This window comes from Callorhinus ursinus, unplaced genomic scaffold, assembly GCF_003265705.2.
Source record: "Callorhinus ursinus isolate GAN/ISIS: 27379988/994484 unplaced genomic scaffold, GSC_fseal_2.0 scaffold11, whole genome shotgun sequence".
In the NCBI taxonomy this organism is placed as follows: domain Eukaryota; kingdom Metazoa; phylum Chordata; class Mammalia; order Carnivora; family Otariidae; genus Callorhinus; species Callorhinus ursinus.
Window position 1 is genome coordinate 12,438,737 of NW_027397073.1, and position 72,089 is coordinate 12,510,825.

A 72,089-nucleotide genomic window follows, 5' to 3' on the forward strand; every position below is an offset into this window, starting at 1 on the left:
GGAAACCATGGGCATTAAGTGTCAGAATTAACAGTAAGATCTGAGTAAAAGACATTACAAAGTTAACATCCAATACCTTTGCAAAGTAATAGACTCCTATTGGAGTCCATTAGTAGGTTTTTCTACAAGTCCCTACCTGATCACCATCGGCATTACAAAAGATAGCATTCTACCGTGTCAGCCCCAGTGATGCCCTAGAAACCATGGATGGTGATACAGTCCGTTTTATTTTCCCACAGGAATAATGCTACACCTTGGCATCAAGTCATTCATAGAGGGAAAAATTAAAAGCACCACCATTTACTGAATGGTCACTACATGCTAGATATCATAGGTCATTATCTCCCATCTTTGCAGGAACCCTGTAAGGAGGAATTATTAGTCCAGTTTTAAAGGTAAGAGAACTAAGTTTCAGAGCAGCTAAGTGCCTGACCTTGGGTCTCACTTCAGAATCTCTAATAGTTTCTGATATACCACAGTGCCTCGACAATCTGGCCTGTGAGCCAAGATGCAAGTCGAAGCTTCCACAGTAATTTCAAGTAATATAATTATGCTGTGCTTTGAGGGATTGTTTTAAAGCAGCAAGGGATTTTAGAGATGATCTAGCTCAACCTCTTCGCAAACAAACAAACTAAAAACAAGAGAAGCTAATGACCTATCTAAGGTCTAAAAGCAAGATTAAAATCACACCACGTTCCAGCAAAACCCCTCTTTATTTAACTCTCTAAGAAAGGCCACAAAGCTGTTGACTGGGAGAGTCAGGATTAACACACGGGACATCAGGACTCTAAGCCCAGAGAGAGCTCTTTGCACCACACTATAAAATTACAACATCACTGTTGGCACTTCTAAAATATATTTGTCTTGTAATACCCATTAGTTAGACAATCAATGCACAATGCTGGCCTTATTCATTTGAGAAACTTAGAAGGAGCTTGGAGGGTTAGATGCCCTTCACATAATAGTCAACTCGATTTAGATTTGTTGATTGACATATTGTCCCCTTGGATCAATTACATGATACTTTACACTCTGGGGTCTTTGAAGAGAGTCGACTCCTAAATGAGTTAATGTCTCCATCGCTCTCCAAGGTGTATATTTCCCCTGACCTAAATCTGCCCCTTGGAGGCTCTTGTAATACCCCCTTTTCTGGAATTTCCCACTGGTACAATAAAACCACTTTATTTGGGGGTATTCCTTGCCTCAATAGGGGTAGTATACTTTCTCTTTTAAGAAAGAACTTGAGCCTTTTGCTTCTACAAAGTCAAACCGTTTCAAAAACAGGCCCAAAAACATGAACCATCAAAGCTGAACATTTCCGTCTTTTCACACTTTATTTATCACCTCCCCGGGCATGACGTCTCTTACTATAGTATTTTAACAATCTGTGAATACCTGATCATAACAACATATGGAAAGCACCTGTCATTAACGCTGCACTGTGCTGCTTTTCTCCTATGATTTTTATAGACCCAAGGTGCCTCTTTATAAAGTCTATCATAAAATTGCTCTTCAGACTGCCACCAGTTGTCATTGGCACGTACCTGGGTGTCTTTCTACTTAACTGTCTGGCCCAGTGCTCTGTTACGCTAGGTTAGGTAAGTCGAGGAACTCCTAGAGCACTGGGGGTGGAGGATGGAATTTTCCAATGAAAAACAGCCATTTTGCAACTTCACAATATTGCTAGCCAGGAATTGCCGTTGGGAGTAGTTTGCCTGGCATAGAATCGCTTATTTTCCCAGCATGACCTTAGGATATAATTTGGTAATGAGATCATTTGGCAACCTTGAGCTTTAATACAGTGAAATTAAATAATTGAATTGGCTGTGGTTTTTAACCTATCCTTACTCTTCTAGGGTGGACTTTGGCCAAGATGATGAATAAACACTTAAGCTTTCAAGACTCCCATTTTGTAATTATAATTTGAATAATATGAAAGGACAACTCTCCTCAGGAGGACAGAGTGTCTTTATAGGAATAAATGTAAATTCCTTCATTGTATCTAAATGTGTTCTCTACGCACAGTTCAAGTCCAACTGTTTCTATGATCATTGCAGCCCACATTTCTCCCTACCTGCTTTTAACTCATCAGGCATATTGGTATGTATTTATCATGCATTTTGACATATGAAGACTGCTTTCTGTTTGCAACTGCTTTATTTTTCCATGCTAGCGGTTCTTGGTAGAAGGGGCTAAGTTTGACTTCTCATGTAGATTCATTTAAATATCAGATTCGGGTGCTGCATACCTAATTGAAGCTCTATCAGCACCAGTTGGTTGAGTGATTAAAAAATATTGTTGGTTCAAGGCATAGGGAACATAGTCAATGATACTGTAACAGTGTGTGATGACAGGTGGTAGGGACCCTGTGGTGAGCACAGCATAAGGTACAGAGTAGTTGGATCGCTATGGTGCACACCTGAAACCAATGTAACATTGTGTGTCGACTAGGCCCAAATAAAAAAATTTTTTAAGAAAAATATTGTTGGTTCAAGCATAGGCATGTTACTAATTCAATTGTCTCTTCTTAGAGTCTCTAGGTTTATATCTATTTACACATTTAATAAGAATTCCATGTCACATGCTTGGATCCAAAGTCCAACACAGTTACATGTCTTACGTGAGATTGGGAGATTAAATGTCTCATGTGGTTTTTTAAAAGTACAAACCTTAAGGTGCGTTGAAACAGCGGCTTCCAATAAAACATTTTTTAGGCTTGGCAATTTTTGGTTCGTCATCTCGCCATTGACATTTATCAGTTTCAAATTTGTTTTTAAATACTAAACGGGGAAACCGATGAATCGCAAAGAAGAATGTTGCCAGTTGATTTTCAATCTCGAGGTGGTCAGGTTGACCTTTTACTTAGGGGTCCAGTCCTGCCCCCCACACTCTCCTCTACTCAGAATATTATCCTCGCTTATTACTCAGAAATGTACCGTACTGCCATTTACTAAATGTTTAGCTAGTAATTAAATCGGGAGGCTTCTCTATGTGTTCTACACAAAACCACAACCAACTTTTTTTCCTGACACAATGCTATCTTTTTGAAAACGTGTGCAGATCTAAGTCTAAAAAGAAAGAAAATGAAGATGGAAGTAAAGCTTAAGGTCTGGACAGATTTGCTTGAAGTCAATACTAATGAGCTTCTGAAAGAGTGAAGGGAGCATTACACTATTTTCAGAAGCAGAAAAAAACACCACTAAACAGACATATCATGTTCAAGCCCTCTCTGGTACAACACGTAATGGCTACTCTTATGGTGTATTCATTTTATTTTTGCTTAATCTTGTTGTTGAGTTGACTTAATTTAGCAATCAAATGGGACAATGAACAACTGATTTAGACTATAATTCCAGGGAAAATGTTCATTTAGATAACAAAATGCAAATTTTCTTTGCTAATCTAGACAGTCATTAGCTTGATGATGGCATTGTTGCTATCTGGTGCTGGGGGCTGTTCTGAGATTGAACCCAAATTCTCTCAAGCCCTTCTTCTGGAACCAATCCATGAGACGTAAATGGAGGCTGATTTTTGGACTAAAAATGATTCCACACAACACTCTCCCCCCAGATGTCCATGTTGATTTAGTGGTAGCATCTTGGGGAAATTTTGCCTGTTCAAAAAAGACAACGGGAAGAGATTCTGGAGAAGGAGCTCTCAATGAACAACACGAGCTTCTAGGTCCAAGTCAATTTGGTGCTAGAATATGTATTGGTCAGCATATTTCAAAGGTACAGAGAAGTGATTCCTCTTTCTAAACCAAATGCTTCTGCTCCATGCAATTTTCCAAGGCAGTGATTTATCATGAAGATTTTCTTTATAAGCATCTATCTTTACTCCAATTTTTATTATCTATTTTTATTACCCTAATGGATGTAATAATTACCACAGTGCTGTATAAGAAATCATAAATATATATATATATAGAGAGAGAGAGAGAGATTACCAATAAAAATTGTATAGTTGCCTGTGAATGTAGTATTTATAATATGAAATCTTACATATTGCTCTAATGTTAAAAACAGTATTAATTTCTCCGATCTCCTTTATAGGGATGTCTTGTAAAATATTGCTGTGGTAGACATACTCCAAAGGATCCCCAGTGAGTCATGCCCTTGAATAATCCTCTTCCCTAAGTGCAGACAGACCTGTGACTCCCTTCAAACCAACAGAATATGGCAAAAGTGTTGGGATTTTACAGATGGAATAAGGTCCCTAATTAGCTAACTTGGAGTTAATCAAAAAGGAGATTATCCTGGGTGGGTATGACCTAATCAAGTAAGTACTTGATCCTAGGAGGGTCTGAGCCTTCTCTGAGGTCAGAGACTTGAAGCAACAGAGACTGTGTGTGGGCATGCACGCATGGGTATTCCTGGTTTTGATGGAGCCAGCTATCATGAATTCTACAGACATAAGGAAATTAATTCTGCCAACAACCTCAGAGAGCTCAGAAGCAGATCCTTTCCTAGTTGAGTGTCCAGAACACATAGGCCAGCCTGCATTTTAATTTCAGCCTTGTGAGACCTTGAGCAGAAAACACAGCAAGGCCAGTCCAGAACTCTGACCCACAGGAACTGGGAGATGCTAAGAGTGTATTGTTTTAAGCTGCTGACTTTGTGGTAATTTTTTATGCAGCAACAAAAAAATGTATATAATAGCATTTAAAATAATTATTTACAACACTATAAGCATTTCCTTTAAATTAGGAAGAAGGCTAGGATGAGTGCTCTTGACACTTTCAACATTATACAGGAAAGAGACAAAGGTATCACTGCCTGCAGATGTTTTCATTGTTCATCTATAAACCCCAAGAGGATATGTTGTTAATCTATTAGAAACAACATATGTGCCAAATTAACTTACACATACTCATGGTTTCCTACATACAAACCACAATCAGGAGAAAATGTAAAGAGAAGAAATTATACTACACATGATAGCAATGATACAATAAAATACCTAGAAATAAGCCTAGAAGAAATGCTTAGAAGTTATATAAAGAAAAATAATGAAACTTACTGAGAAGCATACAAGAAGACTTGAATAAAAATCTGTTTTTGAAATCTGAGGGAAATTCAATATCATAAAATGTTCACCTGCCCTAATTAATCTACCAATTCAATTCCAAAATAAATAAGCTTTTTAGGTGGAACTTGACAAAGTGATACCAAAGTTGACATGGAAGAATAAATATAAGAAAATCATAACTATCCTGAAAATTATGGATAGCTAACATTTGGTGGGTGTTAACCATATTCCAAGCCCAATTCTACTATATGCTAGGCTCATTTAATTCTCACACAGCCCCATTTGACAGGTAGCGTTGCCACCCTCATTTTACAGAAGCAAAAACAGCATCCTACAGAAGATAAATAATTATCTGATATGCATTCGAGCCAAGATTTGAACCAAGCATTCCAACATCAGAGCCTGAACCCTTAGTTTTCCATTCTGCTTAGAATGAATCAGGCAGTTCCACAAAATACTGAATTGTATTACAAAGCTACTATAATAAAAAACCATTTTCCTGGCATAAGAAAAGATAGGGAAAAGGGATCATTAAAACATAATCAAGATTTCATGGGGCGCCTGGATGGCTCAGTCAGTCGAGCGTCCAACTCTTGATTTCCGTTTGGGTCATGATCTCTGGTTAGTGGGAATGAGCCCTGCATCTGGCTGCCTGCTCAGCAGGGAGTCCGCTTGGGGTTTTCTGTCTCAGTCTCCCACTACTCCTCCCCCTGGCACTCTCTCTCTTTCTCTCAAATAAATAAATAAATGTTAAAAAAAAAACATAATTAAGATTTCAGACAAATCCTTGTGAGAAATTGTTACATGCTAAAGGTAGCCTTTCAGATGAGTGGAGGAAAAAAATGGGTGCTAAATACTATTGGGACAATATTGATTATCAATTTGGAATAAATAAAAGTAAAACAAAGCTAGATCTTGACCTCAACTGTTACACCAAAATAAATTCCAGAGAGGTCAAAGATTTAATGCAACAATAAAATGTCTAAAGTATTGTACAAAGATACAGGTATATTGTCATTGTTTTAAATAATCTAGTAGTGAGTAAGATCTTTCTAAACATAACCAAAAAAGAAAAAGGAAAAGAGTGATAAATGTAACTGTGTTGAAACAAATTTTCATGCCAAAAGAAGTAATAGAAAAGAACAAAGTGGGAAAATATTTGCAACACATATAACAAAAGAACTTCCTTAGTGTACAGAGGACTTTAATAAATCAATAAAAGAAAGATGAAAAGGTGAGCACCACACCAGAAAACTGGACAAAGAATTTGAACACAGTTCAACACAAATATGGAAATACATTAAAAAAAAAACTCTTATTGTGGAGAATTTTAAACATATAGAAAAGCAGAGAGATTGGTGCATTGGACAATCCCCCCACCCTGCACCCATTCCCAGTCATCAAGGCAGTAAGTCATGGCCACTCTTGTGTGTTAAACACACACATACACACACACACACACACACACACACACTCTTCCAACCTACCCATCCCTACACTACATCATTATGAAGCAAGTCATTTTATCTGTAAATGTATCAGAGAGCATATACGATTAGAAAATGCTGTTTTTCCTATTATAGTGCCAAAGATCAATTATTTTTTTAAAAAGGATTTTATTTATTTGTCAGAGAGAGCACGTGTGGGCACAAGCAGGGGAAGTGGCAGGCAGAGGGAGGAGCAGGCTCCCCACAGAGCAAGGAACCAGATTCGGGGCTCCATCCCAGATGCTTAACTGACTGAGCCACCCAGGTGTCCTGAAGATCAATTAATTGGTATTAATTGAGCCAAGGGTCTTGAAAAAGGGAGAAAACTGAAAAAATGTAGCTCACGCCAGATACTCTCTGAAGGGGAAAAAAGGGAGTTCTGACTGTTTTCAGCTTTCAGCCACAACCGCTTGAATACTGAATCTAGTGCAAGAGCACAGGAGGTGGGGCGCCTGGGTGGCTCAGTCGGTTAAGTGTCTGCCTTCAGCTCGGGTCATGATCCCGGGGTCCTGGGACCGAGCCCCACGTCAGGTTCCCTGCTCAGTGAGGAGTCTGCTTCTCCCTCTTCCTCTGCCCCTCCACCCCGCTCATTCTCTCTCTCTCTCTCTCTCTCTCTCTCAATCAAAAAAAAAAGACGCATTGGAGGCCTTAGCTGTACAGGAGGACTTGGGTTGAACAGGAGTAGGGAAAGGAGTTAGAAATCAATTCTTTCTAAGGACATTATCCGTGTTCCAAGTATTCACAGTCTGGGGGATGGTGGTGTTAGCCTGTAAATTTCTTGAGGACAGGCACCTCATCTTCTGCACGAAAGCCTTACAGTGTATCTGCCCATAGGTAATCAACAACCATGAAGAGCTACTTCGATGGACATACCCTCCCTCACAAGGCTGATGGACATTGACATCATCAGTCCAGAAACGCTGTGTGACTCCATATGAATAAAATGAATAGCAGCTATTGAGGAAGGGCTGGGTCTGCAGAGTTCCCAGGCACATGCCGACAGGTATGCTGCCTGATATGGAGAACAGGTTTCCTGCCCAGAAACTGCCTAAGTCACTTCTTTCACGTGATCAGCACTGTTGGTGCTTTGCCTTCTTTATAATTATACTGCAGGTCAGGGAGGGAGCTGGTGACTCAACAAGCTGGGACCAGGCTTCTGGGTGGACTTGAGTGGCTGTGCAGGGCATGCTGTGAGGACTTTCAGATTAGGCATTTCCTTTAAGATGGTTTGAATGAAATGGACTTGGTCCTGAATGGGCTGGACAAGAGACTCGCTGAGCCTGAAACCACAAATGTCACTTAACAGCCAACTAAATTTCTTAATCTCCAAAACCCTTGATCATGAGCAAGGTGACTTCATTCTCTTCAACAAACCTTGGCTATTTAAGCACATACTCTGTAGGTATATGTGGGGAGAAAGGGCACAGCGGGTTACAAAAAGGAATATGGTGAAGTCTTTGGCCTTGGTGATTTTACAGTCTAGAAAGGATGGACACTGTGTGAATGAGGCTAACAATTTTTGAGTCTCTGCAGTGCTCCAGGCACTGTATTAGGGACTTAACGTGCATTATGTAAGGACAATTCAAGGTCAAAAGTGCTATAAGAGTTCAGAAATGTTTTGAAGCTATCTTGAGGAACTAACATTGGAACTAGCACTTGAAGAACAGGTATGATTTCAACCACGTTGAACTGGTGAAAGCAATCGTGGGAGCGAGGATGTATTAATCAAAGCCCAAATAGGTGATGGGCTTCTGGAATGGGACATATGCTATCTGGCTCAGTACACTGTGTTTTCTAAAACCTAACACTGTTGCCATAGCCTCCTACTTGATCTTCCCACCTCCTCTCTCTTCCTGGTGCATTCTACAAACAACTGTGAGATCCATTTTCATAAAACCAATATTGGATTAAATCAGGACCCTACTTAATCTACTTTCTTTTAAAAGGAAGAAAGTTAGGAGGGAGAGGAAGAAGGGCAGGATAAAGGGAGGGGCGAAACTTTCAATGAATACTTAATCCCCATAGAAGAAAGTCCAAACTCCTTATCATCCAAAGCTTTGAGGACCTAGCAGTGCCCATTGGCGCATTTTTAGCTTCTGCTCCTGCCACTCCTTCCCCCAGAGCTCCTCCTGCTTCCTACATTCTAGCCATCCCTCACACATGCCAGATATTTACTCTCCTGTGCCTTTATTCATGCTTTGTCTTCTGGCTGAAATGGCCTAGATTCTGTCAAAATCAGTTTAAGATTTTAAGATTTAGTTTAACAGACACTTTCCCCATGAAATTCCTAGCCACTCATTCCAAATTAAGGGGTCTCTCCTCCGTGGCCTTGTGGTGCAATCTGCCTCAGTTCTACCATTTGTCACTGTTTATCTTCTAATATTCAACCTGGAGTCAGGTGACCTGGGATCAAACGCCAACTTTGCCACTTAAAAGCTGCATGGATTGGGGAACATCTATGTCTCTGAGGCTTAGCTTTCCTCATGTGGGATACTTAAGATCGACGTCACAGAATAAGGAAATAAGATATGTGGAAGTACTTTATAAATCTTCACACATGTAACATTTTTAGATTTACATTTTTAAACATGTAAAAGGTAACAAGTTTCTATCCCACTAGAATGTAAGCTCCCAAAGAGCAGGATTAAAAAAAAAAAAAACACCTTTCATTTTAAAATAATAGATACAAGAGTTGCAAAGATATAGAGAATTCCCACATACTCTTTACCCGATTTTCCCTGCTGTTAACATCTTATCTTGTCTATTTATCAAAGCTAAGAAATTTGTATCAGTATAATACTATTAGAACTGAGTAGTTGACAATACCTAGTAAGAAGGGGGCGGGAGGTATGTTAACCATTTAGGAGACACCAGATGATTGGAAAGAATTAGGGACTGAGTGCAAAATAAAATGAAAGGAATGATTAAATATCTATTTCACTTTCCTTTAGGAAGTTTAACCATGAAAGTTAGAAGGGGAGGATTTTGGCAGCAAACAATAGAAACAGCTGAGGAAAGGTCTTATTTTAGTTCTGCGACTAATCCCTGACACGTGATCTCACATAAAACACTTAACCTCTCAAGTCATTAACCTTCTTTAGAAACGGTATTAAAAGATATCTGGTCTACCAGTTTCGCAAGACTTGTGTTCAGGAGCCTGCTTCTCAGCAAAAACGTGAGCTCCTCGAGGGCAGCTGCTATACGTACCTTTGATTAACATGCTCAGGGCCTCACAGAGCCATGACAATCGTTCGAAAAGTGCTTGCTGAATGGAGTGTAAAGTGTTGAGTAATGAGCCCCGAAGCCTACTGAGATCTTACTGTTCACCTAACACTATGCTATGGCACGTCACTAGCATTCTTCACAATCCTGAGGTAGGCACTATAATTACCCCCCATCTGGCGCAGGCACGGGCCCAAGTCCCCAGCTGATGGGTCTTGGAAATGGGATGACTTTTTTCACTCAAAAGCCATCGAGCTACAGAGCACGCTCCATGGCGTGGAGTGGAAGGGGTCAGAACCAATAATTCACCTCAAGTATAAGACATTTGGAAAAAGAAGGGAACAGATCTCGACCCCGGGTGTCCTCTCTGCCCCTAGGCCGGAGCCGCAGTGCGCTTGTGCTCAGCTTCACCGCCACAAACCCAGGGAGCGCTTCAAAGATGTCGCTGCAGGCCTCGCGAGATCCCAGGGCAAAAGCGAGACCCGGCGGCTGGAGCCTGGGTAGCGCGCGTGCTGATGACAAAAGCGGAAGTGCTGGGGCCAGAGGCGGGGCGAGAGCCCGGAGGGGGCTTAGGATTGCGGAAGTTTTGTGAGAAGGGTCGGGCGGCTCTTGGAGCGCCGTTCGTTTTTGGAAGTTCCAGAGAGGAACCTGCTGCTCGGGTCCGAGAGCCACCGGCCTGCACACGTTTGGGGGCAACACCCGGCGCGATTCGACGTTGCCGCTGTTGGCTTCCTCTGCCCTCGTTCCTCCCCAGAGAATCGCCTCGGATCTCCGCCATGACATCCACCTCGTCCAACCTCCAGGTATCACTGTTCTCCCGCCCCCTGGAGAGCCGGAGCCTAGGGGCGGCGCGGGTTTGGGAGTGGGGGCCGAGGAGGAGGGAGGAAGCGGCCGCGCCCCTAGTGCGGGGCGGAGGAGGGCGGCGCTCGTGCCCAACCTGCAGGCGGGAGGGTCGGGCTCTTTCCTCCAGCTTCCGGGGTCTCCAGAGCCCACCGGCTATGTGGAAATCTTCACTTTGTTTGAGGTGGTTTTTTTTCCTCTTTTGAACCGAACTGGGCATGGCTTTGAACGAGAGGCCCAGACGCTCCAATCACTGTAAGAGAAAAGAACATAAGGTTTGCAAAGCACTGCCCTGAGCCAGTTGAAGATAAGGTGGTCTTAGTTCTCCGTCTCTCAAGCTGGTATGGCAAAGCCCTTCTCTTTTAGCTGTCAGGTGTATAGAACTATGAGGACAGTCTTAGAATTTGAGGGATCCGTGAATTCATTGAGCTGTGCATTCATGTGCTCCCAAAATGGATACAAAATCAGGGAGTAGTTTTAAGCTCCTTTGTGCTCCACCTTCCCACCCCTACCGCAGCGAGTACAGTGTTTTGTACATAAATCAGACTTCTAAACTTTTAGACATAATTGTTGGATCTCTATGGAATTCATTTGAGAAGACAAATCTCTGAAATGGTGCTTCCCATCCCTAGAATGGATCTGAGGTTTCAGAGGGGTTTAGGATGTGTCTTAACCTCGAGGACTCCCAGTCCACTAGGTCAGTTTTGGGGAAAGATCGGCATAAAATATCTGTGTTGAGTCCTTGTCTTGGTCTTGCAGTAGTTGATGAGACATTTATTGAGTGCCTGGGGCAAGCTCAAGGATAATGGAAGACCTGCGCAAACGAGGGTAATTGATCCTGAAGAAAGACCGCTGAAAGTAGATCCATTTAAATAGAGCTCAAAAATTCACCAAAAAAAAAAAAAACTTGGGGGAGGGAGGAGCTTTCCTGGGACTTTTACCTTGAAAATGGACCCAAAAGATTGTATCAAAGTGAACGTTTTATATATCTCAAAACATCATTGCAACTGTGACTTAGAATCAAGAATAGGTCATATGTCGATTTTTGTATCTTTCCCAACAGGCTTGCGTTTAGTAAGATATAATAAAGATAAAATAATCTCCACTTAACATTGTTTGTTTGTTTGTTTGTTTGTTTATTTTTTGTAGTCCCATTCAGAAAGGGTCTTTTTGGTAAATGTTCTTGGAAAAAGTATTGTCCCTTTGAATATCAAAGGCAATTTCTTTTGAAGTGCTGTCTTCATCCTTGTTGGTCAGTTAACTCGTTTTATTCCACTAACTTTTCATTTGTCAAGACCTTGCATGTAATCTGGACATTCCGCAACATAATTTTCATCCACTCACTGATACCTTTTTTCTTTTGTAATAACTGCACTTTCATTCTGTACTCCGTTTGCATCATATTTGAATTGGGGCAGGTGTTCCTCAATGAATCAGACTGACACATATTAAGGGCATGTTGCTGGTGTTAAACAGGGAGAGATGTTGAGTTATAATTTTATTGTGGCTGGGTCATAGGTGCCCTTTCTCATTCAACCTTTTTAACCTTCTAACCTAGGAAATTTGGATGAAGAATATTCAAATAACAAATAATTTTCCCACCGAACAAGGCAAGACTCCCCGTAACCAGATGCTTATAATCTAATGGAGGAATGCAGATAATTAAAAATCAAAATTATAAGATAGTACAATAGTGCTATAATAGAAGTAGAGTTGAGTGCAGGAGGGCAGAAAGGAAATGTTTCACAGAGATGATGTGAGCTTAGATAATGTGAAAGGTACTGACACTAATTGTCCACCTGGTATTTGGTGTGATCTTATTTAATCTTCAAAACAACTCTTCAATATTACTCCAGTTTCTCAGTGTAAGAAACGAAAGTATATTAAAGTTGTGATTTTAATTAGTTTTGAAGTTAGTTTTGAATCCAGGTTTATTTGCTTGTAAGTTTGTGCTTTCTTTCACTATGAAATTAGGCCTTTTTGGACAAGAAAATGGGATGCGTTTCACGTAAAGACAAAGAATATATACCTCAGTCTAGAAGTGTAATAAACCTTGGAGAGGGTTGGGAGAAATTGCAAGTAATGCAGTATGCATAGAACTCAAGTTTACTCCTTATCCTAAATATGCCATTCATTTTTGCTAAGTCTTAGGGAATCATAAAAGCAATATATCACCCTTGATTTCCCAGGGCTTGTATTCTGATGCGAGAAGACATGTAAAGTGGCCGAATGGGGATACTGTGTGATCTTTGGAAGTGTGCACCAGCGGCAGTGGAAATTTCGAGGGCGCATAGGCTAGGCCCCCTGGGGTGGGGGTGGGGGGGCTTTGCAGCAGGAAGACCATGACTATGCTGATGCTTAGAGAAGCTGGAGTCTCACTGGAAGATAGTCAGGTAGTATATTCCAGGTAGAGAGTGCACCGTAAACGAAGGCCTGAGGTCTGAGTTGTCTGGGTTGTCCCTAGTTTGGTAGGACTGGGACTGAGTGTGTAAGGTGGGAGGACCGGCCTAGTTAGGCCATGGAGAGGTGTGTGCCACACAGAGATGATTGCTCTGTAGATGGAGAATCAGAAAGAAATCTGCCCGGGTTTTTATTGTAGAAGGAGACTATCATTTGTGTGCAGGGGACAACTTGATTGGTAGCAGGCCTGGAAATAGGGAGACCAGTTGGGAAGGCAGGGTTCTGTGTGATGGGAGATGGTGAGGGCCAAAGTAGTGTAGTACCTGTTAAAGAAGAAGAGAGGATTGATCAGAGACAGATTGAAGAGGAAGAACGGTCAGGCCTGGCTCTGCACTTAGAAGGAGAGCGCAGGAGGAGTCTGGCTTTTCTCCCAGATCCCTGGGTTGCATGGGGAGGAACTGGTTCTGGGATTACAAGAAGAGGGGCATATTTGGGGGCAGGTGTTCTGGAACATTTGAGCTTGAAATGCGTTGTGGGGAAAACCAAGTGGAAATGTTCAATGAGTGGTTGGATACATATGCACAGAACTAGAGAGAGGGGGCCAGGCTGGAAACGAGGGTTTGAGAGTTAATAGTGTACAGATGGTAGCAGAGGTTGTGGGCATCCTGGAGAGTTCATAGAATGAGGAAAAACAAGGAACAGGTAGAAACTCTGGAATAGTGGCATTTAAGGAGAGAGAAAAGGGAGTCTGAAAAAGAATCATTAATATAATCCAGAGTAAAACCAGGAGAGAATGGTGCCATGGAGGCTAACGGAGGAGGAGGCCATGTCCAGTTGTCTGTTAGGAGGATTAAATGCTGTGGAGAGAGAGGTAAGTGTGAGACCTGGTAGTCAGCAGGAAGCATTGCCGTGGAAGAATCAAGGAACTGTGATGAACTTGGAGTTCTTTTGGGATTTTGCTATGGAGCTGAAAAGATGAGTAAGGTAGTTACTAGAGAGGAACCTAGGAACTGGGGAGAGCCGGTGTGTTTTAGTTTGTGTTTTGTAGATATGAGTTTGAAGTAGGACTTTACATACATGTTTATGCGGAGGAAGGCCCCAACAAAAAAGGGGGGGAGGGGGAAGGTTAGGTTGGGGAGAGCAGTAGAGTGGCATATAATTGATAGGGTGAATGTCAGAGAAGGAAGGTGAGGATGGTCTCCAGAGCATAGGGAAAAGACATAGCATTGACAGGAAAATATCCAGTGGGGAAAAATGGTTAGAGATTATAGAGGTAAAATAACCAAAAGGAAGATTTTGAGAAAGCAATTGGGGATTTTTTTCATTTGTTCAACAATTTTATTAAGTACCCAGTGTGTGCCAGGCACTGTTCCAGGCTCTGGGGATAGGGCAGTGCTGCAGTTGAAGTCCCTGTGCTCATGGAGCTCACGTATATATATAAGGAGATAGGCAATGCGTGAGTGTCTACAGATAAATGTAACGATAAGCACAATGATGGGCTGGGGGTGAGAGAACTGAAGGCAGCGACGGAGGGAGTACAGCCTCTGAAATCGATTAGGCAGGGCCTCTCTGAGGACTTGGCATTTGCTCTATGGCTGAAAAGGAGACTGTCATGCACCTATGCGGGGGGGAAGAGCATTCTAGGCAGAGGGACCAACAGTGCACAGGCTGCCTGCGTGAAGGTGGACTAACGGGTTTGAGATGCAACCCAGAAGGAGCTAGGGCAGGGTCACTGAAGGCCTTGTAGACCATGACCATGACCCAGCAGTGGAAATCCATCAAAGGGGCCGGCCCTTCACTGGTTGCCATAAGGACTTCAGGGTGTTGAGTGCGGAAGCAGGCTGACCGCTTAGGAGGCACAGTGGTAGTTTTGACACATGTATTAGTGGATTGAGCTAGGATAGTAGCGATGGAAGTGGTCAGGACTAAGAGTAGTTGGCACTCCAGAACCATGCAAGACATAGTTAATTTCATTTCAGATGAAAAATGCTGACAGAAACAAGGGTGAAGTGGGATATTCAGCAAGGGAAAAACAGATGCATATTCTCAAATCATGTTTGATTAAAGGTTTAACATGCGCTGTCTAGTACAGTAGCTACAAGTAGCTGTTTAAATTTGAATTTTACTTAAGATTTAAAAGTCCTCAGTCACGCTAGCCACAGGTGCTCAGAAGCCGATTATAGATAGTGGCTTGCATTTTAGACAGTGCAAATACAGTCATGACCATCAGAGAACGGCTGGTTTAAAGTCATTAGTACCGTACTTGGCGCTAGATGATTAGATACTGACTGTAAGAGTTTTCCTTTAACCATCATTATGGTGCCAAAAAGAGGACTAACTGCCAGTGAGGGGAGTGTGTAGCTGGAGAGGTGAGTAGCACAGCAATTCAAAATAGTAGAAGAAAACTGTAGCTAGAATAAGAAAGAACTTATTTCCTCTGCATGGCGTAGCCACAAGTCTTCTGCATCCTTTTTTAAATGACCAGGTGCACCAAACCACCAGTTGACCATGTGTATGAGTGCTGTGACTCCACCCTTTATATCCTGCCTAACTTACCAAACTTTTGAAAATTTAGCTTCAAGTTCAGGCTATTTGAGCTGTGAAATACGTACTACTACATCTTATCAATGCTAAAACACCATTTCTTTTTTTTTCCCCTCCTGCTACAACAGATGGAGGGCCTATTCCTCCCATTTGCAGTTTTCATCCTATCTGCAGTCCATACCAACTGCTTCAAAATATACTATTCTCATGTGATTGGTTTGGGATTGTTTGAATGATTTTTTTGTCTTATCTTAATTATATGCTTATTTTTACTATAGCATCACCATGATCCTTTTTTCTACTGGCTCTTATTCTTGGTGGATACAGTTTTACTACCTGGATGAATCAGGTGGAATGTTTTAATAAACTATGCTTGTTGTTATATATATGTGTATATTTTTAAATATTAAAAATAGTTTTTTAATGAAAGTTTTATTTTGTGATAACCACAGGTTCACATGCAGTTGTGAGAAATAATGGAGAGAGATCCTGTTTACCCTTTGCCCATAGTGGTAGCATCTTATAAAACTACAGTACAGTATCATAACCCGGATGTTCACATTGATACATTCCACCAGTCTTACTCAGATTTTCCAGTTTTACGTGTACTCATGTATGTATATATATATATTTTTTTTAAAGATTTATTTATTTGAGAGAACGTGTGCGCACAAGCAGGGGGAATGGCAAACAGAGGGAGAGGGAGAAGCAGACTCCCCACTGAGCAGGGAGCCCAACCTGATGTGGGGCTCTATCCCAGGACCCTGAGCTGAAGGCGGCCACTTAACTGACTTAACCACCCAGGCGCCCCTCTACTCATGTATAATTTGTGTGTGTGTTCAGAGTTCTGTCACATGGGTAAGTGTCTTCCATCCCAGTCATGATACAGAATAGTTCTATCCAGGGACGCCTGGGTGGCTCAGTTAAGCAACTGCCTTAGGCTCAAGTCATGATCCTGGAGTCCCAGGATCGAGTTCTGCATCGGGCTCTCCGCTCAGTGGGGAGACTGCTTCTCCCTCTGACTCTCTCCCCTTTCATGCTCGCTCTCACTCTCTCTCAAATAAATAAATAAAATATTTAAAAAAAAGAAGAAGAAGAAGAGTTCTATCCACAGGGATCCCTCCTCTGGCCCTTTTAGAACCATAATCACCTCCCTTTCTCTTCCCCTGCCCCACATCCTTGTTTCCTGACAATACTAATATGCCCTCCATCTCTGGTTTTGTCATTTTGAGAAGGTTATAAAAATAGAATCATACAATATGCAACCTTTTGGAATTGGTTCTTTTCACTTAGCATAATTCTCTCAAGATTCATTCATGTCCTGTGGATCACGGTAGTTCCTTTTCATTACTGAGTAGTACTCCATGCTGTGGGTGTATCACAGTTTGTTTAACCACTGTAAGGTTAAAGGACATCCGGAATATTCATGTATAAATTTTTGTGTGAACACAAGTCTTCATTTCTCTGGGATAAATACCCAGGAGTGCAGTTGCTGGTTAATTACAGTAGCTGCATGTTTACATTTGTCAAAAAACAAACCAGTTCCCAGAGTGGCTCTACCATTTTCATCCTACCAGCAATGTATAAGTGATCAGTTCTCTGTATTCTTACTAGCATTGGGTATTATTGTCATTATTTTTTTATTTTAGCCATGCTGATAGATGTTTTGAGATATCTCATGGTGGTTTTAATTTGCCTTTCTCTAGTGGCTAATGATTTTAAATATCTTTTTGTGTGCTAATTTGCCATCAGTATTACCTCTTTGGTGAAATGTCTGTTCTTGTCTTCAGCTGACTTTCTACTTGAATTCTTTTTAAACTGTTCAGTTTGGGGAGTTCTTCCTATATTCTAAATACTAGTCCTTTCCTAAATATGTAGTTTGCAAATATTTCTCCCAATCTGTAGCTTGTCTTTTCATCCTTTTAACAGGATTTTTTACAGACCAAAAGTTTTTTAATTTGATGAGGTCCAACTTATCATTTTTCTTTTCTTTCTTTCTTTTTTTTGAAGTATAATTGACATGTAACACATTTGCTTCAGGTGTATAATATGATTCATTATTTGTATATATTGTGAGTTATCAGTACAATAAGTCTGTTTAATGTCTCTCACCTTTCATTGTTAGAAAAATGGTTTTCTTGTGATGAGAACTTTTAAGACTTACTCCCTTGGGAACTTTCAAGCATGCAATGCAGTATTATTAACTGTAGTCACCATACTGTATATTACATTCTTATGACTTACTTATTTTGTAATGAGAATTTTGTATCTTTGGACTCCCTTCACCTGTTTCACCTTTCCCCACTTCTTGTAACTACCAGTCTGTTCTCTGTATCTATGAGATTGGGGTTTTTTGTTTGTGGATTTTTTGTTGTTTAGATTTCACACATAAGTGAGATCATACAGTATTTGTCTTTCTCTGACTTACTTCATTTAGCAAAATGCCCTCAATCTATTTGTGTTGTCACAAATGCCAAGATTTCCCCTTTCTTATGGCTGAATAATATTCCATTGTATATGTATACCACATTCTCTTTATCCATTCATCTGTTTGTGTACAAGTAGGTTGTTTCCATATCTTGGCTATTTTAAATAATGCTGCAGTAAACATTGGGGTGCATATATTTTTTTGAGTTCAGGTTTTCATTTTCTCTGGGTAAATACTCAGGAGTGAAATTGCAGAATCATATGGTAGTTCTATTTGTAGTTTTTTGAGGAACCTCCATAGTGTTTTCCATAGTGACCGCACCAGTTATAATCCCATCAGCAGTGCACGAGGGTTCCCTTTTCTCCACATCCTCACCAAACTTGTTACTTCTTGTTTTATTGATAACAGCCCTTCTTACAGGTGTGAGGTGATAGCTCATTATAGTTTTGATTTGCATTTCCCTGATGATTAGTCATGTTGAATGCTGTTTCAGATACCTTTTAGGCATCTGTTATATCTGGAAAAACGTCTGTTCAGATCCTTTACCCATTTTTTAATTGGATTGCTTGGTTCTTTTGCTGTTGAGTTGTATGAGTTCTTTATATATTTTGGATATTAACCCCCTAGCAGATACACGATTTGCAAATATTTTCTCCTGTTCAGTAGGTCACCTTTTCATTTTGTTGATGGTTTCCTTTGCTGTGCAGAAGCTTTTTGGTTTGATGTGGTCCCACCTGTTTATTTTTGCTTTTATTGCCTTTGCTTTTGATTATCAAATCCAAAAAATCATCACCAAGACCAGAGTCCAAACTTACTTGCCTATATTTTCGTTAAGGAGTTTTATGGTTTCAGGTCTTATGTTCAAATCTTTAATCCATTTTGAGTTAATTTTCATGGATGGTGTAATACAGTAGGACAGTTTCATTGTTTTGCATGTTGCTGTCCAGTTTTCCCAACACCATTTCATTTTTAAAATTTACTTATTTACTTTAGAAAGAGAGAGCACGAGCAGGAGGGGCAGAGGGAGAGAGAGAATCCCAAGCAGACTCCGCTGAGCGTGGGGCACAACGCAGGGCCCAGTCCCATGACCCTGAGATCATGAGCCGAGCCAAAAGCAAGAGTCGGATGCCCGACCGACTGCACCACCCTGTCACCTCACCACTTATTGAAGAGACTGTCCTTTTCTCTTTGGATATCCTTGGCTCCTGTGTGGTAAATTAATTGACCATATATGTGTGTGGGTTTATTTCTGGGCTTTCTGTTCTGTTCCATTGATCTATGTGTCTGTTTTTATGCCAATACCATATTCTCATTTTATATATTGTGCTTTTTGGTATGTAGTTCCAGAACCCTTTGCCTAGCCCTGGATGCTAAAAATTCTCTGTGTTTTTCCTAAAGATTTTATAGTTTCACATTTTATATTTAAGTCTATAATCCATTGTGAGTTAATTTTTTTTTTTTTTTCAAATTAAATAGGCTAGAAGTCCAGGTACAGCATATCTCAGGTAGGTTCTAGCTCGGAGTTTTACCAGGCTGACATTAAGGTGTCTGCAGGGCTGCATTTTTGTTTGTTTTTGAAGGCTCTAGGGGTGGATGTATCTGCTTCTAAACACATTCAGGTTGTTGGCAGATTTCAGTTTCATGTGGTTGTCAGACTGAGGTTCTTTTTCTTGGTTGTCGGCTGAGGGTGATTCTCCCCCTGTAGAAGCCACCTGCATACTCTGACTTGTTGCCACTTTCTTCTTCCATCCAGTGTGGTTGGTTGAATTTTCATCCTGCTTCTGTTCTTTCTGACCTTTCCTTCTGCCTCTTATCTCCTACTTTGAACCAGAGAAAATTCTCTGCTTTTAAGAGCATATGTGATTTTTAGAAAGTTTTTATTTAAATTCCAGTTAGTTAATTAGTTTTGGGTGAACAATATAGTGAGATAATTTTTGTACAGAGTGGTTTAGGTCAAGATTCTCTGTCTCTGGGCACCTGTTGGGTGGCTCAGTCAGGTGAGGGTCTGACTTTTTTTTTTTTTTTAACATATAAAGTATATAGTGTATTATTTGTTTCAGGGGTACAGGTCTGTGATTCATCAGTCTTACACAATTCACAGCACTCACCATAGCACATACCCTCCCCAGTGTCACCCAGCCACCCCATCCCTCCCACTCCCCTCCCCTCCAGCAACCCTCAGTTTGTTTCCTGAGATTAAGAGTCTCTTACGGTTTGTCTCCTTCTCTGGTTTCGTCTTGTTTCATTTTTCCCTCCCTTCCCCTATGATCCTTTGTCTTGTTTCTCAAATTCCTGATATCACTGAGATGATATGATACTTGTCTTTCTCTGATTAATTTATTTCACTTAGCATAATACCCTCTAGTTCCATCCACATTGTGGCAAGATTTCATTTTTTGATGGCTGCATAATACTCCATTGTATATATATATACCACATCTTCTTTATCCATTCATCTGTTGATGGACAGCTAGGCTCTTTCCATAGTTTGGCTACTGTGGACATTGCTGCTATAAACATTGGGGTGCACGTACCCCTTCGGATCACTACATTTGTATCTTTGGGGTAAATACCCAGTAGTGCAGTTGCTGGGTCATATGGTAGCTCTATTTTCAACTGTTAGAGGAACCTCCATACTGTTTTCCAGAGTGGCTGCACCAGCTTGCATTCCCACCAACAGTGTAGGAGGGTTCCCCTTTCTCCGCATCCCCACCAACATCTGTTGTTTCCTGACTTGTTAATTTTAGCCACTCTGACTGGTGTGAGGTGGTATCTCATTGAGGTTTTGATTTCTATTTCCCTGATGCTGAGGATGTGAAGCACTTTTTCATGGGTCTTTTGGTCATTTGGATGTCTTCTTTGCAGAAATACCTGTTCATGTCTTCTGCCCAGGGTCTGACTCTTGATCTCAGCTCAGGTCTTGATCTCAGGTTTGTGAGTTCAAGCCCCGTGTTGGGCTCCATGCTGGGCGTGGAGCCTGCTTTAAAAAACAAACAAAAAAAAAAGATGCTCAGTCTCTGTGTTTTGGGTTTTTTTTCTTACAGATGTCTAATTGCTCCAGCACTGGTTCTTCCACCATTAACTTGGTTTTGCATATTTGTATGGATCTATTTCCGGAGTTTTTGTTTTTGTTTTTTTTTTTAATTCTACACAAAAGCCCATGTTCATTATAGGCATCTTTAAAAGATGTGAAAAAGCAGAAAAAGAAAAAGTTGAGTCTTATCAAAGACAGCCTCTCTTAAATTTTCTTTCCGTCCTTTTCCTGGGGTATTTTTGTTCATCCTTGCTGTTTCAGATAGGAATAGGGTTATTTGAATGATCCTCTAATAATTTATTGTGTAACATCTTTTTGCTGCTTAAAATTCAAGCTTTCCGGTTTTATTTTGTTTTGTTTTAAAGACCCCTCTGGTTACTATCTTGGTTCAGTTAACCTTGTAGATAATTACTGGATTAAAAGATTTGGGTATTTTCAAATTCTTGATATTTCATTGCCCCACTGCTTCTGAGGGGGTTTTATACCATTTATATTTTACTATTGTTATGTACTTTATCTATAACAGCAGTGGATTTTTGAGAATTTCCCTGAATGATTTTAACATGAATTTTCATAATATTCAGATATTCCTTACTAGCTCTTAGCTTGACTTCCGTTGAATGAAAATTGTATGAGAATCTTAGTGATTAGTACTGGATAAAGTAGAAATCAGATAGCATTTACCCGTATAACAAATGTAGTTTACATTTTATAAATCATTACAATTTATAATAACATGCAATTGAGATTTAGAGAAAACAGATGGGTTTGTTTTAAGCTTGCTTTTATTAAAAAAAAAACTTTCAGTATGAACATTTACTTCAAAGTAATGCTTATGTGATTTTGATGGTATGATTTTGCCTCCCTTCAAACAGAAAGCAATAGATCTTGCTGGCAAAGCAGCCCAGGAAGACAAAGCTGGGAACTATGAGGAAGCTCTTCAACTCTACCAACACGCTGTTCAGTATTTTCTTCATATAGTTAAATGTAAGGTCATGGTTTGCTTTTTATTTTAAAACGTTAAAGGAAAAGATTATTCTATTTCATTTATAAAAATTGAAGTACAGTGCCAGAAAATTCTAAACCATCCATTTGCAAAAAACTCCCCCTAGCTTGTTAGTAATTTTTGAGTATTCAGCAAACAAGTGTGCACAGTTACCATAGTTAATTATTACTTTGTATGTCTAAGCATATTAAAATACCACATAGTCAATGGAAATAGTTTTTTATTGGTAATGTACTCAGATTATGTATGAACCTCACATTTTCTAAGCATCTCTGAAAATACTCTTTTAAGTACATTAAAAAAAATAGGTTGGGAAACATTTTATTTGTATATTTTCAAAATATGTATTGCATGTTTCCCATGTGCCAGGTATTGTAGACACTGGAATACAGCAGTGAGGGGAAAATGGGTAAAAAACACTGTCTTTCTTGATCTTAAATCTAATGCTGAGCATTTGAAAACAGTGTCTTTCTTAAAGTTATTTTTTTTTTTTAAGATTTTATTTATGTATTTGACAGAGAGACACAGCAAAAGAGGGAACACAAGCAGGAGGAGCAGGAGAGGGAGAAGCAGGCTTCCCACGGAGCAGGGAGCCCAATGCGGGGCTCGATCCTAGGACCTTGAGATCATGACCTGAACCAAAGGCAGACGCTTAATGACTGAGCCACCCAGGCGCCCCTCTTAAAGTTATTTTTAAATAACAGTTTTAGTATTTGAATAACTCAGGATTTTCTTTTGAGCTCCATTTCATTTTGAGGTTTTTCTGTCAAATAAAAGTGAAACTAAGAATGAATCATAACATAAGATATGTGGGGCTAGTCCCATGCACTGCACGTCCTGCCGAAGTCTGCTTTTGAAATTGCTTTCACAGAGACCTTTATGTAGTAAAATTACAATATTAGTAGTACATATAATATATGGGATTCTGTCATTTTTTTTGCTATGAAATAAAGTTTATGTAGACATTAATGGAAATGGTTAATATTACTTCTGTTTGTCTTATAATTGGTTTTGTATGAGACAAGCAGCTTTCAACTATCTGCACAAAATGTTATGGGAAGAATATAAAACCCAAAGAATATTAAACAATTTCTTATTATTTAACATTAACTTAAAATATCCTAGTGTCTTGCTCAGATCTTTTTTCTGACTCAGACCCACTCTTGGCCTCCAACCATGCTGGAGGCAGCAGAGAAGAGTTGATGATCATTGGTTATGATGAGCTAGGGATGCTCTTCCTCCCTCCCCCAAAATAGATTATCCTTGTCTCAGAATTGTGTCTAGGTTTAAACCTGTCTGTTTAAACCCAGAATACTAATGGAAAAATCTCTCTCATTTCCCTTTAATAGATGAAGCGCAGGGTGATAAAGCCAAGCAAAGTATCAGGGCAAAGTGTACAGAATATCTTGATAGAGCAGAAAAACTAAAGGAGTACCTGAAAAAGAAAGAGAAAAATCCACAGAAGCCAGTGAAAGAGGGACAGCCAAGTCCAGCTGACGAGAAGGGGTATGTATTTTAGAGTGTTAGATTTTATTATATCTAATTAAAAGATAAAATGACATTTAATTTGTGAAATCAGTTTCTTTTGTTTAAACAAGGTGTTGGCAATCCATGACTCATAGGCCAAATCTGACCTGCTGCCTGTTTTTGTAAATAGTTTTATTGGAACATAGTCTCTGATGTCTAAAAAATGAAACTCTGGGATGGAGTTATCTGGCCTGGTTGAGTTTGAGGCAGGAGGTTCTGGTTCATGTTAGAGGATGTGATACTCATAGTTCATGGGATGCAGTGGCACAAGTTAGATAACCTCCTGTGGTCACTAGGAATGGAGTGTCTTTTGAAGGCAGTACTTCAGGGCCTCTGTGGCTATTACCAAAGGCCATTTTGAAGGACATAGGAATATAAGAACTAGAGTCCACAATAGCCAAACTATGGAAAGAGCCAAGATGTCCATCGACAGATGAATGGATAAAGATGTGGTGTGTATATACACAATGGAATATTATGCAGCCATCAAAAGGAATGAAATCTTGCCATTTGCAATGATGTGGATGGAACTGGAGGGTGTTATGCTGAGCGAAGTAAGTCAATCAGAGAAAGACATGTATCATACGATCTCACTGATACGAGGAATTCTTAATCTCAGGAAACAAACTGAGGGTTGCTGGAGTGGTGGGGGGGTGGGAGGGATGGGGTGGCTGGGTGATAGACATTGGGGAGGGTATGTGCTATGGTGAGCGCTGTGAATTGTGCAAGACTGTTGAATCACAGACCTGTACCCCTGAAACAAATAATACATTATGTGTTTAAAAAAAAGAAGAAGAAGAAGATAGCAGGAAGGGAAAAATGAAGGGGGGAAATCGGAGGGGGAGACGAACCATGAGAGACGATGGACTCTGAGAAACCAACTGAGGGTTCTAGAGGGGAGGTGGGTGGGGGGTTGGGTTAGCCTGGTGATGGGTATTAAAGAGGGCACGTTCTGCATGGAGCACTGGGTGTTACGCACAAACAATGAATCATGGAACACTACACCAAAAACTAATGACGTAATATACAGTGATTAACATAACATAATGAAGTAAAAAATTAAAAAAAAAAAAACAAAAAACTAGAGTTGACCACATGGGAGAGTTTGAAGGGAATTGCAAGCACAAGATTTTATATTCTCTCTTCAGGACATGGTCAGGAAACCAGGGAGTTCTTGTGACACCTAAGAATATTTTTATCTTCTGCACCTACAGCATTGACATTACAAAAATCAGACCCCAGCTAATCCTACGGATTGTTGAATTTCAACATAGAGTCAACGTTAGGGTTTCTTATGTGAAGGTTGGGCCATTTAATGGAAGACTGGGTCTCCAAAATTAAAATGAAACTTGTGAAAAATTTCATTAACCTCAAGTGCCTGGAACCCCTACTCTTCCTGAGACTCCCTTGCCAGCAGAAATGTCCTCTCCTCCCTGTGAGTTGAGGCTTCTCTGGTCTTGCTTGAAGACCCTGTGTTCTCCCCTCCTGAGATGGCTACCTAACGGGGGTGGGGGGGGTGGGTGCCAATTCTGTATTGAATAGCAGGGCCACCTTGGCTAATTTTTAACAAAAAGGGGCTTGTTATAGAGTATTGACGTTATAGATTTGAGGTGAGGGCAGGGAATCAAGCTTGGATTCCATATCGTTAGGAGAAATGCCCACCTCCACCAGGGTGGTTCTGGTAGGGATCCCACTGCTGCCAACACCCCTGTCAAGGCCTTCTGATGCCAGGAAGGGGCCAGTAGGACGTCTGCCACAGGTCCCTCAGCACGCCAGGGCTTTCACTCGAAGGGATGGTCTCCTCTCATGCAGCTGCCACCTCAGTTCCTGCCTCCACCTTCTTGGAGGAACTTAGGTCTCATGTGGGGCCCGAGCTGCAGGGAAGCCCGGAAAGGGCAACTTTTTGTAAGTACAGTCTTTATTGTAGAAGAACGCCTGGTAGAACAAGGTTGGAGTGAATGTCAAGTGGATCAGTTGGCAGTCTCTGCCCAACCCATAAGCCCACTATCCTATGATGAACAAGCCAATCCCATTTTGGGGGAAAATCTGTCAAGCTTTTAAGTCTCCCTTTATATGTTCTATGTAAAAAATGATGCAATGCCATATTTTTTACTTTATCACTTTTTCATTCCACGTTGTATTATAAACATCTCAGTAAACTGTTTCTACAACATCATTTTTAAAGATTGCAGCGTAGTCTATCATATGCAACGTAGTCTCTCCCCATAATTGAACATACTTTATTTCTAATTTTTCCCTTTTGGGAATAGTGTGAGCATGATTATCCTTGTAGTCAAATATTTGAACTCCTTTTAAATTATTTTTTCACAATAAATTCTCAGATATGAAATATCTGGGTTGATTTATTGTCTTTTGGTCTCAGTTCGTTTTCATCAATAGCTTCATCTATTCTCTGGATCTCCCAGACTAAGGATTATAGACCTTTATACCTTAAATAATTAATATTCTGGGTTTTTCTCTCCTGGATATGGCTTCTCATTCTGATACATAGTTTGCCTGGTTTGGTATTTCCATGTTGTTCACAGCTCTCCTGTAATTCATCTTAAGTCTTTTGTGGAATGAGGCGTGGGGGCATGCATTTATGAATTTGTACATACATAGGTATGTCATGGGAATTTGGAGCTGGTTCCTGACTTCATTCTGGTCTTTTTGCCCCTTTCCTGTTCATGATTCCGTATTGATGGGTAATATGCCTGCTTACTATTTTATTTAATATACTCTTAAAAGTAATAAAATAAGCATAACTTTTAATGTGAATGTCTTATTTTGCCACTTAAGTTACAGATTTCAGATTAATTTTTCCTTCATTTTTGCCTTATTTTGATAGCAATGAGTGATCATTTGAATATATTAAATTCTTTTTATTAGGAATGACAGTGATGGGGAAGGAGAATCTGATGATCCTGAAAAAAAGAAACTACAGAATCAACTTCAAGGTTGCTTTAGATTTCATTTTTAAATTTACTATCTTATTTTTTTAAAAACCTCATAGTGAATTGTCTATTTGAATTATTTTTTCCCCCTCTATTCAAATGAGGTTCAAGAACTGGCTTTGGTTCCCAGTGGTCACATGCTGACTTTGTCAGTTTTCATAGGATTTGCTGTATAGGGTGTCTACTAAGTTGGTTTTTCCCATGTAGTAAAAACATTGTTTGGTTTTATATGTGCCTTAAAAAACCTGTCAGTCAACTTACTCTTTTTCATTTTGTCTTATTTGCCCCCTTTTAGAAAAAGTAGCATTTACACTACTAGCCACATTATAAAATCTGACAGTATTAAAATTTCCAAATTGTCAGAGGAACAGAATAAATTGGGACTCATACTTGGCTTTTATTGCTATTGCTGTAGCTGATTCATTGATGGTTTATTTCATGTTTCCAGACCTTTCTCATCTATGTTTTATAATATTTCAGTGTCGCCATTTACATTTATCTCTTCAGCTTTCTGTTTTTACCTTCCAGAACTCTAGAAGTCTTTCATTCTCCTGTGCGTGTAGTATAGTGACATGATGAGAGGTATGGATTTTGGTTCCGTTCAGATCTGGAGTCCCCTCCAGGGCCCGCTGCGGAAAAGCGGTCTGATCTTGGGCAGGTTCCCGAACCTCTCAGAGTAGAAGACCCCAGCTCTAAAATGGAAATTACTAATACCTTCATTTCTGGGCAGTTAGAAGATTATGACAGTGTAAAAACTGCCAATGTTATATCTGACAAATTTTAGGGCCTCAGTAAACATTAGTAGCTGTATGTATCTAAAATTGCACCTGTTTAATTGCTGGCTTTTACTGAGATTTGATTGTCTTTTGATATGTTAGCTGATGACTTTTTGAGTTGAATTTTATGTATTTTGCTCATTTGAATCTTGCCAAATAGAATGCATAACTGGGAAGGATTTCCATTATAGAGGCACAGCTGGGTTAGTGAATGGTGAATATATCTAGCTTAGCCAGTCCTTTAACCTTGCTGTACCAACTAGTCTCTTCATTTTTATTCTAGTTTTGGTTTTACCAGCCCCACTGGGGTATATAGGAGAATACTATAAGGTTAATATCTTGAAAGCACTACAGTTAGTGAGGTTAATTTATAAATGAGAACTTCAAAGGTGGATGACGTCCAAAAGGAAAAGCTGAGTTTCTGCTGCCACACCACCACCGCCTGGAACAGTGTGGGCACACACTTTGTAGTCCGTTTTGCTGGACAACCCAGCGGTCTGTGCCAGGTGGCCTTAATTCGATTGTAAGGCAAAAGATGTTTTTTTCCTGTCCTTTTGGTTTTGTTTCCCTCTCTCCCCCAGAAAGTAAAAACTGGAGTGTATCTTTAGTCTTGGAAAAGATACAAGCCCGTTTTTAATAGAGAATTTTTCTTTAAAATCAGTAATGATAAGAACCAGAGATGTATAAAAATACAAATGCCGAAAATATTTAAATGAGGAAATTTATTTGGAATTTCAGGATGAAGTGGAGTATGGAAGGAGTCCTAGCCTTTCATATCTCAGAGTCCTTTTTTCTATCTTTTCATTTAATAGTTTGCTCATGGATTTCACTGTATGATATCCTTTTTTGAATTTTTCCTCTTTTTTTCTGAAAGAGTATTTTAAATCTTTTACTTCTGTTTTAAGTTATGACTTTAAGTATAGTATTTGATTATTAAAATTAAAGAATATATGATTTGAGTTTTTTGTTAGCTCTTTTGATGCTCAGTGACTTTTGAGGTTTAATAACGTGAGTGTAATCAAAGACTGGATAAATTTATATAATTGGAAACATATCATTTGGCTTTTATTCCCAATAATCCCTCTCCCCTTTTTAATTACTACTTTTATTAATACTACTTTTATGTAAATAATCTTGTGTCACTAAACATTCCAAAGTGACCTTTAAACTTCAAAAAGTATTAGTTATATGTGAAGATAAGTTTTGGCATAATTAGAAAATCCATACTTAGAAAAAACTTCAGTTTACCAGATGCTGCTGATACAGAAAGTAAATTTACTTTTCTTTTTTAACTATCACAAAATCCTATCAGATGATGTAAATATCTCCTCACATAGGGTTACTAAACTGAATGGAACATAGAAAAGAAGAAGTGAATTGGCTTTAATTTATACTTAATGTGAACTTTTAGAATGCAGGAAGTATTTATGGTTTCATTTAATTTTAATCTGTAGCTAAGGATTTTCATAAGTAGGTTGTGTAATATAACTACTCTTATAATAATAAATGATGTTTTGTAGCAAGAAGAAATACCCATAAAACTAACTTCATTGGTAATCAGTGAATTGTGTAAGTGGTGATGTTTTGCTGTACTTAAAACAATTCCTTATCACCTTAGAACCAGCTTTTGGAAAAGCTTTTGATAAAAGAGGATTCAAAAAACTTTTGCCAGTAAACTATATTAGAAGAAACCTTTTATAGACTCACTGCAACAAGTGCTGGGGCTTCTGAATATATTGTATTGAAAAACTAAATCATTTAGATAACTTTTTAATGTGCAAAAATTGTAAGTAGGTCTATTTATAGGCTCCAAAGAAAATTTGGCAAATCTCAGGAAAGTATTGCAGATCTCCAGGAGCACATTGTCTCTCTCTCCATCATCCCCTCCCTCCCATTTTCTCTACTATTTATCTATCCGTCTGTCGGTCTGTGTGTCTAAGTTCTTAAGTATCTTTTCCTTTTGGTGCTTAAGGAGAGCATTAGATCACTGGGTATTTTTGTTAAGAAAAAAGTAGATCAGCCCCCATTGAACAGGTACTTTTAATACTTCAGAATCAGTTCATTCAAACATTGTAACCACTTGATGTAATGCTTGGTGCTTTATCAAACACTCTAATATTCATTATGTCATTTGATCCCTCCACTGACCCATCTTAAGTAGTTTGGGCAGACAGTATTCTTTTCATTTCATGGTGAGGAAGCGGAAATCGGAAAGTTAAGTGACCTACCCTAGTTTAGCCAGTCACCCAGCCCAGCTTTCTGACAGCCGCTGACTCCGCCCCAACAGCTACTTCCTAATCACACAGTTTCAAGAAGGTTTTAAATAGATAAAACTTTTTCAGACAATTTTACAATGTATTTCTTGAATGTCATTATTTCATGTTGTCTTCTATGTTTGATGGAATAATCTTACTTAATTTAAAGATGACGTACTTCTCTTGTAGGTGCCATTGTTATAGAGCGACCAAATGTGAAATGGAGTGATGTTGCTGGTCTCGAAGGAGCTAAAGAAGCACTTAAAGAGGCTGTGATATTGCCTATTAAATTCCCTCATCTTTTTACAGGTGAGATGACTGTTACATAGGTTTTCTGATGATTGTTTTAAATTTAACATTGACGACTGAGAGCATTGTGAATTTTTGTCACCATATTATAAGTTAGCACCTTAATAAATTCTGTTATAAGGCAGTGATATACCTCTACACAAAAGTCTTTATTTCATACACATATTTGTAGTATACACATATTGCCAAAAACCTAAATGTCAGCCAGTAGGGCAAAGGGTAAATCACCAGCATGCAGCAGAATACTGTGCACTCGTTCAGTTAGAGGGTGCGTCTACATTAAGAAATTTAGATCTATGTTATAATTGACATGAAAGAATGTCCACATATATATATAAAGATCAAAACACAAGCTATGAACATGTGTAGTATGACTCTACATTTGTGAAATAAATGTGTGTGCTGAGAAGTAAATGTAGACAGACTGACAAAAATGCTAATGTTATACCTAGAAGATAAGATGATGGGTTTGAACTTTCATCCGAAGTTTTTACAGTGGCCACGTGCTAGTTTGATCAGAGTTTTTCCCGTTTCTTACAAAGCGGAGCAAGAATTATTTAACATTTTCAGACGAAGTACCTGTCCTCTAGGGCAGCTCGTTCTCACCGTGAGGAGACTATTGCTAACACAACCATCTGGGTATAGTTGAAGTTCCAGCTCTAGCAGCAGCTGATTTGTCTGTGCTGAACCATTCCTTCCATTGTCCTTTTTGTAACTGATAGCCTGCCTGTGTGGTGATGTGGCTATACCCACAGCGTAACCGTGAAACAGGCTGTCCCTTTTAGAAACAAGCTGCTTTATGTAGAGAGCAAATCTGTGGTGTTGGCCTCAACCTGAACAGGTCCAGAAAGTGATGTCATATAGAGGAGTGATGAGCAAAGACCCTGTGAGCCACTAAGGGTCCGCCAAGCAAGGTATGACTTACAACCTAACTTCAGAAATATGAAATAACAGTGTAAAAGTTGATATCGTGATCCTGTAAAGGCACAAAAGTATGGGTGAGCTCATTTTCTATTACTTACACCAGTGTTTTCCAAACACAAGTCATGTATGTATCTTCCTTATGATTATTTCCATATACGTGTACCATTATTTTAAATATGTAAATATTTTTAAATATTTTTCTTTAAATCACTCACTTTTAGAGCATATTTTTATTAAAGTACAGCATAAATATACAGAGACCAGCAGGAACCTAAAAATGTTCAGCTTCACAAATTATCAGAAAGTCAGTGCATCTACGTAATCATCATCACAAAGATCAAGAAATGATACCAGAAACCCACAAGTCCCTCTGCCAGATCTTTCCTCTGCGAAGGTGATCACTCTCTTGACTCCCCCTAACACCATAGATGGTTTTGCCTGTATTTGAACTTACAAATCATCTTTCTTGTTTTTCTGTAGTAACTCCATTTTAAAAGATTGCTTTGTTTCTACTCTAAATAGAAAAATTTGTATTTTTCTAATACACATTTTAAGAATGATTTAAATAAAAAGTATTTGTATACTACCTGAAAAGCACTTCCTATGCCACCAGTCATATATACCGCACTTAAGGGAACACTGACTTACAATTGCAGACATTTAAAATAGGAAGATAGAACTCAAGTCAAAGTTGAGGGTTTCATAACAATAAATACAACAGTATTTAGTTCTGCCATTAGTAATCTACATGTCATTCTTCTGTAGATACCATGTACCCATCCATAGTTTGAACCTAGAATTTTTTAAATGTATATTTGATATTTTTTTGCCAGATGTAACTCAATGTTTTATTTCAGGCAGTATTGTGATTTCTTATTAGGAAAATGGAAATACAAAGAGTTAATTTGTTCACTTGTTATATTTTGGCAAAACTAGGATTTCAGGGAGTCTCCTCATCATTACCCAACCACCTTGAATATGCTCTCTGTAATAATAACCTGCGCTTCCTTGTGGATCAGGAATTGAATAGAACTTTGTGAGGGATCAGTCAGACTGTGTTAGTTTCATTCCTCCAAAATATTTAAAAGACTAATATTCTTAATATTAAAGAATCAAAATATTTTATAAGAAATATAAATATTTAAAAGAAAATGTTTCCAGCTGCCCTTGCCCTGTGGATCTAGTTTATCCTACTGTATTCTGATATTGAGTATTGCACACAGCAGACAATCAGGAAGTACCTTTTAACTGAACGATTCTGCCCTTACTAGACTATAAGCCCATGGAGGGCAGAGATCCTTTTGTATTCAAGGTTCTTGGTCTATACATTGTGGTTTTAGTACATAGTGGTTGAATGAATGAGTGAAGTAAATGAACTTCCTGTTAGAAGGATTGTATCTATGTAAACATACTTGACAAAGTGTTCCCCAGAAAAAGCAAATAAGAGGGGCGCCTGGGTGACTCATTCGGTTAAGTGTCTGCCTTCGGCTCAGGTCATGATCCCAGGGTCCTGGGATTGAGTCCCACATCAAGCTCCTTGCTCAGTGGGAAGCCTGCTTCTCCCTCTCCCACTCCCCCTGCTTGTGTTCTCTCATTCTCTCTCTCTCAAATAAAGTCTTTTAAAAAAAAGAAAAAGCAAATGAGCTACTTCTGTTTTATTTATTTAAAAGTTTTTTTTTTTTCTTCTGATAGCTGTAGAGTGAAAACCTCTTCACAGTATTCTTCAGTATGGATGATGTCTCTGGTAACAAATTAACAGTCTTGAGATTCTCATGTTATTTTTCTAATGCAAATTTTAGGCAAGAGAACGCCTTGGAGAGGAATTCTGTTATTTGGGCCGCCTGGAACAGGAAAGTCCTATTTAGCCAAAGCTGTAGCAACAGAAGCAAACAACTCCACGTTTTTCTCAATATCTTCCTCTGACCTTGTCTCAAAGTGGCTAGGTGAAAGTGAAAAGTAAGTAGTAAGTTGATTTTTTTTTTTTTTTTTTTAGTTTCTCTTTGCCTGGTAATTGTTATATCAGTCTATAAATTAATAGGCTTATATCATTCATAGGTATTCAGAGAAGTGACATAAGTATTCATTTCTGTGTCAGATCAGTCCCTAGTTTGAAATTCATTTCATAGGGAAAAGATAGCATATGTACAGTTACATATACTATAGTTTAGTAAATCATAAACTGAATCATCCAATTGTAGGATTCTTATTTTCTGGACCCAAAACATGATTGGACTTTAGAGTTCTTATAATACTGTATATATTCTGTTTTAGTGTTCTTTATTAAGTCATGTGTCATTTACTATTTTTTTAAAAAACTGAAAGCTTTTACTTATTTTTAGGCTAGTTAAGAACTTATTCCAACTTGCTAGAGAGAATAAACCTTCCATTATCTTCATTGATGAAATTGATTCTCTCTGCGGCTCAAGGAGTGAAAATGAAAGCGAGGCTGCCCGTAGAATTAAGACGGAGTTCCTAGTTCAAATGCAAGGTAGGGGTACTGACTTCTAAAATAGTTTCTATTTATTTTATAACTGCTATTATCATAATAATGGAAAAAATTCAAGCCGAATTTCTCCATTTTAGCAGACTAAGTGTTCTCACTGTGCCATGTTTCATTCTGATTGTCCTACACATGCACACAAAGTCTGCACCCCGTTGTAATCATCTGTAGGATTCTGGCATAAACAATAAGGAGATGCGCATATTCACTTATAACCTACCAGGAACACTATCAGTGAAAGAATGTGTAGACTTCAAATGAAATCTTTTGAGAAGAATATGAATAGTATTTGTCCATAGTCTAGCAAATTTGATTCTTGGAAATATTTGCATCATATTTGAATAATGTGATATTTGATTAAAGACAGTTTTTTCAGAGAGAGACTCTCAAGATGAGGCACTTTAACATTAAAACACTACATTCTTAACATATAGATGAGGTTCAAAGAACACTAAAATGACAAATTACTTAAAATATTACGTATTTTGATGCAGGCGTTGGTATAGACAATGATGGAATTTTGGTTCTGGGAGCTACAAATATACCCTGGGTTCTGGATTCTGCCATTAGAAGAAGGTATGATGATACAATGAAGATCTTATTTCTCACTGCAGATGTAGTAAGTCAGTGACAGTTCCCTTTTTGTTCATTGAAGAGGCATTCTGACAACTTTTCAGAATTTTTTTGATGTACTCTAACCCTGTTGCCCCCTGCGTTGGGGGAAGAGAGGCAGGCATTTGTTTGCTTACTTGCTTGCTATATTGAAGATATGAGATTTTCGTATACAGAATCTTTCACGTTGGAAAATATATTACCTAATGCTTTTAATTCTAATTAAGCTTAGTGTAAGGCACTGATGCTTCAGAAATGTACAAATGTAGCTTGGTATTTCAATGGGAAACATTCACATAAAATTTTAGCAAAATGACAATCATATAAGTTAAAGTATGATAGACAACCAAGATATATTTTCATTAAAACTTTATAATTTTTAAATTACATGTTGAACTTGAGCTCCAGGAAAGGTATACGGACTTGTTACTTTTCATGCACACTGTTCCCTATTTCATTCATTGAATTTTGCATGGTAAAAATTAGCACCAGTTCTTGCCACTTTTATCCCATTCACTTGATGGTTTGCCAGGATGCTAGGTTACCATCCAGTATTAAGAAAGGAGATCTGCTGGTTATTTTTGAAAAATGGCCTAATTCTAAACCCATCTCTAGAAATAACGGAAATTTAAAATTCTCATAGCCACAGAGAGTTACCTCAAGAACTAAAAGTCTTCACAGCCACTTAAATTTTCCCTCGTTGCTTCCTCCCTACCCAAATGCTGAAATTCTGAGAAGGCAAGCAAAGTTACTGTTAATAAAAACAGTGTTTACTTATGAACTACTAGAATTATTTATCCTGAATGTACCTTTTATAATAAAGTGGACATTTTGTGTAGACATAGGTTTATTAGATAAGATTTTGAGTAGCTTTACCGTTTTGAATTTAGAGAATTATTTTGCCCTCTCTTATTTCATATGATTAACCATACTAATCCCTGGATCAGGAGTTCAGAGTATGATTCTATGAGAAGCTAATCTTGTGGGACATATCATGTTGTGAATTCTAGACCTTATAAACACTATGGCCAAAATAACCCAAAAATCATGTGAGAAAGATTAAATTACTCCAAACTGGTTCTCTGGCTATTTTGGTTTTACTTGTTAGTTGCTAATGTGTTCTGGATATTTTCCCATTATTTAATGTAAATATATATGTTTAACTCTGACACAATGGGCCCATTTAACTTATTCAGCTTAGCTTTATGTAAATGAGAATATCTGAGCATCTCGTTTCTTGAGGAATCTGAATTTTCAGTTGAAATTAAATATATGTAGTAATATTTTTGACGTAAATTTCTTTCATTTTAAGATTTGAGAAACGAATTTATATTCCTTTGCCTGAGGCCCATGCCCGAGCAGCGATGTTTAAACTGCACTTGGGGACCACTCAGAACAGTCTCACAGAAACAGACTTCCGAGAACTTGGGAAGAAAACAGACGGTTATTCGGGGGCAGACATAAGTGTCATTGTGCGTGATGCGCTTATGCAACCTGTTAGAAAAGTGCAGTCAGCTACTCATTTTAAAAAGGTAAGGAGCTTTGTTCCATCCTTTCAGATACTTTTAAAGTCAAGTTTTGAGACCATCGTTGATTTGTCTTCAAAGAATTTCAGGAAGGTTTCTGTTTTATATAATAAATAATGGGTTTATAGAATAAACGTTGCCATTTCTTTGAAAATAAGTTCTCCCACAAAGTTTATTAATAGCTATTATTAATAGTCTTAATGTATTTTAAAATTTTTTATGCAGTGATTTTTGAAGTACTTACTATTTTGATATAAGTATAGAAACTTTAAATGTATAGTTACTGCTGATGTAACTAGAATATCCTCGAGCCGAATCTGGTGCATTTACACCTCGTTAACAAAGTAAAAATACCAATAGCTAATATTTAAATATTCACTGTGTTCTCTTCTATATCTCACTATTTCATTCGTTCCTCACAAAAATTCTACAAGAGGTGCCTGTTGCCACCTGTTGATCATTAATCTCAGACTCAGATGTTAACAGGATTAAACTGGGACTTGGCTGCTAACACGGTTTGCCAAGGTACGACCAGAGAGGTACAGACACGTGATTTTTCTCTAGGTCACGTGTACTTCAGAATCGGAGTCCCCGCTTCCCATGCACTGTTTTGTCTGCATGAATGGGTTGAGCATATAGCATTTTGTAAAAAGACTGTGGTCCTGGGATGTCCCAAGGTATTTAAGTAATGGTGGAGTAGGTAATTTGTACCAGCCCTGTTGCTGAGGACAGCAATACCCAATATTACCATAAACATCGACGTGAAAATCCCGAAAAACGATTAGCAAACTTAATCCAGCAATATGACAAGACTGATATATCATGACTAAGTTACATACATATGTCTTGTCCCACACTGAAATAAGTTTTTAAAAAAATGATGAGCTTGAATTAAAACCTGAATTTAAAGCCTGACTCCACAATTTATTTGTTATATCTCCTGGAGCAAATTTTATTACCCATTTAAGTTTTGTTTTTATCATCTCTACAGTAGAGACAATAGCACTGCCTCAAAGTACAACTGTGAGAAAGAAATGAAGTAGTTCTCATAAAGCACTTGAGTAGTCCGGGGCGGGGTGGGAATAGCCCTTTCCTTCTGCAGCCACTTCTTTACTGAGGGAAATATAGGAGGCTCAGGGTCATGGTTTATGTCCAGCCATTGTATTTTCTTTTAAATTCTCTATGCATTTAGAAGCTATTGATTGTTAGGAACTCAGTCCTTTCCTACCCAGAACTTTCCATTCTATTCTCCATGTGACTGCCAGGGACAGCTTCTGTGTCCCTGAAGCTGGGTCCTTCTTAGGAGGATAAGGTGAGGCAGCCAAATGAATGTTAACATCTGGCCTCCTGCATCACCATCTAGTAGATATCTCAATGGCCCCATCTTTTACTCCCATTCTTAAGGCTGATTATTTCAATTAGCAAAAACAAGATTGCCTGTTTGTTTATTTATCAAATGTCTAAAGTACTACTCTGAGCGTAGAGTTAAGTCAGAAAGTACTACAATCAAACACAAAAATCCCTGCAGCTGAAATTTTTGTGGGGAAAGACAATAAAATACACATAATGAGTAAAGCTAGAATGTTTATTTTTCTGCACCTGCCCTAATCCTGACGTAATATTTAAGATTGATCATTGTCAAATATTAAATGTGAAAGCAGCCCCCAATTTAGCATAGATCTGTTGCCACTTATAAAATACTTGCATGTGGGGCGCCTGGGTGGCTCAGTCGTTAAGCGTCTGCCTTCGGCTCAGGTCGTGATCCCAGGGTCCTGGGATCGAGTCCCACATCGGGCTCCCTGCTCCGCGGGAAGCCTGCTTCTCCCTCTCCCACTCCCCCTGCTTGTGTTCCTGCTCTTGCTGTCTCTCTCTGTCAAATAAATAAATAAAATCTTTAAAAAAAAAAAATACTTGCATGTGCTGGGGCTGTCCGCCCACAGACCCCTGCAGGCGGCTTCATGCTGCCCGGAGGCTGGGGGCGCGCGTGACTCTCGCCCCCTCTGTGAGGGGTGTGCCTCCCGCAGCCCAGGGCTTGGAAGGGGGACGCCCGGGGCTCGGAGCCACTGCCCTCGCTTTCTCGTTGTCGCAGACGCCCTCCTGGGGGGGGCGTCCCACGACCGACGCAGTGAGTGCCAACGAGGACCAAGAGATGGAACTGGAAGCTCTACATTCTGTTTATGAAGGAGATGAAAGCTTCCAGGAATTAGGTCCAGTGTCATTTCAATACAGGATAGGTGAAAATGGTGATCCCAAAGCCTTCTTAATAGAGATTTCCTGGACAGAAACATCCCCAAACACCTCCAATTATATCTATGAACGCTTTTTTTAACAACACGGTATCATCGGCTGTAAAGCAGAGCATATTAGCCAAGTTACAGGAAGAAGTGGATATCAATCTAGGGACCGCCATGACCTACACGTTGTTTGAATATGCCAAGGACAGTAAGGAGCACTTCATGGAGAATCACCAGCCCGTGAATTCTGTAATACCCATAAGCAGTTATCATCTCCGTTGAAACCCCAATACAGCCCCACGGAGTAAAAAAAAAGAAAAAAAAGAACAGCTTTCAAAAACCCAGAAACGTAAGCCAGTTGATAAAACAGATCACAAAGGAGAATTGCCTCGAGGATGGAACTGGGTTGATGTGGTGAAGCATTTAAGCAAAACTGGCTCTAAAGATGATGAATAGTACTTGGAATTGAAGACAAGGGAAGAACATCCTTTAAGAAGTAAACTGGGTTCAAAATCCTTCATTACTCTTTTTCTGGTATTGAGGTGGCTTTTTATAAAACAATTTTTTTGTATGTTTCTTATGTAAAAAACATTTTAAGCTGAAAGTTCATGAAGAGATCTGGTATTATTTTCACAAACTTGCCTTAATAAAAGGTGAAATGTTAAAAAAAAATACTTGCATGTGACTCTAAGTCACAAAGTTTTGTCCTGGGTGTTATTAAAATTTTATTTTAAATCAGTTAGGAATCTCAAAATAGCACTGAAATTACACTTAGCATTTAATTTTGTACTTATTTTTAAAGAAGGAATTTTTGTTGAGAAAGAAAGATTCAGTGATTTCACACTTATAAATCTTCCAAATATCACAGAACTTTCTCAGTTTTGGAAAATGGAGAAAACTTAAGAGACTTATTGAGGATGCCTTTTTTGTGGACTCTAAGACCGTTTAATAGGCATTAGAGAAAAGAGAACTCTTAACCACAGATGTTTCTTTTTTTTTAATTTTAATTCCTTTTCTCCTTTGATCATGTAAGTAATGTAGGAAATTTCAAAATACAGGAAAGCAACAGGAAAAAAATCAAAACCAAACAAAATCTATCCTGTCACCCAAAGATAACTACATTTTGTTGTATATTCATATTTATTTTTAGAAGTAAACATTTTAACAAAATACAGAGTAGTACATTTTCACATGTCTTGATAATTGCCTAAATCTTAACTTAGTTAATTTGTTCAAGTAAATATTTCAGATTACTTTTTTTCCAGGTGCGAGGACCCTCACGAGATGATCCCAACAAAATAATAGATGACCTGCTAACACCCTGTTCTCCCGGTGACCCTGGTGCCATTGAAATGACATGGATGGAGGTTCCTGGGGATAAACTTTTGGAGCCAGTTGTTTGCATGGTTTGACATTTTAAAAAATTTAAAACATAACGGTTTGTCATTTGTGAGACAAAGATAAACATTTTCAGTTACATAAGATTAGCTAGAAAATATCAGTGTGATCAAGCATGTTTGTGTAATACTACTCAAAAAGTTGTAAAGTTAATTGAACTTAAAAATATAAAAAATAATTATCTTTGAAATAGTTTCTTGGGCTTTAAGAAAAATTTTAAGTGAAAAAGCTCTTTTTCAAAAAACAGGTTTCTAAGTTTATATAGGTCTTATGGCTGGGATACTATCAACAGAATACTTATTTATATGGCATAAATTATTGTCAAGACTTAACTAAAAAGTAGAACTGGTGAAATTTCTTTTCTGAATCTAAGATTTTGTAAAATATCCAGAAACCTTAATGCATCTGTCATAGTAATCATAATGGTGTTTTTCTGTTTTACTTCTTCAAGCTTTGTAGAAAGTTTAATGTAGTGCTTGAAAGAAAAAGTCCTGAAACCAAATTTTTATGATAAAAAAATCCCATTTCTATAGTTTATATTGGAGGGATTTATAATTCTTAAGACTTATTTTGTAAGGTATAGGAAGCTTACTGTGAAAAGCTACATTTATTATTTTTATGTTTTCTTATTGGTACATGCTGAGTTTTTTAAATCTTCTGCTTCAGTTACAGATTTTCAAAGAGCTTTATGCCGGAATTAACAGTAACTTCCAGAGGAGAAACTTATTTACGTGATATGTACACATAGATCTATAGACATACACGTACCTCTATAAGTACATAGTATGTATATAGATATATTTATGTGTTAATTATGCTTCTCTGAGAAGTTATTCAGAAACCCTTTTTTGTTTCAGTCCTTGCTATGTTATTTTTTTTAAGATTTACCTCTTTATTTTAAAGAGAAGAGTGAGTGCGGGTGGGGGTTGGGGGAAAGGGAGAGAGAGAATCTCAAGCAGACTCCCTGCTGAATGTGGAACCCATCATGGTGGGGATCCCTGAGATCATGGCCTGAGCCAGACGCTCAACCAACTGAGCCACTCAGGTGCCCCACTTGGGTTATGTTTTATAAAGATTTTGTTCTTTGACCATTTTTCATACTGTTTTATAAGAGACATAGCCCAGAAGTTAATCTTTAATGAATCCCTGATGTTAGCCTATTTTCTTCCCATTTTGATCATAATTTTAATTAATAGTTAAAAATTCCAGGGGCGCCTGGGTGTCTTGGTCGGTTACATGTCTGCCTTTGGCTCAGGGCCTGATCTTGGGCTCTCTGCTTCCCCCTCTCCCTCTACCCTCCCTCCCACCAGTACTCTCTTGTCCCTCTCTTTCTCTCTCAAATAAATAAAATCTTTTTTAAAAAATTCTGAGTATAGTTGGTTTTAATTAAATGGTGTTGTGTTTCACATAAGTATAAGTGAATAACTTCTATAAGTGAATGACTAAATTCCTTTTGGACTGCACTTGGTGAACTCTCTTGTTTTAAGAAAAAAACAGATAAGACCAGAAAAGAGATCAGGGACATATTTTGGAAGGCCTTCATCTTCAAGCTAAAAGGATTATACTCCTGATAGCTAATGGGAGCCATTGAAAGTTGTGGTCAGGACAAGGCAAGCAGCTTAAAGTTACTGTGCAAAGGAAGAACAGGATCAAAGACATCCTTTGGAAAGAATAAGAGAGTTTATTGTTAGTAACTTAGTTACACTGCAAATACTTAGATTTAACCTCAGGTGGGAAGTTAGTTAATAATAAATACAATGATTTTTATTTGATTAAATCTATTACTAATACTCCTCCCTTCTTTTTCCCTGACAGTCGGATATGTTACGGTCACTATCTAACACAAAACCCACAGTCAACGAACATGACTTGTTGAAATTAAAGAAGTTTACAGAAGATTTTGGCCAAGAAGGCTAAACCAAAGACAACGAGGAAGACATTTACCATGTGTGTTCTTTATTTCGTAGGTCCTTTTGCCTTTCTTGGATGGCATTCAGATTATTTCCAGTAAAACTCTTTTACCACAGGGAAATACAGATCTCACTCCAGAGTTCCTTTAATTTTATATGTATTTTTGCTCCATTACCAGTTAAATGCTCCTGTTAACAAAAATTATAAAATAATGGATAATAAGGAAATGAGTGTTATATGAATGGCAAAAAATAGGAATTACCCAGTTAGGAAGAGGATGAACATTGATTGAGATACCAATATTTAGAATTGGTGGTATTTGCAAAGAGCATTTCTTTTTTTCTTTTTCTTTTTTTTTCTTTTTTACCAAAATGAAATAGGGCTTACTTTATATTTTGAAAAACAGTTCTTAAGCATAATTCTCATCAATGTAAAATTTATTTACTTTATTAAAAAATTTTAAATAATAGAATATTCTCAGGGATGGGCAATAAAACAGCAAAGAGCACTGTGATTGGGCTTGAAAGATTCTGAATTGTGTTCTAGCCAAGTCTCATTGATTTTTGATAGGCTAACATTTTTCTTTGTGTAGATATCAGTAATTTTCTTTAAAAGCAGCAAACTTCTATATTTAATTAAATAATACCTTTCACTGTGCAGTCTCAAAAGAAAGACTTTCTAAATTGGTATTGTCTTCATCTTGAAGAAGAAAATTGTCTATTTCAGTATCTTTTTGTAGGAAGATTGACCAAAACAGATGGCAAATAAATACATACTTTTTAAATAATTCTGTCATGAAATACTATAATGGGAACTTTTGCTAAAAGGAATGGCCTCCCTTTGAATTATGGGAAGTTTCTTGTGGGGGTGTGTGTGTACATATATATATATATATAATTTTTTTTTTTTTTTTAAATATAGGCTACCAAGGGTCTTGTCTTTTACCTTTTAAGTCCAGGGAACAGTTTGTCCTTGCCACACATATGTTATCAAGTGTAACGCTTGTGAAGCTTTAGAAATGAGCTAATGTCTCCTTAAATAATAAAATACAAACATGATTATGTTATTTTAATATCTCCAAATAAATCTGAAGGTGTATGTTACACACTTTAGCATCAACACTAAGTTGTGCCTTGTGCGTTTGCATTGGTTATATATGCAAAAGGATGATTAAGTTAGCTGGAATGAGGTTGGTTCCTTAATGACTATAAAATTCTTCCTTGCAAATACTATAGAATAACTTGCATTTTAAAGTATATTTGCACATTTTATGTATAATGCTCTGTCGTTGCCTTTGGATTTTCTGTACGGATTGTTTTTGTTGATACTAAATGGAAATCATAGGCCTGAAATACGCTGTTCTTATGTGAAGTAAATTGATATAACCTACTATTGGCTATATTCTGTGTATGCTGCTTTATTTTGGGATCTGTAAAGGAGAAAATATTATCTAAATTGATTAGATACAAAGATATCATTAGAAATTATTGAGAATGTACACATGAAAATTCTGTTCTTCAACTTTAACGTGAGGGTTGGGAGTTAAGTTGGCAGACTAACAGTTCTTTGTGGCTGCCTTATAAAATAATTTATATTCTTTATCAGCCTCAGAATTATATAGTATTGCTATTAATTATATCACTAGGAGACTTCACATAATTATATAATAGTTGAAATTCAGAATTTTTTGTAAATCCAGAATTTATTTTGAGGAGGTATTTTACTTAATTTGACAAAATACATGACCCAATAGTAAGTATAGTGTTGATGATAAATGGGTACTTTCTCACACTTAATTCTTGAGTGTGCTTAGAGAAGGGTAGCTCAGTATCCATATCACTTCCAGCCATGGCTCCATTTTCTATATTACATCTACATTTTTTACATTTCTGGTTCTAAACCTATTTCTGGAATCAAACAATTTTAGACTTACTCTGAAATGGTAGCACATAGACCATATCCCGTGAGTTCTTTAGGGACAGATAAGTACTCACAATGTTCAGGCTCTGCCTGAACTTGGACTATTACAAAATTTGGGGTAGATGGTTTCTGAGGCTACTTGGTGTACCTCTATGAGCTGTACCCTAGATGTTGAAGAACACTTTTTTTCCTCCAGCCTGGAAACGATAGGAGTCTTAATAAAAAGAATTTCAATAGAAAATTAACTTTTGAGTTTCCTGATAACATGCAGAAAAAGAGAATGAGCATATATATTTGATTATTAACGTGAAGTACCATTCAGCCACTTTTCCCTGGCATTGGTTAGAAATTGAGGCACGCCTCTGTAACGCAGCCGTAGATGTTGCTTGATGCTGTTGCAAATGGAACAACAGCAAGTGCCCAGCATGGACACTGCTTTTACCTCCCCTTTGTGAGCTCTCATAGATGTCATGTGCTTTCCTGCCTCCATACCTTCCTTTACCACCTTCTGTTACTGTACTACAATGTCCTTTCTTCTCTGCTGGTCCAAATCCCATTATTTCCACTAAGACTTAGCTCATGGCCTGTATCATCTCTGCCAAGAAGAATTCCTAAACTACCCCCAGTCCTACCTTTGGCTTCCTAGATTATCTGTGAGGCTTTTTATAAAATAGATCATTTGAAGTGACTTTGCTCTTGCTGCTCTAGTGAAATGATCAATTTCAGTCTTGGTTACTGGGGAGTAAAATCAGAGGTAGGCCAGGACTGGCTCCTCTTGGCTTAGGAGAGCCAGTGCCCATCTCTTCCTACCTGTGAGTTCCGTGAGCTTGTTTTGGCAGCTTGAAATCTGCTGCGGTGGGAGAGCCGTGCCACGGAAATCAAATTGCAGTTAGCGTGGTGCCACACAAAACCAAGTCTGTTTGTAATTGAAAAATTAATATTTATTGCATTTACAGAAATAAAGTACAGAAGTTACATTTTTAGAGTCATAAAAAGCATTTGATAAAATCCAGTACCTATTTATGATTTTTTTTAAAAAAAACTTTACAAACTAGGAAAAGAAGGGAGCCTCTTAATATAGGGCATCTGCAAAAAAAAAAAAAAAAAAAAAAAAGGAAAAGCTGCACTATAGCAAGCATCATACTTAATTGTGAATTATGGAAAACTACTCCCCAGCTATCACCACTTTTCAACTTTGGACAGGAATTTCTAAGTTTAGGGATTAAAAAGGAAGAAACAAAATTGTTATTCTCAGATAACATTGTATATGTAGCAAATTCAAATTAATATAAACAACTTAGAATTTGAATTTACTAAGATTACAGGACACAAAGTTAATAAAATCATGGTGGTTATCTGAGCAACAATTAGGAATTGAAAGTATGAAAACAATACCAATTATAATAGTATCAGAAAGCATCAGATACCTCAAAATAAGTCTGAAAGATACACAGACCTTCACATAAAAAACTAGGATACACTACAAAGAAAAACTTGAGTAAGTAGATGTTCATGAGTCAGAAGACTTAGCAAAGTATCCATTCTGAGTTGATTCTAGACTTAATGTAATCTCAAATCTGGGTCTGGGTGATACGTAGGTCACTCTGTACATCTATGTATGTATTCTATATCTCCAAAAACAAAAATAGATGCTTAATTTATTGATGATTAAAAAATATATTTTATAGTTTGAATCCATTTTTATAATAGTATATTTCTCCTAGCTGTATGTTTTTTGTCCATTTATATAATCACTCACCCAGATACCTGTACATATACATAGAAACAAATTATTTTCACCTTATGTTCATTTTGTTATTTGTGGGTAGTGAGATTTTGGTTGATTTTTTTTTATTTTTAATTTTCTCTACCTCTTTTTATCTTCAGGTATATTTTCAGATGTCACCTTTTCAGTGAGACATTCCCTGGTCATCCTATTTAAAATTGCAATCCCTCCTGATGCTCTTATACCCAATCCCTGCTTTCTTTTCTTCTGCAGCACTTACCATGTAACCTGCTATATAGTTTACTATTTTTCTTATTTGTAATTTTTCCTACTAACATGTATGTTCTGTGAGAACTGGGATTTTCTTTGCTCGTTTTTTTTTTTTTCTCTCTCTCTCTCCTCTCTCTTTCTGCTGTATCTCAGTATCTGGAACAGTGCCTGGTGCCTGATGGTGCTCAATAAATATTTATTGAGTGAATGAATCTTTGTATGTTTTTCTCGGTTTGAATACTTTACAATAAGCATATATTATTTTTGCCCCTCTCCCACGCTTTTACTTTAAAAAAAAAGAAAATTAGGAATGAAAACAAATACATCAAGAAATTAACAGTGGCTAAATCTGGGTGGTAGCAGTATGGAAGCTTGTTAATTTTTCCTTTGTTTTCATCTTTAAATATTTTAATTTCCCAAAATAAGCAAAAGTTTTTAGGGAAGAATTACAGTTGGGCTGAGAGCTGATCACAGGAATTTGTTTCCCTCTTTGGAGCCCTATAAAAATAACAACAGCTTTTAAGAAGAGAGTGAAAAAATAAGACAGCATAGATCATTCTTCAAACACATGGACTTTGGAAGAGTGCTATTCATCCAAACTGCCTTCCTGATTTGGGGAATGCCCCTAGCCTCCTGCTACAGAACCAAAGTAGGGACATCCTGTTTTTCTTCAGCACGAGGCAGCCATCACAGGGGCACCTGACTAGCCATGGTTAATCAGGTGCTGCCATCCAGGTCCCTCTATCTTGAGCACCACAAGGATGTCAGGACATTAAAAACAGGGTCATAGCAGCATCAGTAGCATCTGACCCGATGGGAATCTGGTAGCTTGTGGCGAGACAGCTAATTACATTATGGTCTGTGATCCCATGGAATGAAGTACCCAGCGAGGACAAGACATTGGGGAACTGCTTCGTAGCTGCTGTAGAACAAAATGAAGGCATGAGAACTTCAAGGACTGCTAGTTGAGGTCAGGGCAGGGAGAGAAACCCAGGGATCTTCTATGACTATAAACATTTCTTGCATTCACAGTACTAAAATAGTCAAGTGAAACAATACTTGATTGTGCAGTTACCAAGTGATAATCAGTTGAATTCAGATTCAGTTTTGTGGGGTTTTTTTTGTTTTTTTGCTGTGAAGGTAAGGAAATTTGGGAGGCAAAGAGCAGGGTGCATAGTTTTGGGATGTGTAAATTTATGAGGATTTGAAGGATTCTGAGTCTCAGGACATAACCTGGAGCACTGTGGGTGGAAGTGGAGTATTTTGATGATCAGTCAAGAAAAGGAGAACCTAGTTTCAGAAATGATCAAATCTTATTGATGTGGGTTCAGTCAACAGAGACTCTGAATTTAGTATTTTGGTTTGAGCTGCTGCAAGTGGTTTTAATTGTTTGGCTGGTTGAAGAAATAATTGGACAATCGACTCACTTGGAACTCCATTAATATATAATGTAAAAGGAAGAACCCAATATCTTTAGGAAATAGAAATGCTGGCGTGGATTCACCTTGTAAGAACCTTCACAAGGCTTCACTGTTCCCAGAGAAGATCCATAACCCAGTCCCTTAACTCAGCCTTTGATAGGTGAAAGAAATGCACTCCCAGTTATTTTACTGGCTCTTTGAAAGATTGGAGCTGGAAAGATCCTTTGGTTGCAGAAGCCAAGTAATGTCAATTAACCAGTACAAGCCGAGTGGACTTGGTCAGCACATGAGGTAATAGAGCTGGCATGACAGAATGATCTTCGCCTCAGATCATAAACAATAATTCAGTGGTGCTGGGGTCCTCGGGACCAAGGTAAATGAAGTAAATGCTACTTCATTAGTATAACCAAAAAACTCCCAAGTCTGGCCTCCAAGAGGCTTGACCATCATGGCTTAAAGCACTGTTTTTCTCCCTTGATTTCTGTGGATCAGAATCTGTGGATCTCTAGCTCGCGGGGTCTAGCTAGGAGCCATGTGCACAGTGGCGATCGGAGAGGGGCTGGGGCTGGAAGAGCAGAGCACTGACACAGCCAGGGGACAGCGGGAGAGCTCCATGAAGTCTCAGGGCCTCTCCAAGCGGTGTCTGCATGGGCTAGTGGGGGCTTCCATGCAGCATGGCCCCCCCGGGGCGGTCAGGATGAAGGCTTCAAGATCCAAGTGTCCCAGAGAGGCAGAAACTATATTCCCTTTAGTGGTGGTCTCAGAAGTCACCGTGTGTCACCTCTGCCATACTCTACTGGTTGAAACAGTCACAAAAGCCCTCCAGTTTCAAGGGGAGAGGATATAGATCCCACCTGTCACCGGGAGACAAGGGAACACAGTGAAAAAGGCATTTGAGTTGAAAGATATCGTGGCCATTTTTCAAAAAAAAAAAAAAAAAAAGAACCAAACCTAATTACCCCTGGTGGAGCTGAGGGTTTGAGAGTCAGGAACTGCTGATTTACATAACCGGCCCACGCTACTGTTTGTTTTTATAACCATGGGCAGTTACTCTTTTGATTAAAAAATGAAATGAAAAAACATCAAAATCACCAAAAGACAAAGCAATTGCATGGTTAAAAAAATCATATCAGATATTATCTAAACCATGTAAGATAATATGCATGAAGAAAAAAAGCAGGGGTATGACAGAAGTCTCATTTCGCTTAGAATTTATACATACTTGGCTTCGCCTCTAATGTGCTTGCCCTCAAGAAGCATATAGTTCAGCTAAACAGACAAATGAATCAGCAATTAGAGCGCAGCGCTTTGAGTTCAGTGACAGACATGCGTGGGGACCACGCAAATACGGAGGGCCAGCATTGAAAGAAGGCTAGAAGTAGAGGGGCAGAGAACCTCATCTGCCGTCCTTGGGGGGTGAATATTCAAATTTTTATTCTGAAACTAATAATGGGAAAGATTAAGCATTCATTCACCCTTCATTCTTAGGAGTAACAGTAATTTATACCAAGTTGACAGAAAGCTAGTGCTTTTCCTCTCTCCCTCTTCCTGTCTCCCCTTCCTTCCCTCCCTCCCTCTCTCTCTGCTGTAGAGAGAACAGCAAAATGTAGCCAATTTTCATTGGCAACCCCAATGAAATAATTGACCCAGGCAAATATCAATGGATGCTAAAACTATCGCATGAAACACAGAATATTTACACGGGATTTGTTTGCTATGTTTCCTCAATGACAAACCACTCAAAATCAATGTCAGCTTAAAATACCATTTATTTTTTTTTCTCGTGACTGCAAATTAGGCAGAGCTCCATGGAGAGGACTTGCCTCTGCTTCATGTGGTGTTGGCTGGGGTGGCTTGACCGGGCTAAAGAATTCAAGATGGCTTCACTCCTATCTCCAGTGCCTCCAGCTGAGCTGGCGGGACCTCTCTCCGCTTTGTGGTCTCTTATCGTTCAGTAGTCCAGCCTGAGTTTCTTTACTTGGCAGCTTGAACCCAAGAGGGCAAAAAGAGAAGCTACAAGGCCTCTTAAGGCCTAGGCCCCAAAATAAGGATAAACCACTTCCACCACCCTCTAATTAGCTAAACTGACTTACGAGGCCAGTCCAGATTCAAGGGATGAAAAAGATTTCTACCTTTTTTTTTAAGATTTTATTTATTTATTTGACACAGAGAGCACAAGCCGGGGGAAGGGCAGAGGAAGAGGGAGAAGCAGGCTCCCCGCTGAGCAGGAAGCCAGACATGGGGCTCGATCCCAGGACCCTGGGATCATGACCTGAGCCGGAGGCAGACGCCTAACGACTGAGCCACCCAGGTGCCCCAGATTTCTACCTCTTGATGGGAGGAGCAGAGCATGCTAACAGAAATGGGAGGAATTATTGGTGACAATCTGCCAGCATTTCATGGTGTTACTCCCAGATGACTTGCTGATTACAGAGGGGAATGTGACCTTTACAATGGAGAGGTATGCTTGTCACCACCTTACCCAAGAAGTCCAATTAAATTGAGCATCACTTGTAGTGGACAAACTAACATGAGCTGCTGGGCAGGATGCAATACAAAATAGGCATATGAAGTGTTCCTACCAAAAATGTGTCATCTGAATCTAATCAAGCCATAGACCTAACTGCTGGGTTCCAGAAAATTCAAGGGACAGAGAAATAACATCAGGAAGAACCAATCAGGCAAAAGAGAATATAGGGTATCTACTAGAAAACTGGCCTGGTCTCCAACAAGTGGATACCATTAAACAAAATAAAAGGTTGGGGGACTCTTCTAGATTAAAAGAAACTGAAGACACATAACCCAATAACCCAATGTAATATGTGAAGCTTGGCTGGAACCTGGTTTTGTTGGGGGGGCGGGGAGAAAACAGCTGTAAAAACCAACTAGAAGGTAACTGAAAAAATACAAATATGAACTAGATATCAGATATTATGGCATTGTTACTGTATTGGGTGGGATAATTGTACTGTGGTTATATTGGTGTGTATTGCACCATTATTTTTGGATGACACGTCCCAAAACATACACATATAAGGATGAGAGATGAAAAGTCCCTGAAGTCTACAACTTACTTTGAAGTCATGTAGAGCAAATGTGACTAATAAATAAGACTGAAGGATTAAAGATCATTTCTGAAGGAGGTGAAGCTTGGGGCTAGTTTGAAAGACACATAGCGGTAGAATCCATCACTGACTATTTCCCAAGCACTAACACAGACCCACAGGTAGTCTATGAACAAGATCATGGAACTGCCTTTGTTATGTACAACTGAACACTATTCCGGCCATCATGGCAAGACATTTGGATGTAGGCAGTCCTTGATATGGGAAGAGTTGTGTCTTGGAAAGTTGCCAGAACTCCAAGACTTCTATCCTGTTTTCCCAAAGACTTCTAAAAAATTTGTCAATGGATTCTTAGCAGAATTATTTATGGCCTAAGACATCACACAGTGCAATAGTAAAAGGCTTCTGTATTCTTAATTGCAACATATGATGGTCTTAGGCCATAAAGAATTCCTTTAAAAATCCACTGACAATTTTAGAGAAACCTTTGAAAATTCTGTATTAAAGAAAAAGGGATTACATGAAAAAATATCAACATGCAACAGAGCTCTGGATTATTAAATGAAAACATTAAAACTGAAAATGGAAGAAATTGGTAGCAACCGCATGACAGTAGATAGGGTGGTGTAAAAATGGTTAACAGGTGTAGTACGGAGCCCAGCACTGGCCAATCAGAACAGCAGGCTGCTATCAGCCCCTGCTTCTCTCCAAGGGGATAGTACACACACAGACACACACACACACACATACACACATGCTCGCACACATGTGTGCGCCATCTTTCCTCTAAGAACATTAGTTCTCACAGATTCCTTCTGCTCTAGGTTTGACTACAAAGTAAGGGAAAACCTTTGACATTTTTCTATTACTTTAGGGGATGTTGAAAATCCGGGCGCTCACGTAGGCCAAGTCTAAATTTCAGTTCACACATTCCAATAGGCAAATATAATACCGTCTTTCTACATCATCATTCAATCAAATCTAAATCTGCTGTTAATTCTCTATCAGGCCTCCTCCCCAAAGGATTGCAGGAAGGGCCAAGAGGCTTCTCTGGTGCTCAGACAGGAGATAAATCTCTAGTGCACCAAGTAAATCTATTACTGGCATTCTTACTGCTTACGTCCAGAGACGTTCCTCAGCAATCCCCGTCCATGCCAGGGACACAATAGAAGAATCTTTGCCGAAGGCTGGAAGCCTCAGTGGCATCCTGTCTAAGGTTTGGCCACTGGTGTGTGTGGGTGGCTCCAACCCTAAGACCTTGTGAGGTGAGAGATTTTCTATTTTTAAGTGTCCAATTCAGTGGCATTAAGTACATTCACACTGTTGTGCGACCATCACCACCACCGATTTCCAGAATTTTCATCAACCTGAACAGAAACTCTCTATTAAATAATAACTTCCCCACCTACCCCAGCCCCTGGTGACCACTATTCTACTTTCTTCCTCTATGAATTTGCCTATTTTAACTACGTCATATAAATGGACTCATACACCATGTGTTCTTTTGTATGTGGCTTATTTCACCTGGCCCAGTACCTTCAAGGCCCATCCATGTTGTGGCATGTTATCAGAACTTCATTTGTTCAAGTTGAATAATATGCCACTGTATGTACATATATGCCACATTTTGTTTATCCATTTATCTGCTAATGAACATTTGTGTTGTTTCCACCTTTGGCTATCGTGAGTAATGCTGCTAAGGACACGGGTATTCAAGGATCTGTTTGACTCCCTTTTGGGTATATACCTAGGCGTGGAATTGCTAGGTATATAGAATCATCATATGGTGAATCATCATGTGGTCATTCCAAGTTTAACTTTTTGAGAAACCACAACAGTGATGGCACCACTTTGCATTCCCACCACCAGTGCATGAGGGTTCCAGTTTCGCCACATCTTTACCAACACTTGTTATTGTCCATTTTTGTTTTGTTTCGATTTTTTTAATAGTCATCCTAATGGATGTGAAGTGTATTTGTTATTTTTCAAATCAGAAAAAAAATGTTGTCATCAACAATTTCTAAGGACCAAGAATGAGATGATTTGGGATGATGACTGCAGGTATGTAACCCCATCAAAAACCTCTGCTACTCATCAGTCAGTCATGTTAAGATGATCTTTACAACAGTTTTAATATTTTTTCACCATGGATATCTTTTGCATTAATTTTTTCACAATTGTCTTAAAACATTGTTTATGTTGATGACTGGTTATTTTGAAATCCCACCAAACTTTGTTCCTGAGTCAAGTGCATCAGTTGCTTCCCCTGTCTCTTGTCCTGCCATGTTTGTAAACTGGAAGTATGGTTGAAGTTACCAGAAGTAATGTCAAATTCTTCTTTTTGCTAAACCTTTCAAATGAACAGTCACACATATTTTACACTACAGCTTTTGAGAAAAAAGTTCCTACTCATGCGCAGAAAAGCACCATTTAGTACTTTATGTAGCAACAGAGAGTATCATTGGGGGAATTTCCTAAATAACTCTTACACCGAATGTAAGCTTTTTTGTACTTGGATCTAAATTCTAACCAGGTTTATTTAACCTTTTGGATAATTCAAATGCTAGAATTTGAGGAAAGTACACATTACGTTTTCTAATACCTAAGAAGGAAAGTTGCCAGATAAGGGTTGGGTGTTATGTGTTGTTACAAGCTGGATTCTCCAGAAGCCAACAAGAGGAGTTTGAGGGGCAAGATGTTTACTACAGATCATCCCCTATGAACAGAAGGGGGTGGAAGTAGAACTAGGCAAAAAAGAAGTCAAAATCTACAATTTGAGTAGGGCTCAGCATGGATGGTTCATCTCTGCTGGTGAGGTGTCACTAGGGGATGGAGAATGACATTGCAAAATGGCTCACTCACTCAGCTGGCAAGTTGGTGTTAACGATTGGCTGGGAACTCAACTGGGGCTGCACACTGGAGGCCTCAGTTCTTCACAAGGACATCTCCAGAGACTGCTTGAGCTTATTCAGAGGATCATGGATGAGTTCTCAGGCTTAATGTTCCAAGAAAACCAGGGAGAAGGTACGTGGCCTCTTGGAATCTACTGCAGTGTCATTTCTGCCACAGTCGATTGGTCAAAGCAGTCCAAAGGCCAACCCGGTTTCAAGGGGAGGGGACATAAATCCCACCACTCAATGGAATGAGTGTCACATTATAAAAGAGCGTATGGGGGCGCCTGCGTCGTCCAATCGGTTCAGTGTCTGCCTTCAGCTCAGGTCATGATCCCAGGGTCCTGGGATCGAGTCCCTCGACGGGCACTCTGCTCAGCAGGGAGCCTGCTTCTCCCTCTGCCCTCTGCCTGCCACTCTGCCTTCTTGTGCGCATGCTACCTCTCTGTCAAATAAATAAATAAATAAAATCTTTTTAAAAAAATAAAATAAAAGAGTGTGTGGGATTGGAGATGTTGTGGCAGTCATCTTTGGAAAATAGAGTTCACTACAAAAATAATTCTCTAGATGAACCACTTTTATGCACACTTTTGACAAAGAGCCTAACAGTTTCATCATTCTTTTTCTCTATATTATGACTATATTTATTATTTTTAAGTCTGTGGACTCTCACAGCCAGTCATTAAAGCTTGCATTTTGCACGTGTTTGCTTTGGTTAGGTGTCATTTTATTTTCCTGATTGGTTTGCCACAGAGAGGAGATAAAAAAGGAAACTGGACATTCAACACAGTTTGAGGAGCAGTGCTGAACGCCCTGATCTCAGCCCCGAGCGACAAGGGCAGGGCTGCCTGAGGGGCGCCAACTGGCCCTGCGGCATGCGGAACACTTGTGACCTGGATGTAGCACGTGCTGCAGTAGCAGGAGACAATGTGGACCCCTCATCAGTCAGGAGTGTTAGCTTCCCTCTTCGTTTCTTCAGGTCTGTCATTAGGAAAGTTGGTATTGTTTTGTTTGCCTCTGTAATTATTCCTCTTTTGGCTCCATATCCCTCTACTTCCTTTGATAATGTCTTACCCCTTTCCCATAAACAACAATAAAATGTACATACTTCCTCTTCTTCCCAACTCACTTGATTTGAATCAATACTTCTTCATGTTTACCTTTGTGGTGTTAGATGTTTATACTTCTATGACTTGACTTGTCAGCTTGAAATAGTATCTTTGGATTTCAGTTATAAATGACACCATTCATAAAGTCACTCCTCCCTTCTGCATCTTCCTTCCCCTCCTAAAATGCATTTCTTTTATTATTTTTCCATTGTTAAGGTATATACCAATTACATAGTATTCTGTTCCCTAGCCCCTACATTTGTTTTAGTCCTTGTTCTACTGTATATTCATTTCTGAAATTCTCAAAAGGTAGTGCCGTACTTTTCCAGTCATCTTTTTTTTTTTTTTAAAGATTTTATTTATTTATTTGACAGAGAGAGACAGCGAGAGAGGGAACACAAGCCGGGGGACTGGGAGAGGGAGAAGCAGGCTTCCCGCCCAACAGGGAGCCCGATGCGGGGCTCAATCCCAGGACCCTGGGATCATGACCTGAGCCAAGTCAGACGCTTAACTACTGAGCCACCCAGGTGCCCCTCCAGTCATCTTTCAGCTGGCCACATACTAAATGTTTGTGTCCCCCCAAATTCATATGTGAAATCTCAATGCCCAACAGGATGGCATGTGGAGGTGGGCCATTGACAGGTGAGTTTGGTCTCATGAATGGGATTAGCGCTCTTCTAAAAGAGACTCCCTTCCCCCTTCTGCCGTGTGAGGACACAGTGAACAGACACTGGCTATGAACAAGGAAGTGGGACCTTACCAAACACGGCGTCTGCCAGCACCTTGATTTTGGACTTCCCAGCCTCCAGAACTGCGAGAAATAAACTCTTTTGTTGATAAGCCACCAAATCTGTGATATTGTTTTATAGCAGCCTAAATGGATTAGGAGCCTTAATACTTTCCTCAAGAAACACTCATGGGAAAAACATTTCCTTATTTATTACATGTTCAGTGGGTGAAATACAGATTAGCTGGGTACAAAACCTAGGCTCAACATTCTTTCCTTGAGGATCTTAGAGATGTATCTTTGTTCTCATGTGTTGACTGTCACCATGGAGAAATCTGAAACTAGCCTGATCTCTTTTATAAATAAGTGACCTGAATTTTTTGCCTGACTGACCAAAGTTGTCATTCTTTGAAAATCCAGTGTTTTTTTTCTAACGGTTTTATAGTTTTGCATTTATGTCCATGATTCCTTCTGCATTAGTCAGGGCTCTCCAGAAACAGAACCAATGGAAAATTGATTGGTTGACTGATTGATTTTAAGGAATTGGCTTACATGATTCTGGAAGCTGTCAAGTTCCAAGATCTACAGGTGAGTTGGCAAGCTGCAGGCCTGGAAAGAGCCAAGATTTCAACTCAAGTCCAAAGGCAAGAAAAAAAGCCGATGTTCCAGTTCAAAGGCCAGCAGGCAGAAATAATTCTCTGTTACGTGGTGGAGGGTCAGCCTTGGGTAGGCCTTCAACAGATTGGTTGGGACCCACCCACACTGGGAAGGCCAATCTGCTTTATTCAGTCTACTGATTTAAATGTTTATCTCACTATACACACTCTTGCAGAAAAACCCAGAATACTGTTTGACAAAACAGTATGGTCTAGTTTTATTGATGTATAAAATTAACTATTATGCCATCTGAATTAATTTTTGTGGAAGGTGGAATGTTCAGGTTGAGGTTCATCTTTTTGTCTATAGATGCCCAATTGTCCCAGCACCATTTATTAAAAAGGCTACCTTTCCCTCCACTAAATTTCTTTTCAGGGGCGCCTGGGTGGCTCAGTTGTTAGGCGTCTGCCTTCGGCTCGGGTCAGGATCCCGGGGTCCTGGGATCGAGCCCCGCATCGGGCTCTCTGCTCCGTGGGAAGCCTGCTTCTCCCTCTCCCACTCTCCCGGCTTGTGTTCCCTCTCTCGCTGTGTCTCTCTCTGTCAAATAAATAAATAAAATCTTAAAAAAAAATTTCTTTTTCACCTTTGTAAAAAATCAGTGTGGTGTATTTGTGTGGGTCTGCTTCTGGGTCCCATCGATCTATGTATCTGTCCTTCTGCCAATTCCACCCAGCCTTCATTACTATAGCTATATAATAAGTCTTGAAAATCAAGTAGACTGATTTCTTGAACTCTATTCTTCTTTTTAAAAAGATTTTATTTATTTATTTATTTACTTACTTACTTATTTGAGAGAGAGTGCATGATCACGTGTGATGGTAGGGGAGCAGAGGTAGAGAGATAAGCAGACTCCTTGCTGAGCGCAGAGCCCAACACAGGGCTTGATCCCAGGACCCTGAGTCCAGGACCTGAGCCAAAGTCAAGAGTTGAATGGTCAACCGACTGAGCCACCCAGATGCCCCATCTATTCTTTTTACAAAAAAGTTTTAGCTATTCTTGTTTCTTTACCTTTACATATAAATTTTAGAATACTCTTGCCTATAGCTACAAAAAATCTTGCTGGGCTTTTGATAGAAGCATATTAAACAGTATATCCAGTGGCGGGAAATGTCAATTGTAATAAAATACACATGACATGAAATTTACTATCTTAACCATTTTTTAAAGTCAACAGCTCAGTAGCATTGAGTATACTCATATTGTTGTGCAAACATCATGACCTTGGCCTCCAGAATTCTTTTCATCTTGCAAAACTGAATCTCTGTACCCATTAAACAATAACTCTCCATGCTACCTTCCTCCCAGCCTCTGGAAATTGATATTCTATTTTCCTTTTTCCTTTCTTTCTTTCTTTCCTTCTTTCTTTCTTTCTCTTTCTTTCTTTCTTTCTTTCTTTCTTTCTTTCTTTCTTTCTTTCTTTCTTTCTTTCTTTCTCTCTCCCTTTTCTTTCCTTTCTTTCTTTCTTTCTTTCTTTCTTTCTTTCTTTCTTTCTTTCTTTCTTTCTTTCTTTCTTTCTTTCTTTCTTTTTCTTTTTTTCTTTTCTTCTCTCCTCCCCATCAATCCCCAGTCTCCAGTAACCACTATTTTGCTCCCTGTTCCTGTGAGTTTCACTTTTTTTTTTAACGATCCCACATATAAGTAAGATTATGCAATATTTGTCTGTATTTCTGTGAAATCTTTCTATAGTCACTTAGCATAATGTTCCCAGGTTCATTCATGTTATCACAAATGGCGGGATTTCCTTGTTTTTAAAGGCCAACTAATATTTCATTGTATATATTTTTACCACATTGTCTTTACTCATTCATCCACTGATGGACATTTAGATGGTTCTAAAACCTGTTGGTGAAGTTCTAACAGGAACCGCAGTTGGGCTAGGATGATACGGAGCTGCAGGTGTTAATGGGATTAGGTGAAAGTCTGGATGAAATGTGGGACGTTTGAACAGACTCTATGTGAAGTGCTTGCATCTCCTTTATGTGAATGTCCTATGGGCTGGATTTTGTGTCTGACTGGGGAGAGTTTCCTCTACCTAGTCTTGTAAAATGGAAGGCAGGCAAATCTGTCCTTCAGGCAAGACTGATTGACCCTCTTAAGTGGGAACCAGCAACATTGCCCAAGCCCACACAGGTGGTTTATTTTATTTTATTTATTTTATTTATTTTAAGATTTTGTTTATTTATTTGACAGAGAGACACAGCAAGAGAGGGAACACAAGCAGGGGGAGTGGGAGAGGGAGAAGCAGGCTTCCCACGGAGCAGGGAGCCCGATGTGGGGCTAGATCCCAGGACCCTGGGATCATGACCTGAGCCAAAGGCACACACTTAACGACTGAGCCACCCAGGCGGCCCGGTTGTTTATTTTAAGCAGTATGGGATACCTGGTAGATAAAACATGCTGTAAGACCAGGGTCTGGTTGGTTTATTTGGATTTTGGGGGTGCATATTCCACATCTGGAAATATTACTACTAATGCCACTAGAAAGAAGTCCTAGGATCCTTACTCAGACTGGGGCTTATGGCAAAAGGCTGTGAGTATCACCTATCAATGACTGCTGAGATTTTAGACAGAGGATTTCCATTTCACAGGCAATTACTAGCTTGCCACTGGACATTAATTGAAACCGCCCAATGACTGAAGGACATAAAATAATCTGGAAACCTCAAATAAACATAATGTCTCAGGTGATGTCAAAGAAACACTCTCATGGAAAAAGCAATGCCTAGAAGAGTTCCATGATAAAATGGAACTGGTTTTGCGGAACATGGTACCAGGGGACAAGGGAGGTACACGCATGTTCACAAGCAGGTAGAATTTTTTCCCCTAGGGCTGACTTTGGAATGACCAGAGAAATTGCTGGACCTGTAGCCACTTGGGCAGTGCCCTAGGAACAGCTCTCTATGAACCAAAAAAGAGCTGCTTGGTCTACAGATGTCAGTTTCAAGGTGATTAGATCGCATGGTGTTTGGAGTCTGCCACTCTGATAGAAGACAAAAACAAATCAGTTCAGTGCGCTGAATTATATGGTGTGATCCTTATGTTTGGGTTTTGAACCAACTCATGGGCAATGGCTAATGTCCTAGCCATGTGGTTAAGTAGAAGAGCAATGGAAAACTTGCCTCTATTAAAGGGATGCTGTAGGGGGCACTGCCCTATGGAAATCACTATGGGCATTCAAGGGGTACACTAAAGTAGGGTATGTCACTGTTCATTAGAAGAACCTCCTTTTAGGACTGGGAGGTGATTGGAACCAGCAGGTGGATATCCTGTTGTACAGATTTGAGGTGGCCACCTGAGTCCATGACATGAATGGATATGGGGGGGTGGGGGGCAGCAATGCAGAGATGGGATGAGTCTAAACGTTGTCCTTTTGTACCCTCTGGAGCACAAAGTGCCAATAAGAACCTTTTTAAGGACCGCCAAAAATGACAGAGGCTGCAGATGGCTGTGGGGCAGAGGCCCAACACAGAGCTGGTGCTTGGACAGATGCTGGTAGCCCTGGAAGGTTACAAATGGGTTTTGACAGGAAGAGACACACTCTGGACTGGGTTTTGCATGCCTAGAGGTAGGTGCAAATGTTCAAAATACTATAAAAGGACTGGACTAGAAGATATTGCACTAATTTGGACCACTAATTCCATTTCTTCAGACCAAGGAACACACTTTACAGCCCACAGTGTCCAAACAATGGGCAAAGAGATATCACAACAGATGGATGAATCATGTTGCATATCATCTTGAGTAAAGGTCTAACAGAGAATTGGAACAGGCAATTGAAACATTTGTTGTCTGAAATGGGGGAGGGTGGGGTGACTGGGTGGCGCAGTCAGTAAAGCGTCTGAGTCTTGGTTTCAGCTCAGGGCCTGATCTCATTTTGATGAGGTTGAGCCCCTCGGCAGGCTCCACACTCAGAGCAAATCTTTTTAAGTTTCTCTCTTCCTCTGCCCCTCTCCCCACCCCTGCTCTTTCTCTCTCTTTCTGGAATGAATAAATAAATGTTTTAAAAAATAAAATAAAATGGGGAGAGAGAGAGATAAAGGCATGAAGGGCTGACTTCTACGTCTTCATGAGTGTGTTGCTCACTCCGATAGATTTCTCTTTCTGGGGAATCTGGAGAGGGGTGAGGGAGAATGCTGGTATGACAGTGCAGTTCTTCCCATGGAGAGAAGACGGGATGACCATATCTTTGGCTTTTTTTTCTCCAGATTGACTCAACTTTTTTATTTTTCTCTCTGACTCAGTGATTCCAAGGATCGGGGCTTCAAATGCAGGTGCTAGAATCAAGGATGATCCCCAAGCAAGAAACTGTAACTATATTTTTAAACCTTTATACTAGAATTCCAAGACATTGATGTGGGGGACGGTTATGCTTTCACTCCATCTGATGAAATTGGGATTGATAGCGAATGCAGTTGTGTTGCCTGGCGGTTGAGAAAGCCCACAGGTTGTGTACTTGTGTCACCTTACCCTATGTGAATGGGAATGGACCAAGGGGGAGGCTTTTGCTCAATTAGTAGCAGTGCTAGGAATCTGGAACAGCATAGAACTAGGCTGAACCTAGCGTTCCCTCCAACGGGAGAAAGTCTGAGTAAAACTAAGTCACAAATAGAGAGAAGGAGAAATAGTAGCTGAGGGTAAAAGAACAAATAAATGGGCTATGCAACAAGTAAAATCCAGTGTTACATTAACACCTTGAAGGAGGCTCAGAGCAAGAGATGATATTGTCTCCTATGAGAGCTCAGGTATACCAGATGTCTTAGGGGATGGAGAGCACTCCTGTTTCTAGAAACTGATAGAGTTGAATGGAAACCTGCAAAGCTGAGTGGGATTGCTTTGGGAGACATGTGATGTGATGATGAGCTGGACCGGTTGTTGATGACTGAGTGACATTCCAGTGATATGCCACTATCTTTTGACTCATTTTTCAGGTTATGTCTACTGCCCATCTTGTGATGTGGTATAACACTGGCACCGTCTTATCAGTAAGATTGTACTACTGATATTGTTGGTCAAATCTATTGGGAAATTGAGTTAAGAACTTCCTACTCTACCCTGCCTCCTCCAAATGTTAGGGCATATATTTGTTTTGCTGTAGGAGAGCTTTGGATAAAGGCCAGGGAATGGCCTGTATAGTCAAGAATTTGGGCTTGCCTGAAGAGAAGGTCTAGCCTTTGTCTTTGGCTTCTTGGAGGTAATCTGTGCCATACCTGATAGAAGTGCCTTTGTTTAGATGAGGGCAGGCCAATCTGGACTTTGAGGTGGGGCTGATCATGCCAAAAAGACCAACCATGTGATTTAGGTGGAAAGTTGTATCATGCATCATCAGTTGACCTGAAGACTGAGTTCAGCCAAATGTGCAGTCAATCATGCCTACATAATGGAAGCTCCAATAAACACTCTGGACACCAAATGAGCTTCTCTGGTTTGCAATACTCCATGCTACTATCACACACCCATGCTGGGAGGGTCACACGTCCTGCCTCCATGGGAGGCAGCAACTGGAGCTTTGCATGTGGAGGCCTCCATACTTTGCCCTCTGTACTTCTTCCCTTAGCCGACTTTGTTGTGAACCACAACCATGAGAGTAACAGCTCTCTGTGGGTTCTGTGAGGCCTTCCAGAGAATTATCAAAAGTGAAGGTAGTTTGGGAACCCCCCCAAATTTGTTTTTAATTTTTAATTTTTTTTTCATTTTGGGGGGAACCTCCAAATTTGTAATTGGTGTCAGAAGTCTTGGGGACTGTGCCGTCAAACCTTGTCATTTGCCTAACTCTGGGCAATAAACTAAGAAAGAAGAAAAAATTAGATCAATTCCTTTGCCCCTGAGTTCTTTCATATTTCTAAAAACAACAACAGAAAGGAAAAGCAAGTAAGCCTGGGTGGCTCAGTGGTTAAGCGTCTGCCTTCAGCTCAGGTCATGATCCCAGGGTCCTGGGATCGAGTCCCACATAGGGCTCCCTCCTCGGCGGGAAGCCTGCTCTCCCTCTCCCACTCCTGCTGCTTATGTTCCTGCTCTCTCTGTCTCTGTCGAATTAATAAATAAAATCTTTAAGAAAAAAAAAATCTATGTAGCTTATGCAAATCAAAACCACAGTGAAATGTCACACCCCCTAGAAAAGCTATAATTAAAAAGACAGATGATAACAAGTGTTGGTGGGGATGTGGAGAAACCGGAACCTCATACATTGTGGGAGGGTTTGGAAAATGATGTGGCTGCTTTGGGAAACATCTGGCAGCTCTGGTTAAACACAGAGTTACCGTAGATCCAGCCACTCTAAATGCTTCTAAAATGAAAGCATATGTCCACACAAAATCTTGTACATGAATGTTCACAGCAGAATTCCTAATAGCCCCCAAATGGAAAACAGCCTATATGTCGGTACATGAAATGTGGTATATATTCATACAAGGGAATACAAGTTGGTGATACAAAGAATGAAGTACTGTAGTATTGTACAACATGGGTGAACCTCGAAAACAATACAAAATAAGCCTGACAGAAAGGGCTGCATATTGCAGAATTCCATTTATATGAAATATCCGGCTTAGGCAAATCTACAGAGACAGAAAGATGGGTGATAGCCTAGGACTGGGGGGCGGGGGAGGGTTGTTGGGAGGAATCGGGGAGTGGCTCCTGATGGGTGCGAGATATCTTAGGGGTGTGTGTGTAACTAAATGTCCTAAAATTGAATGCGGTGGTGGTGGTCGGAGTCTGTGACTATACTAAAAACCGTTTATTATGCGCCTTAAATCGGTGAATTGTATGGAATGTGAATTAGATCTCAACAAAGCTGTTTTTGTTTTGTTTTGCTTTGAACGCAGCCTTGGGAAAGGAGATGAACTCTTAAGCTCAAGGAAATTCGATCAGAGTGGCTTTTTAAACTCCACGGTAAGGCTTTCCCGGTCCTCTGAAACGCGACAGTGGGCTGTGACCAAGTTCTGAGGACGCCGAGGAGGCCCGACATGGAGCCGGGACGTCGGCTTGATCTCAGGGCTCGCACAGTGCGACAGGGGCTGCCGAGCCCCACGCCGCGGCTCCGAGCGCCCGGGATCGCGCCCCCCGGTTCCGGAGGCCGCCCGGCGCGAGGGCGGAACCCGGGCCCCAGCGGCTCCCACCCCCAGACGCAGCTTTGGGAGGCCTGCAAACCGGCCTCCGCGGGCCTAGGAGGCACGCCGACCCCACCCCGGAGCGTCCCCCGGCCCTTCGGGAGGGCGCTCGGGGGCACCCCGTCCCCCGGGAGGTCGCGGGTTGCGTCCCGGAGCTCGGGCACAGGCCCCCGGCTCCCGGCCCCCGGCCCCCAGGCCCCCAGGCCCCCAGGCCCCCAGGCCCCCAGGCCCCCGCCTCCGGGAAGCACCGCCCCGCCGCGGTCGCGCCCTCGGCCGGCTCCGCCTCTTCCCCTCCGGCCGCCGCCCCGCCCCGCGCCGGCCGCGAACCCAAACAGCGGCTCCTGCTGCGCGCGGCCGCGCGTGATCGCCGCGCCGCCGAGCCCCGCGCGCCCGCCCGCCCGGCCCGGCCCGGCCCGGCCCGGCCCCGCCGAGCGATGCTGCTGCTGGCGGCCGCCTTCCTCGTGGCGTTCGTGCTGCTGCTCTACATGGTGTCACCGCTCATCAGCCCCAAGCCCCTCGCCCTGCCCGGGGCGCATGTGGTGGTGAGTGGCCTCCTGTTGCTGTGCCGCCGCCGCCGCCGCCGCCCGGCCCGCTCGGCCGCCCCGAGCCCGCCCCCTGGCGCGCCGGCCCGCGACCGAGGCCCAGCCGCCGGCGTCCCTTTCTCCGTCGAGGGCCACCTGCCGCCGCGCGGCCCGGCCCCGTCCCTGCGGGGGGCTGCGGGGACCCGCCCTCCGCCGCAGCTGGCCCTCCGCGGGGCCGGAGAGCGGGGTCCCGGGGTGCCCGGTGCCTCGGGAGCCGCTCGTTAATCCCCAGGGCATCCATGGGATGTGGCTATTTTTGCGCTCGGTTTTCCGATGAGTCAACTGAGGAACGGAGAGGCTGAGAAAGTTTGCCAAGGACACCGCGGTCGGTGGCTGCGCAAGGCAAGGCGCACGGTTCCGGCCGGGTCGCGGGGAGGCGAGCGGCAGAGAAGGGGTCCCAGCCGCCGGGACCCCCCGAGGCAGCTCGGAAAGGGACGACGGCCTGTGCGAGTGACAGAAAGCAGTTGCCAGAGGAATCCAGGAAGTGACTCACCTGGGGCGGTGGGCGGTGGGCGGAGGGCGGGGAGGGGGAACCGCCCCGAACCCGGGGGGCTGGCGGTCCTGGGCTGAGCGCTGTCGGGGACGCTTCTGTCCGGTCTACGCTGCTGGTCTGTCGGAGCTCAGCCCGGGGTCGGCTGATTGCTGTTTCAGTGCCGAGCTCTGCCATCATTTCAGGGGCAGATGGACGAACTCGGCGACCTGCTAGTGTATTAGGGATGAAGGAGGTGCGGATGGGTTTGGTGCGTTTCTTACCGGAAGCCAGTGTCCCTTTGCTGCAGGTGGCGGCACCTTCCTTCCACTGAGAGAGAATGCCTCCTCACCTGCGCCCAGCACTTCGCCACTTGCTGTGGCTTTCTCATCGGTTTTCTTATTTGGATCTCACAACCCCGAGGCACACTGAGGTGGGAGGTTATTGAATAAGGAGAGTTGGCTACCAAGCTGGCAGCACAAATCCTGCCAGAGGTGACACATGCGTGTCTCAGCTGAGATGGAGCCTCCCCACCGAGCTGTCTGGGCTGGGCTGCTCGTTTATTTTAGTGGGCTTTAAATCTGGACAAGCATTTGCGAATGAGAAAATGTATTTTTCTTTACCTTGCCCTTTGTAAAAATATTAGTATGTCTCCAGCTCCTGCAATTCCTGATGTGCAAGGTAGATGAGGTTAGTGTAAATTCATTTCAGAAGAGAGCGAGAGAAGCCAAACTTTACAATGAGGCCAAATTCTGAAAGTGTCACGTCTCCAAGAGAACTTGTGCCTCAGAAGCATGGCTTTAAAAGTTGGAATCTTGCAGAAGTTACGTTTGCAAAGCGTAACTTGGAAGGAAACGTAAAGCCAAAAGCAGGAATGAGCATTTCGATTGGGTATTTTATAAGGGAGTTTCACTTAACCTTGACTCCAGTCCTTCCAGCTTCATTGTGCCGCAGGCCACCAGTAAGATAATAAGTCTGTTGGGGTAAACTAAGAAAATTTCTTATTTTCACCATCCCATTTTAATATGCCACTATAAATAATGTGAGGATGACATGAATAATTTACATGATGTCACCATCTGTCTTCTTTTTTAATGGCACAAGACGAGGGAAAGCACCATTCTTTTTCTTGAGATTTGTTAGGACCGGACCAGGTGGTGGTAGGAGAGGGAGCTAACATTTAGAATGTCTGCTTATGTGAAAGCATGAACAGACTTAGGTCACAATTATTTATTGCTTTCTATTTAGAACAGTTCGCATACACTAGTGTTATCTCCCTAATGACAGTGATAAAGCAGCACAAGTTTTACAGGATATGTACTTAGCTTTAAAAATCTGTTTAATCGACTTGGGGAGAACTGGAAAATCAGGTCCTTCCTTTTTGGAGATGGCTGGGAGCAGTTCTTGCCACAAACTGCTCTGTCTCTTGCCCTCAATAAGAGGTGTATGATGTGATGAAAGAGATAGTAACATTTAAATAATATTTTGCATTGAATCATTAAGACGCAGTGATAAGGAAAGGAAATTAGGTTATCTTTAGTGTCCCACATCGGCCCAGTTTACCAGTTGTCAGGCGACTCCATTCTCATTTCCCACTTTCTCAGCCATCTCTTCCATGGTGTTCTACCATTCAGAATAACACAGCCTAGACCTGGCTGTTGTATATTCTTAGATACCTTCTAAGCATTAGCTTCCTTAGAAGGTTAGTTTCTCACGAGCTAGAACCGAAAGATTGAAGTCTTACCCCTGCTCTTATGGAATAAACTTAGAAGTGATGATCAGGTTGAGCAGTCTCTTGGCTGTGCTAGGTGACCTATCACAGTCTAGAAAAAGGACAGCAATCACAGCAATAATACTTGTACATTTTCTCAGTAACCTCGTAACTTCAACTTCCATTAACTTATCGGATAACAAATAGGGAGACTTTACTTCCAATTTTTTTTTTTTTGGCATTGTATTTTTCGGAGAAATGGTACCATGCACCATTCCTGCAAATTAATGTAGGCTGAGTACTTACTTAGCAACTGCTTATGCCAGGTTTTGTGCTCAGAGTGGGGGAGATAAATTGGACTTGGTGCTCGTCCTCCAGGAGCTTGCAGTCTGGTCAGGGAGCAAAGGCGTGTACACAGAGTGGAAGGTGATAGGCAAAGGACAGGAGTGAGTGACAAAGTCAGGAAAGCTTCCTGGAGCAGGAGGGGACGTTCGAGCTGGCCTCTGCAGGCGAGATAGGATTTGGATAGGTAGGTACGCAGGGGATGTTGGGTGGAGGCACATCGAGGCAGTAGCAACACCATCATGTCATGGCCAGGGGCCTGTTAATTACTATGGAATTGGAATGTCTGGTGAGAATTAAAAAGCCAAGGCCGCCCGTGAAATATCTCAGCAGCAAAGAGCTCCTCAGAGGCATCTGTTAGCTGGGGCAGCAGGTAGATTTTTACAGTAACCTTCTGGAGATAATTGGTTAATTATCTGCCAAGGAAGTCTCTTCAATGGTGAGGACTTGGGGCTAAAGAAAAGTAGGGGAGCCTAAGCATCCATGGAGATTGGTACATTGTATAGGAGTGGCTTCATGATAATTTTAAAATCATTGAGATGGGGTCAAGGATGTTCACTACAGCATGATTTATATCCAACAGTAAAATAGTTGAAATAATCCTAATGTCTGTTACAGGGACATTGTCAACTAGGTTTTAATACAGCTCCTTAATGTAATATAGTGAAGCCTTTTAGTTTTTTGACATATTTTGATATGTATTTTTTATTCTATTCTATTTTTTTTTAAAGATTTTATTTATTTATTTGTCAGAGAGAGAGCACACAAGCAGGGGGAGTGGCAGGCAGAGGGAGAAGCAAGCTCCCCACTGAGCAAGGAGCCCAATGTGGGACTTGATCCCAGGCCCCTGGGATCATGACCTGAGCTGAAGGCAGACACCCAACCAACTGAGCCACCCAGGTGTCCAGATATATGTATTTTTAAAGTAGGATATGATACCGTGTAAGGTCAGATGCCTCTCTGATATTTCCCCACTTCCTTCACCTGCTAACCCTGGGCCCCCACTCTCTTGCCCCATATTATATAATTTGCATAGGAAAAATGACTGGAAAGATAATATTGCCTTACGAAGTTAAGTATCTGTTGAGTCCTTCCTATATGCAGGCATTGTGCTAAGTGTTGGGAATGTTGTGGGAGCAGAAATGGAGTTGGTATTTTTATGGCATGTGTGAGGCAGTGATAGGAGAGATGGTCGTGAATCCAGTAATCACACAAATAAATGCATGGCTGTTTGAGTATGTGAGTGCCATAAAGTAAAGGGAAAAGGGTGCGGTGCTGAAAAGTGGGTTGAGGTTAGGGAAGGGGCAGTCAGTGAAGGTTTTCCTGAGGAAGTGGTGTTTGAGCTGAGATTTATTTATTTTTTTAAGATTTATTTATTTGGGGGGCGGGGACAGGCAGAAGGAGAGAATCTCAAAGCAGACTCCCCGCTGAGCACGGAGCCTCGCAAAGCAGGGCTGGATCCCGCAACCCATGAGATCATGACCTAAGCTGAAACCGAGTCAGGTGCTTAACTGACCTAGCCACCCAGGTGCCCCTGAGCTGAGATTTAATGGGTGAATGGGTGCCAGCTGGATGAAAAGAGGGGGGAAGAGCATTGCTGGCAGGGAAATAGAATGTGCAAAGTCCCTGTGTTTGGAGGGAGCGTGGACCTCAAAGACAGCCAGTAGGGCTGAGCTTGATTGTGAGGGGCAGAATAGTACAAGAAGGAAAACTGCGCCTTTTAATATTTCCATGTGATCATGTATTTCTTTTATAATACATGTAAAATATTGGATCTGTCATGTAAAATATTAGATCTATGCAGGTAGCTCTTCTTTGCATCTCTTGTGCAGAGAGTCATGTAAGAGATAGGCAGTAAGGAAATAAGTTCATTTGAATTTGGAACCAGAGGTAGACTAATGTATTATTTATTAGCTCAATTTATAGGGCACTTTCCTTCCAGTGAATGCAGAAAAATATAGGTGTGCAGTTTATATAGTTCAGTACCGAAAACAATCGGCAGCAGGACCCGCTGACAGTAACATCTTTCCTGCCTGCACTTCCTTCATTAAGTCTGGGACGAAGAAACTACAATAGCTAAAAATCTGATTCTTGTAGATTGGGTTTTAGAGCTCATCGTAGTTGTTTTAAATAAACTTCCCGCAGCAGGGCAATTTCAAGAGCTAAGAAGATTTTATTTTTGCTTTTAGGTTACGGGAGGCTCCAGTGGCATTGGAAAGTGTATTGCTATCGAGTGCTATAAACAAGGAGCGTTTATAACTCTGGTGGCACGAAATGAGGTAAGTCTTCTGGGTGTGTTATGTACTTACTCGGCTTTGGATTAGCCAGAGAGGCGGTGCGCATGTCCTGGGATTCAGGAACCTGTGTGAGAAATGGCTCGTATCTCAGGTTCCAGGTGTGATTTTTGAACCACTGGTTATTTCTCATGTTCGGGGCAAAGACTTCTTGGTTGAAGTCAGGCCAGTTCCACAAATATTTATTTAGTTTCGACAACTGTTAGGCAACATCAGAGGCACTGCCCGTGGAGATGGGAGAGGCCACAGGGAGCCAGGGAGGGCGTCCACCTGCCAGCAGAAGACAGAGCTGATGGCCGAGCTGATAGCCGAGCCCTGAAAGACGTGCGGGTGTCTCTCTGTAATTTGCTTATTATCGAGATGATGTACATCTCTAATGAAACCCAGACTCCACAGGGGAATCTTGCTTCTCCCCAGCACTGTAGCAAAACAGTGTTTTTCTGTGTCAAGTCAACACAAGGTCTGTTTTTCTTTTTTTTTTTTTTCCCCCCCGGGGGGTCTTTTTTTTTTGACAAAGTTGTTTCCACAGCCAAAGCAATGACGCTGGATTCACACGAACAGTTATGGAGTCCTCTGGCTCCAGGGAGGTGGGGTGGTGGGGGGGGGAAGCCACCATGCCTGTGTTATGGGCCACCTGCCACTGTTCCATGCCTGGCATCATGCTTGACTCCAGCAGGTGCTCAAAACAGAGTTGTGGAATGAAGACATGAGGGGAGGGTTGATGGAAGGATGCGGACACCAGCGTGGCATCATTGCTTGGGGACTTTGGATTCACATGTGTCAAAGGAGGGCAACAGTGGGGTGACCAACCACTCAGGTGGGGGTGCACAGCTGCCAGGGAGGGCCTTGGGGGGAAATGTTTAAATATTGGTACAGAATTAGGCTTTGATGTTCATGATTTCTTAAAATCAAGAAAGGCAGAATTGCTACCTCCTCTCATTTGTGTCCTGACATCTCTAACAATGAATTCGCTTTGGCATCAAAGCCACTTGACGGGAAGGAAAACGTCACTTTATTTTGTTTGATTAAAGATTTTATTTATTTATTTTTGTGCGGGAGAGAGCACAAGTGGGGCAGAGGGGCGGAGGGAGAAGTAGACTCCCTGCCGAGCAGGGAGTCCGATACGGGACTCAATCCCATGACCTTGGGATCATGACCTGAGCCAAAGGCAGACACTTAAGTGACTGAGCCACCCAGGCATCCAGAAAACATAACTTTAATAAAATGGCATTATGTGAAATTTAAACAGTGCTGATATTTGATACAAGATAGATGAAAAGGAACCAGGGGTGGTCCCAAGTTTCAGGTGCTCAGAAGCTCTTTCTGTGGGTCCTTGCATTGCTAGACGTGAATGAGCAGACGAGCCTTCTGGCTTCCAGAAATTCTTTATTTTCTAATATAATTGTTTATTCCAATTTTGACAAAGGCAAGTTGTGTGTGTCTTTATTAATAGAATATTATTTTATTATAGACACATCCACGTTCAGAACACCCACGTGTCTTTCCGAAAGCTTCCTTTCCTTTTTTGTTCTTCCCTAGCTGTCCTGATGTTTTTAAATTACAACTTTTAGAACAAATTAAGAACTGTAAACTGATATATCTCTCTTCTTGAAAAATGAGTCAAGCAAACAAAATTGAGACCTTGGAAGAATCTCTCAGTTACAGGGTGGCTTTACTTGTCTCGAGATTATTCTCGAAAGTAGCCAGGATTAGGTTTTCTCAATCTATCTAAAAGGTGATTTTTACTACATTTGCTTTTATGGGAGAGGAGGAAAATATTGGACAGCTCTTAGGAAAGCACTCTTGACGTGGAATCACACGAACCCTGAAGTTTGGGAAGCATTGCACGGCAATGTGGTGGTTCTTGTTTTATGTCACAACTAAATAATGTCAGATCAAAACATTTATTAGCAGTGAGATGGTGCCCATCAGCAATGAGTACTGCTAATTGGGATTTTGCAGTTCATTTATTTTTCCGTTATCTTTCAGAAAACCCTTGCTATCACTTAATCATAGCTGAGCATAACTTCACAGCTTCTTTCTTTCATAGACTGTGGCCCATAACGATGCAATATAGGTGCGGTCTTGCGTGTTTTCTAGACTTTAATAAATACTTACACAAGTAATTGCTTTCTTGCCCCCATTTAAACAAGCAAGCAGACAAAAGACAATCACCAGAACTAATTGTTCTCCGTTGCTTTCAGGACAAGCTGCTGCAGGCAAAGAAAGAAATTGAAAAACACTCTATTAATGATAAACAGGTATGATCAGTCTTCATGATACATTTTCTGTACTAATCAGCACAGCTGTGTAAAGGGAAGTAAAGGGTTATTTCAACCGTGAATAGTTCATGTAAAGCCTGTAGGTTTTCCTGATTAAAATACATATTAGACTGTTTTTTTAAAAAGGCGAAATCATTTAAATTGTCTGTGAGTTCAGGTTATTGCCAAAAATGTACAGACTTTGACTTCCACCTACCAATGATCAAATAATGTTTTTCTAGAAGATGATTTTATTTCAGTTATTTATTTAAGGTAACTTCATACAAACACTTAAGGGGGAAGGGGTACTACATTTTTTGGGAGGGTTATGGCATTTTGGATGAATAAAACAGTGTGTGTATACATATATGTATATTTCAGTATAAAACATAATAACAAGTTACTATGACACTCATCACTGAGCTTAAGAAATGAGATTTACTAGGGCCCCTGAAACCCCCCTGGGAGCCCATATCAGCTGCCCATATCCTCCGGTCTCATTCCTAGAGGCAACCCTCAACCTGATTTTCATGTTGATTCGTCCTTTGCTTTTCTTTATAATTTAACTAGATGGTGCATATGACCCTAAATAATATACTGTTTATTTCTGCTTCTCTTTGAACTTTATGGCATCATTCTTATTTTTTTTGTCAGCCTTCTCGAGGCATACTTCACATACCATTCAACTCACCGATTTGAAGTGTACAGCTCAGTGGCGTTTGGCTTAGCCACAGAGTTGCTCAACCAGCACCAGAATCGGTTTTAGAACCTTTCCGTCATCCTGTAAAGAAAGTCTGGAGCTTGTCACTCCCCACTTCCTCCCAACCCCCACAGCCCCAGGCAATCACTAATCTACTTTCTGTCTCTCTAGATTTGTAGGACATCATTCTTTAGGTATTTTTGTGCAACTTGATCTCTTCACTGGATACTGTTTTTGAGATTCCTCTGTGTTGCTGCGTAAAGTCATAGTTTATTCATTTTTCTATTGCTGGATAGCATTTTCCTGGATATATATAGAAGACCTCTTGTTCATCAGTTCTGTTGGTGGATATTTTGTTTCCAGTTTTTTGGTTAATTTTATTTTTTGCTGTTACTAAAGTTTTTCCGCATGCCTCTGCGCGCACATGTCTGAAAATGGAAGTGTGGAGGTATAGTTTCAGCACACACGCATCTTCAGCGACGCCAGGATGGGTACATGCCCACCAGTAGTGCTCGGTGCCTCTCGCTGCCCCACATCCTTGCCAGTACTTGGTATTGGCAGGCTTTCTAATTTTTGTTTTTCGGATGGGTTTTAAATGATATTTCACTGTAATTTCTCTTTTAATTTTTTAATTTTTTTTTTAAACGAGGCAGTTCAGTTCTTGAACTTAACTTTTTTTTTTTAAAGATTTTATTAATTTATTTGACAGAGAGAGAAATAGCGACAGCAGGAACACAAGCAGGGGGAGTGGGAGAGGGAGAAGCAGGCTTCCCGCGGAGCAGGGAGCCCGATGCAGGGCTCGATCCCAGGACCCTGGGATCATGACCCGAGCTGAAGGCAGACGCTTAACGACTGAGCCACCCAGGCGCCCCTAATTATTTTTTTAAAAGATTTTATTTATTTATTTATTTGAGAAAGAGAGTGCCGGAGCACAGGGGGAGGGGTGGTGGGGGAGGGAAAGGGAAAGAATCTCAAGGAGCGTGGAGCCCAGTGCAGGGCTCCATCCCACCACCCCAAGATCCTACCTGAGCTGAAAGCGAGAGTCAGACGCCTAACCGACTGAGCCATCCAGGTTCCCCTCACTGTAGTTTTAATTGCCTCTTTTTCCCCTCCAGAATATGTTAGACATCTTTCCATGTCAAGAAAAATAAATCGGCCTGAGTTTTTGTAACTGCTGTGGCAGAGTCTCAGGTGCCCACAGTGTATGCGGTCCTTTCCCTGTGCGTGGGCTGTCGGCGGGTCCTCTGCTTTGGCGCTCTGTGCGCAGGTAGAGGTCCTCGTCCACGTCTCCTTGTGTACACATGTGAGGTTTTCTCCAGTACCCTGGCTTCTGTGCCCCCTTCTCTGAAGCCGTGAACATTGGAAAGCTGCCAGCTTGGCAAATCTCCCCATTTTTTTTTTCATATTCGTGTAAGTTCTGACAGAGAAAGAAGTATCATGTAAAACCACGGAGCTCGCATGCTCCTGGCTGAAGGCCAGGCCTGCTGTCAGCACCATCTCTGTGCCCTGGACTTCTTCACTGTGACTTCTGCCCCCACCTCTGCCGTCAGAAGGCTGTAGGTCATGCGGCAAGTTCCTGCCATCTGCATCGGGGAATGGAAGATAGGCAGGGCTGGCCTGGGCCAGAGACGGAGCTCGCTCCTTCTGCTGGCACAGAAGGGGTTTGCTGCACAGCTTAGCACAAGCAGTGCCCCATGGACACTTTTTTCCTGGTGATTTGTGAACCCTTTTTTTTTTTTTTAATTTTACTTGTCTGTGGGATAGCTTTTATTTATAGTAAATGATCTAATACTGTATAAAAAGACTCATATAAAAATCCCTGTCACAGGAATAAAACCCAAGGGCTGCTCCTCTGGAATATTCCAGGTTACATTTGTGAAGGGGGCCATTTCCTTTTCTTGGGAATTTAGATCATTCGGATAGG

General features: G+C 40.6%; 2 protein-coding genes and 1 pseudogene across 4 annotated transcripts in view; all 3 read left to right on the plus strand.

The window, feature by feature from the left end:
• The first annotated feature begins 10,274 nt into the window (after positions 1–10,274).
• On the plus strand, positions 10,275–42,314 carry VPS4B (vacuolar protein sorting 4 homolog B). Of its 2 annotated transcripts, XM_025886335.2 has the most exons (12): positions 10,275–10,540; positions 18,943–19,161; positions 21,859–21,970; positions 23,339–23,495; positions 26,406–26,473; positions 29,691–29,810; positions 32,534–32,690; positions 33,074–33,222; positions 33,729–33,810; positions 35,159–35,378; positions 38,872–39,012; positions 40,820–42,314. In XM_025886335.2, exons 1-12 carry the CDS (start codon positions 10,514–10,516, stop codon positions 40,919–40,921), a joined length of 1,554 nt encoding a protein of 517 aa, XP_025742120.1. In that variant the 5' UTR covers positions 10,275–10,513; the 3' UTR covers positions 40,922–42,314. The 2 variants fall into 2 exon arrangements, with proteins under 2 accessions (XP_025742120.1, XP_025742121.1); XM_025886336.2 differs by lacking the exon at positions 18,943–19,161.
• Positions 37,283–38,859, plus strand: LOC112834897 (RWD domain-containing protein 4 pseudogene; annotated as a pseudogene).
• A 19,875-nt stretch (positions 42,315–62,189) lies between the features above and the next one.
• KDSR (3-ketodihydrosphingosine reductase) overlaps positions 62,190–72,089 on the plus strand; it is a 39,298-nt gene continuing 29,398 nt past the window's right edge. Inside the window, exons 1-3 of one of the 2 annotated variants that reach the window (XM_025886337.2) lie at positions 62,190–62,349; positions 67,100–67,189; positions 69,409–69,465. In XM_025886337.2, the coding sequence (XP_025742122.1) occupies positions 62,242–62,349; positions 67,100–67,189; positions 69,409–69,465 (255 nt within the window). In that variant the 5' untranslated portion in view covers positions 62,190–62,241. Of the gene's footprint in view, positions 62,350–62,934; positions 63,291–67,099; positions 67,190–69,408; positions 69,466–72,089 lie in introns of those variants that run through there. The other variant, XM_025886338.2, reaches the window with a different exon arrangement.

Excerpts from the sequence above, each read along its gene's own strand:
- VPS4B (XM_025886335.2), top strand. The coding sequence starts at position 10,514 with ATGACATCCACCTCGTCCAACCTCCAG. Across the intron at positions 10,541-18,942 it reads CCACCTCGTCCAACCTCCAG|AAAGAGAGAGCACGAGCAGG; the intron begins GTATCACTGTTC and ends TATTTACTTTAG. Across the intron at positions 26,474-29,690 it reads ACTACAGAATCAACTTCAAG|GTGCCATTGTTATAGAGCGA; the intron begins GTTGCTTTAGAT and ends CTTCTCTTGTAG.